At 42.9% G+C, this 69,898-nt stretch overlaps 6 protein-coding genes and 2 pseudogenes across 8 annotated transcripts in view; 2 read left to right on the top strand and 6 right to left on the bottom strand.

Moving 5' to 3' along the window:
• Positions 1–3,102, bottom strand: part of LOC146389543 (uncharacterized) — a 7,232-nt gene extending 4,130 nt beyond the window's left edge. Inside the window, exons 1-6 of one of the 2 annotated variants that reach the window (XM_084911450.1) lie at positions 3,056–3,102; positions 1,616–1,657; positions 1,270–1,536; positions 947–1,186; positions 686–868; positions 1–560 (exon numbers count right to left, since the gene is read on the bottom strand). The exon at positions 1–560 is cut by the window's left edge and continues 4,130 nt beyond it. In XM_084911450.1, the coding sequence (XP_084767576.1) occupies positions 373–560; positions 686–868; positions 947–1,186; positions 1,270–1,536; positions 1,616–1,657; positions 3,056–3,086 (951 nt within the window). In that variant the 5' untranslated portion in view covers positions 3,087–3,102 and the 3' untranslated portion in view covers positions 1–372. The remainder of the gene's footprint in view (positions 561–685; positions 869–946; positions 1,187–1,269; positions 1,537–1,615; positions 1,658–3,055) is intronic. The other variant, XM_084911461.1, reaches the window with a different exon arrangement.
• Positions 3,103–13,864: 10,762 nt separating this feature from the next.
• On the top strand, positions 13,865–16,438 carry LOC146389542 (CST complex subunit CTC1-like). Its single transcript, XM_084919185.1, has 7 exons — positions 13,865–13,879; positions 14,175–14,243; positions 14,317–14,479; positions 14,685–14,740; positions 14,847–15,003; positions 15,692–15,855; positions 16,324–16,438. Exons 3-7 carry the CDS (start codon positions 14,348–14,350, stop codon positions 16,436–16,438), a joined length of 624 nt encoding a protein of 207 aa, XP_084775311.1. The 5' UTR covers positions 13,865–13,879; positions 14,175–14,243; positions 14,317–14,347.
• A 1,845-nt stretch (positions 16,439–18,283) lies between these two features.
• On the bottom strand, positions 18,284–23,172 carry LOC146389541 (E3 ubiquitin-protein ligase TRIM21-like). The gene is made up of 2 exons (XM_084910913.1): positions 22,775–23,172; positions 18,284–20,225 (listed from the first exon to the last, which is right to left on the bottom strand). The coding sequence occupies exon 2, from the start codon at positions 20,214–20,216 to the stop codon at positions 18,519–18,521; it is 1,698 nt and encodes a 565-aa protein (XP_084767039.1). The 5' UTR covers positions 20,217–20,225; positions 22,775–23,172; the 3' UTR covers positions 18,284–18,518.
• Positions 23,173–30,274: 7,102 nt separating this feature from the next.
• Positions 30,275–38,709, top strand: LOC146389540 (butyrophilin-like protein 2; annotated as a pseudogene). The gene is made up of 7 exons (XR_014797470.1): positions 30,275–30,419; positions 32,074–32,447; positions 32,546–32,638; positions 36,212–36,544; positions 36,998–37,326; positions 37,496–37,831; positions 37,897–38,709. The product of XR_014797470.1 is annotated as a butyrophilin-like protein 2 (transcript).
• A 738-nt stretch (positions 38,710–39,447) lies between these two features.
• On the bottom strand, positions 39,448–42,068 carry LOC146389539 (uncharacterized; annotated as a pseudogene).
• Positions 42,069–48,585: 6,517 nt separating this feature from the next.
• Positions 48,586–52,128, bottom strand: LOC146389538 (uncharacterized). Its single transcript, XM_084911496.1, has 7 exons — positions 52,043–52,128; positions 51,003–51,044; positions 50,657–50,923; positions 50,334–50,573; positions 50,053–50,244; positions 49,360–49,485; positions 48,586–48,647 (listed from the first exon to the last, which is right to left on the bottom strand). Exons 1-7 carry the CDS (start codon positions 52,071–52,073, stop codon positions 48,625–48,627), a joined length of 921 nt encoding a protein of 306 aa, XP_084767622.1. The 5' UTR covers positions 52,074–52,128; the 3' UTR covers positions 48,586–48,624.
• Positions 52,129–55,834: 3,706 nt separating this feature from the next.
• LOC146389537 (uncharacterized) lies at positions 55,835–58,568 on the bottom strand. Its single transcript, XM_084911437.1, has 6 exons — positions 58,522–58,568; positions 57,082–57,123; positions 56,736–57,002; positions 56,413–56,652; positions 56,149–56,334; positions 55,835–56,023 (listed from the first exon to the last, which is right to left on the bottom strand). The coding sequence occupies exons 1-6, from the start codon at positions 58,550–58,552 to the stop codon at positions 55,836–55,838; spliced, it is 954 nt and encodes a 317-aa protein (XP_084767563.1). The 5' UTR covers positions 58,553–58,568; the 3' UTR covers position 55,835.
• Positions 58,569–63,738: 5,170 nt separating this feature from the next.
• On the bottom strand, positions 63,739–68,764 carry LOC146389536 (uncharacterized). The gene is made up of 7 exons (XM_084919163.1): positions 68,722–68,764; positions 67,395–67,436; positions 67,049–67,315; positions 66,718–66,968; positions 66,469–66,664; positions 65,721–65,846; positions 63,739–63,989 (listed from the first exon to the last, which is right to left on the bottom strand). Exons 1-7 carry the CDS (start codon positions 68,750–68,752, stop codon positions 63,739–63,741), a joined length of 1,164 nt encoding a protein of 387 aa, XP_084775289.1. The 5' UTR covers positions 68,753–68,764.
• Positions 68,765–69,898: the final 1,134 nt, after the last annotated feature.

Raw genomic sequence — 69,898 nt, 5'->3', positions numbered from 1 at the left:
TTGCCCCAATTCTAAAAACCACAGGGACCCTGTGCAAACACAGACTAAATGATTTGCAAATCTCACAAACCCATATTTTATCATGAGATAAGAAATAAGCTGAGATAAGAAAAGCACAAAGAAGAGGCTGATTCTGGAGCATGCTCACATGTGGTTCTTCTTTGCATTATAGAGCTTCAACCTGCATTTGTGGAAGGCAGGTGAACAATGCTCACAGACACAATTTCAGGAAGTGTTCCTCCACCTGTTTGTCTTTGGGACCACCTGCTTTTTCTCCATTTGTGCATTCAATCCCTTTACTGTGTTCTATTTATTAAAATATGGTTTTATAAGATACACAAATCATTGCATTCTGGCTTTATTTATACAACATCACAAAAGATGTATTAACCTAAGTGTATCTCTAGTTTTCCTGCTTTTATCCCTCATTTCCGTACCTGTAGTGTTTGTCCTCAGGGTGGAGTAAACCATTTCTGGTTGCCTGACTGGCATCTTATTGGATGACTCTCTACTGGTGACCTCAGAGTAGATGACATCATTTGAAGGAGCCTCATTGTGGACTAGGCAGAGCCATGAAGGCAGCATGAGAGTGATAAGACCAAGAATCACTGATCCCATACAACACATACATACATGTATACTGCTTCACTTACAAGTGCTCAGTTGGGTCAGTCAGACTCTATACCTGTGTGTTTCTTCCAAAGGAGCCGAACCAGAACCAGGACCAGAACCACAAGAACCAGAGAAACCACAGCAGCTACGACTGGGATGACGAAGGGCTGGAGAGGAGGAGGGTGAAGAGAAGGAGGATGGGAGACATCAGTGTCTGTTGTTGTTATTGTTGTTGTTGTTGTGGGAGGAAGAGGACCTGCAGGACAGATGAGGAAGTGGATTCAGTAAATTTATCATTAGCTGAGCAGACAGGAAGTGATGTCAGTGATCTGACCTCTGACCCTCAGATAGCTCTGAGGAGATGATCCAAACTCATCAGTAGAACACCAGTAGAGACCTTCATCAGAGTGCTGGACGTTAATGGTGATGATTTTCTCTGTTTTAGGTCTAACAGGACGTCCATTAAAGTAGAAATAGGCTGTGACTGTGCCACCAGTTTTCTTCTTACAGCGTAGTGTGACATCACTTCCTGTCCTCACAGGAAGTGCAGGGATCTCCAGGATCACTTCTTTATCTGAAGAAAAGACCCACAGAGTGATGTAGAGGTGGTATAACAGTGTGCTGTTAGTCTGATGATGAAATGAACGACTTCATTACCTGATACAGTGATGTTGACTTCTTCACTCTTCTCTCCAGCTTCACCTTCACACCAGTAAACTCCACTGACTGGCTTGGTTTCATCAAAGAAACAGGATGAACCATTGAACCTCCCGAAGCCCCGCCCACCTGCTCCACATGACTCAGTCCCACTTCCTGTGTCCATCTTCACCGTCCATCCATCAGAGCCCAGCTGACCGTCACATGTCAGAGACACTGAGGCTGCTGTGAAGAACTGCTGAAGGTTTGGACTGACGGTCAGAGAGACTGGAGGACAGACGGACAGTTTCTATCAGTGTTTACACTCAGTGTTTGTCCTGGACCATGGTGCACTTCATCTACTCACCTGCACAAACAGTCAGTGCAGACAGCAGCAGCACACACACACCTGCAACAGGAGGTCAGAGGTCAATAAAGCTCAGAGGGCAGGAACCTGTTTCAATCTGTTCTTGTGTGGTTCTGGAAACATCATTCAAACCTGACCAAGCAGATTTGGTGTAAAATGCTCGAGCTGAATTCAAATGAACTATTTTTCCTTTTAATTTCTTTTTAGGTAGAAATTCTGAAATTACACCCACCTGCTCTCAACTCAGGCATTTTACACTAAACCAACTTCAGAATTCTCAAAAGAACCTCAAACCTGTTTTCAGCTCTGGAGACCAGAGTCACTGAATTAGAGACTTGGATTTGCACCCTTTAAAAACGTGTAGCTAGTGTTAGTGCGTTTATTTAGGAATCACAAGCCAAAACACTTTATTTATGACTATTGTTTTTTAATGCATTGGATGATTAAAAAATCGGCATGTACATGGATCTCTTCCATTCAGAAATCCGCATGGCTGCAGCCAACTTCCCAGGAGAGAGTAACCTGTCCTAGCAGTTCACAGAGTTTTATATCAGGACCAGTTAAAACTGGTGGGGAGAACCTGCTTGTTTTGCAGGCCCTAATTCTTTTGTATTGATACGTCTGCAGGTTTCTAAGTAATTGTTCAGTAAGTAAAAACTACAGATTCTAATCAGAGTTAATGAACCATCAAACCACCGAGGTCACTGGATTAAAGTTAGGCGACTTTGGCAATATCAGCTGCTGAGTGAGCAACCTGAAAAATCTGTTTAGTAAACATTACAGTCGTTTGAGTCCCGCTCGTCTAAATCGCCATCAGAAAATGAACAAAGCATACAGAAAATTAGGAAAATCCGACGTTAATTCTGAAAAACCAACTATCTTCAGTCATTTAGTTAGACTCAGTCAATCTGGTCTGAACAGAGGAAGTGATGATTACAACAGGCAGATAAGGAGAACGTGGTACATGCAGCTAGGAGCCGTGGTTTCCTGAGTAAAGGTTAATGTTTGATGAAAACAGGTCACTTTCCTCTGTTACAGACACGACATGAAGCTTCAGCTCTGTGAGTCAGTCCAGATTACAGAGAAACGCAGAGTTAAACTTTTAAAGAGTTTATGCAGTTGAAACAGTTTTCTGTCATTTGCTGTATCTTCATACACTCGAGTTAAATATGAGGTGTTTACAGGAAATTAGCATCACCACTTAATTTCTGTCCAAACACACAAACAAATATCAGACACAACCAGCCTTAGATAAACAAAAGAAGTAGAGTGATCCCTTCTTCTCACTAAGGAAAACAAAACCAACAGATCTGAACAGATTTCATGTGAGAGAAACTATCAGTGAGAGCTTCCAGCTGCTGAAAATATGCTCTTTACCTTTGACCTTTAGTGTGTGTTGGAGCTGTGATAAAGAATTGAAGAAGGGAGGGTTTGACTCACCGAGGAGCAGAGCGACAGATGAAGTCCGCATGTTGTCATGTTGGAGACTGACAGCAGAGTGATACCTTCAGCTTCACCACTTCCCTGTTAACATCATCAGCTCGTCACGCTGCTGCTTCTCCACAAGGACGAGCTGTTTCTAATACACTCGTCTTCATCAGAATCAGAGAAACTTTATTGATCTCAGAGGGAAACTGAGTTATCATAGCAGCAAATATACAAGAAACAACATATAAAATGAGTGTAGAAACAGAGATATGATAACAGAACTATTAAGATAAACAGATGAATATAGAGACATGGGACTAAATATAATATACATATGAACGTGAAAAGACAAGCATACAGTCCTGAGTGGACAGTTTTGTAAATTGTAAATTATATGTGCAGTTTGCTAATACTGCAGTTTATGGAGTCTATGAACAGCTCAATGCTCCTTTTGAGAACAGGAAATAACAAAGAGAATACAATACAACTTTATTTATATAGCCAGCAGTTCCCCAAAGTGTTTTACAGTAATACGATCATTTATAGGAGGGAAACATTAAAAGTGAATAACCAACAGGTGGAGAGCACTAATTAGCCGCAGTGCAGTGAAAATACATAAAAGAAGATACAAACACAACTCGACTAGGAGATTATTCAACAATAAAATAAAATAATTAAAACTACATAAAAGAACATTTACAGGATACAGACAATAACTAGAGAAGGCTAGATTGAGTAAATCTTTTTATTAAATTATGACCCCTGTGACTTTACCTGTAAGCTTCTCACTGAGAAGCTGCAGTTTCAGATCGCTATGAAAGTCCCGTGACCGACTGTCGCTGCAAGGCTGTGCTGAGCTTGAACAACTGCCTTCACAAACCCAGTTACACAAGATCTGGGGGCCTTCGTAAAATGTAAATAACAACAGAAAGAACTGTTTCACAAATCTCAGATTTCATTTTTTATTCACAATAGTATGCAGAGGTCATTCAAACACTGAGGTTGTGATCAGGAAGATTTTTCATTTCATGAAGTTTCTGCATCTATAACCAGAAATGGTGGAATTCTGTAAAAACATACAGAAAAGTGTGTCAGTGCTTCTTTAATTACCTTATTAAGCAGAGAAGACATCAGATCATCTTTTTTTAATGGAGTGTTCGCCCAGGGCGCCAAACAGGCTAGGACCGCCTCTGCCTATTACTGAAAACATAAATAAAAACATTTAAGTTTGTGGTTTTAAGGTGAAAAAATGTGTAAAATTTCAAAGGGTATGAAGACTTTTTCAAGGCGTCCTCAATCCCACAGATGGTCTTCTGTAAGGGAAGTGAGTCTGGAATCAATGAGGCAATTAAACACCTTGTTGGTGGCAGAGCCTGTAGTGTGGATGGGATTCACTCCGAGTTCCTGAAGGCTCTCGATGTTGTAGGGCTCACTTGGTTGACAGGCCTTTGCAACGTTGCATATCTGGGGCCCTTGACTCTCAGACTCGGGTAGTGGTTCCCATATTTAAATATTGGGGAGTGAAGGGTGATCACACAACCTCAAAGTACAAATTTTGACCGAATTTTTCTTCCTTTCAGCTGATTGGTTAATGTCATGTCAATCACAAATGTAACAATCCAATGAGAGAACAGATAGGTTTGGCTGTTGGAGGGGTGCTTTGCTGAGCTTCAGGTCCTGGAGGTAGTTCATTCTTATGGTTCTTATGGGCTAAATTTGTTGGTTCTTCAGCCTAATTATTATTAGGCTGAACAATAATAATTATTGTTATTATTCTTTTTCTTTTCTTTCTTTTAAAAAAAACACAAAAAAACCAAATCTTTTTTGCACACACACCAATTCTCATCTATAGATGCACAAACATAAATGTTTTAGATATTTTGGTTTACAAGGTTACAAAACTCAGTTCACAACTAGTCGGTCAGATTTACAAATACAAAATATTTATGACCACAATTTGAGCCCATAGATGTGTGTGTGGAGAATCAGTTTGTGTTGAACATGTTTCACCTTCACGAATCCTCACAGACAAGGCAGGAGGAGACAGGGAGGCAGGAACCAATGAGAGACAAGGAGGAAACTGAAAAGAAGAAAATAAAGAAGAGTGAAATAAATGAGACAAGGAGAGAGTAGGCAACGAAGGAGGAGTGAAGGGTGAAGGAAACTTTGAGACAAGAAGATAGAGGCAACATAGGAGGAGGCAGGAGATAAAGTGAAAGAAGAGAAGGGTAAAAAGAGTAAAGAAGCGATGAAGGAGACATACATAGAGGAGGAAGGAACAATGAGACTGGAGAAGTAAGAATGTGAGAGTGGGGAAGACATGGTGGAAGGAGGGAGGAGACAAGGAGGCAAGATGAAAGGAGACACATAAAGGGAACAGAAATAAAGAAAGTTAATTTTGGACAATTTATGCCTTTATTTTCAATCATGTGACTCCGACGCCCTCTGCTGGTCAGTGCTAACGTCACACAGCTCACAGAAGAAACATTTCCCTTTGTTTGCACTCAGGTTTATTTCTGCTGCTGATGTCATCACTCATCTCTGTGTCCGATAGAAGAGACAAGTTACTGTTAATGTTTGTCTGACTGACACAATAAAGCCTAAACATTTATTCTTTACTGACTTTAGTCACTTTGAATCAATAACCAGGATCCATTTAGCTGACTTTACCTGTTTAAACTCATTTGTGCCTTTAATGCTACATGGAATATACAAAGGAGCACGAGGAAGATGAGGAGAGGACTGAACAGCACTTGCCTTGCCTGAAGATCATTACCTCTCCTCACCAGCAAGTCTGCAGCTCTGACCTCAGTTTCCATCATTCATTTTCCATTTGATCTTCTTCTTTTGTGGTGTCTGTAGGGCCCAAAGACCTGGGCCTTCGCATGATGTGCCCAGTCACGCCATCCAGGTCTCACTGTCATTGTCCACATGAGCTCTAAAGTCTCCAAAGATTCACTGGATGAAGAACCCTTGAGTACCCCACCCAGTGACCCCCAACAGACTGGCTGCTCTCAACTGTTGTTTGGTGAATAACTGCAGACCACAGTCAGGATCTGTTCGCTTTCTAAAGATGAATTTGTTTGTTCCTGATTCTCTGGACGTCTGTGGTTAGTCCACATACAGGTACACCCAGCCTACCTTCGTTCTACCTGTGTGGCGACGTCAGTGTTGTTGTGTATGAGTGAGTGAAGGACTGAGTTTGATTTTCACTTCAGAGTTTCTGTTTGTTGAACTGATTATTTGCATTTTTTTACTGAGAATGTTTAGAGACAGTCTGAATGTCTGAGAACAAAATGCTTTTGTTCATTGGTCCATTTTTGAAATTGAGGTGCTTTGATGGTCCAAAGCCGAGACCCTAACATTGAATGAAATGTGTTGGTGGGATTTCAGAGAGCTGCGCACAACGTACATAAACGTCAGTGAGCTGAAGCCGCACTGTGAAGAAGATCACCTTTTTCAGTAGTCTTGAGATCAATGTCTCATGGAGGCTTCACCTGTGGTGATGGTAATGACCTACGCCTGTATTCACACCTCTGCTCGTGTGATGACTCATATGATCAATATTCGGTCAATGACCTTCAGGACAGAGGTTAGTGTCACAGTTTCAATGTAGAAACAGACACAGTTACTCTTAATGACCTCTTTGCAGATATAAATATTTAGCTCTCTTCCTCTGGTTCTGTTTTTATCTCACATTTACATCACCTGTCAGAAAACAGGTAAACGTGTACTTGTTAAACAACTTCTAGTTGGCCGACTTAGATTGTCTCAGGTGTAATCAGCTAAATCAGCTGCTTCACCCAGAAGAACTGATGTAGTGTCTGATAGACTTCATACTTCTGTGTTTCTTTCATAGAAGTTGAACCAGAACCTGAACCAGAACCAGAACGACCAGAAAATCCACAGCAGCAATGACTGTGATGATGAAGGAGGAGGAAGAAGAAAGAGCTGGAGGAGGAGAATAGGTGGTGTGAGTGTTTGTTGTTGTAACGGAGGCTGTGGTTGGAGGACCTGCAGGAGACATGATAAGGCTGGTTCAGTCAGTTTATGATCAGCTCAGCAGATTGTCTTTATACAGGAAGGGATGTCAATGTTCTGACCTCTGACCCTCAGAAAACTCTGAGGAGATGATCCAAATTCATCAGTAGAGACCTTCATCAGACTGCTGCACATTAATCATGATGCTCTGTTTTGGTTAGTTGTCCATTAAAGGAGAAATAAGCAGTGGCTGTGCCACCAGTTTTGTCTTTGCAGCGTAGAGTGACATCACTTCCTGTCTTTTCAAGAAGTGTCAGGATGTCAGGATAAAAAAAAGAAAAAGAAGACAGATCGATGTGGAGGTGGTGTAACAGTGTGCTGTTATTCTGATGGTTAAATGAACGTGTCATGAGGGCCAGAACTGAGCAGAACCCTGGAGGAGAAGCAGAGTTTAACAACATTTATTGGTCTAGCACAGGTTAACACTTGGCAGTAGCAGAAAACAGCGAGACACAGAATGTAACAGTGACTTGGCGTGAGAAACCTGGTTATGTGATCGTGGACCAAAAGGGGAAATTGGGCTGGAAGGGTAACTGGAGCGTGACAGCTTAGGTCTAGCTGTCGCACAGAGGAGAGAGGAGAACGGAGTTAGAAGAAGGGGAAACACTGGAGAGGTGAGTTTAGCTGTATTTATAGCTCACTGGCAGTTGGAGTGAAAAACGCTTTGAGGGAGGGGCAGTGTGAGTCCAGGTGAGTTGGATGGTGTGAGCTGGCTGATCTACGTTCCACAGGTTTGGATGGAGCGGGATGGCAGGCCGGTGAGGCACGGAGAGATTTCCAGAGTGAAGGTAAGTTGTTCGAGATCCAAGAGATGAGCTTAAGGTAGAGTAAGAGACGTGGAAAACTAAGGCACACGAGAACAAGGGACATAAAAGCCAGCTCCAACATGGAGTAGCTGACTAACTGGTGGAGAAGGAACGTCAGTGTGAGGCTTAAATATCTCCAGCCTGATTGCCTAAAATCAAAAAGCCACTCACCTCGACTGTAACAGAATGACACACCAGTAAACTCCACTGATTTGTTGTTTGTTTGAGTTGTTGCTCCCCACTCAGGCTCTCAGCAGCTTTGGGTGAGTGGACAGTAAAGGTACTGCAGGCAGGTCTTGCAAAATAAAAAAAGCACATTCTTGAGGGTTAGATGTTTATTCCACCTCAGCTGTGGGAGGAACAGTGTGAAAAAGCTGTTTCGTGGATTTTATTTGCAGGTTTACGTCCTGTTTGAGTCTCACTTTGCTCATATTTGAAGCTCATCATCAGAAAGTAACAAAGCATACAAACTCTGAGAGAAATCAAGTTAGACTCAGTTGACATGATGGAAAATTTGTATACAGAAGAGGAAGTGAAGACTATACAACAAAGGCCGGTCAGACAAACATTTAGTACATGCAGCTAGCAGCTGTGGTTTCCTGAGTGAAAGCTGATATCTGATGATTGTTGTCTGATATCTATACAAACCATCATGTTACAGAAACTGAAAACATTTCTACTTGATTTCCTCTTCACAACATGACAAACAAATATCAAATAAAACCAAAACACAAAAGAAGATGAGTGAACTCTTCCTCTCGCCTGAACAACACATGAAACTGTGGACAGACCTGAACAGATTTGATTTTACAGTCAGTCAGTGAGAAATCTCTACCTTATCATCCCCACCGGGATTCAGCATTCTGAACAAGCTGAAGATGAGAGAGCAGCGCCTGGCTGATACCAAAATAAAGACTATCACAGTAATCAAGCCTGGATGAAATAAATGCATGAATAACTTTCTAAAGTCAGCAGATTACAGAATGTTCTTATTTTTTGCCCTGAGCTGGAAGAAGTTGGCTTTTACAACGGAATTGATTTTTTTCACAAATGAAAAACTGCCATGAAAGAAATCACTTGCAAATTTTTTAAACAAGAAGTTCTGGAGTTTTCCAAAGGGCTAAGGTCACCCTAAAGATAATGACGGGGCTCAAATCGTAAAATCTACGTTCTTTGATCATTTACATTCAAAATATTTAATGTCAACCATGATTTTAAATCATTGGGTTAATCTAGCAAAACTGCATCAGCTGTTTATGGTCAAATAGCCGCTAAAAAGAGCTTAGTAATAGTAATAACAAGATAATAATAATAGTAATAACATCTTGGAGAAGCTCGCCAACAGGAGAGACCAGTGACGGACATTTAGAGCAACTGTAAAATTGGCATGCAGTTTTTGCACTAAAGGAAAATCACTATCATCTCATGCGCCTACCACACTGGCGCCAGCTGTGGCCTCAAGGCTGGAGCTGGACAACAAGACCTTTCTCCATGATAACAGACTGGGTTTAGAATCTTCGTTCCCATCCTTTGCACCCCAAACCCCTCTGCATGCTTATCTCCAAGGCCGAGGTCAGGGGGCAGATCTGGGCCCAGCGCATGCTACAGGACCAGATGTGCTGTCTACACCGGCTTACCCCCACCCCTGTTGCTTGTGCTTCTATGGTGTATTAAGATTCGTTGAGCGCTTAGAACAGGTACTGGTGAAGGGATTGGCTTAACAGCTGTCCCAATCCAAGGAATGGGTACGAGTGCAAGGATAGGTTGTGTCTTGGCCACTGTCACCCTAGGAGTAGGGACAGGCATGGGAAGTAGTTGGACACCAGCCAGGGTGCAAAGGTGGACTGGGCCTTGGATGTCCTCACACTGGGAGCAGGCATGGGAGCAGGTGACAGCTGGACACTAGCTGTTGCTACCTGAGGAACTGATATGGTTGCAGGGACAAGCGGAGCCCTAGCTGCTCTAGGCAACTGGGACTGACTGGACCACAGCGACCACCATTCAGGGAACTGGGAAGGGTGCAGGGGAAGGCAGGGTACAAGCCTGTCTGTGAGCAGGAATAGGCAGAGAGACAGGCTCTAGGATGGTCACATAACTGATATGGGAAAATTTGACTGAACCACACGGCGTTGTTGAGGTGGAACTGCTGAGTGAAGCAAAGCTGACCTTGAGGAGACGGGCATTTGAGGAGGGAGTTTGTGGGTCGTCTTCTTCCTTCTACTCATCATCATCATTCTTAGTTCACTGTAGTTCATGAGGTCATGGTATTTCATTCTCAGTACTAATTTGATCCAGTTCAGCATACTCTCATGTTCTGACATGCACACTCTGGACTCTGCAGTCAGACACTGTTTATCTTTTCTTTCTTAATGGCGGGAAACAGTCCACAACATTCGAATAGCAGTTAAACTGAACTTAAACACATAAAACACTTCATGGTTTATCACACCGGTTGTTTTACCTTTGATCATTTCCCACTGGTGTCAACAAGGAAGCCCTGTCACACAGAGACTTCAGCTTGTCTCATCAGTTAACCACACGAGCAGCACCTGTTTTGATGTGGGTGAATGAACGCTCGACTCTGGGGAAAAACAGCTACTGACTCAGGTGACTTCACCATTTATCTGCTTTTACATGTGACTGCTGCGTCTCACACAGGAGAACTTTCTCCCTTCACTTTGGTGACTCTGCATCTTCATCAGCTCCTCGTGTGTCGTGTGGAATCCAAAAGGTGGCCTAACCTTGTCTTTGATCTCTCTCTGAGCGACTTGTCAACTTTATTTTCACCAAACACACCTGGATAAAGAACAAAGCAAATTTCCCAAATTTATTTTGGAAAAGGGCAGACATTCATACTAACCTGAACTGACTCACACTATGTACCAATCACATTCTTCCAATGCAGTGATCTGTTGAAGCTGCAGGATCAGTGCCACGGCTGTCTGAGAACGTCACTGTCCCATTTTTCAAACAGTGAATCGACCACAGAGACCACAGTAAAGGTTTAGTGGAAACCAGTGACAACGTTAACTGTAAAACAGGAAACTAGCGACAGAGCTGCAGACCTGCTGTGGATCCTGCGTTCCTGTCCCACTTTCAAAACTTTTGATATATTTGAGGTAAAAATATTTTTTCCATGACCACATGTTACGACCTCAAAGTAGTGATGCTGTTTAAAACAAATAAAAACAGAATCCAATGATTTGTGAATCTCATAAACCCATATTCTCTCAAAGACAGAAAACCAAACACACATCAGAAGTGTAATTTTGTAATGCTCCTGTACAGCCTCGCCTTTTAACATCATTCTGTAAATGTCCGTGAACTGAGGACAGCAGCTTTTGGACTTTTTGGGAGTGGGATGTTGCTCCATCCGTGTCTGATGGAGGGTTTTAGCCGCCCAGCAGTCCTGGCTCTTCTTTGTCCTGCGTCTGGTTTCATGATGCTCCAGATGTTTTCATTGATGAAAGATCAGGACTGCAGGCAGGCCAGTTCAGCACCTGACTCTCCTACTATGAAGCTGCGCTCCTGGAATAGATGGTGTGATGAACTGTGTTCATTGACAGTCATTTCTGGAAGTGTTCCTCCTCCAGCTGTTGGTCTTTGGTACCACTTGGTTTTCTCTCCTTTTAACCTGTTTTTGGTATTGTATTGTTAATAAAATAAGATTTACAAATCTTTGTAATCTTTGTTTATTTACACATTTTTTAAATTTAAATTTTTTAGAAAATGGGTTTACATTTAAATTGGTCCAGAACAAGAAACTTTCAGATTAATTTAGAGACAGAGGTCAAATACACATGGCAGCATGAAGGGGGAAAAAGTCTCATCTTCTTCAACTCTCAATTTCTCTTGCATTTATCACTCATTTATGTCACCTGCTAGAATGTGTACCTGTAGTGTTTATGCTCAGGCTGGAGTAAATCCCTTCTGGTTGGATGACTGACATCTTATTGGCTGACTCTCTAATGGTGACCTCGGCATATGTGACATCATTTGTAGAGGCTGGCTGGTGTCTCCCTGCAGAAATGATGTGATGTGAATGAACGTTGGTGATCACTTCACTGCTGTAGGATGTTTAGAAGACCTTCAAAGACAGTCTGATGTTACAGGTACAGGATTCAGAAGCAAAGACTCGCTGATTATGGATTAAGCAGAGCCATGATGGCAGCATCAGAGTGATGAGACCACAGAACACTGTTCCCGTATCACCACCTTAACAAGTGATAGCCAATCAGGGAAAACAACCCAAACTGGTGTTTGTGTCTGTGGGGTTTTAGTCTGAATCTAATTTCTAGGGAGTGATCCTAAAATTGAAACCCTGATGGAAGCTGTCTGGACGTGACTTTGAATGAGAGATAAGCCCAGTTTATATCAGTAATACTTTTCATTTTTATGGACCCACTTCCAGAACTTTTAAAACTTTTCAATTGGGCCACGGGAACGCATCACTCTAAAGATGTTGGGACCCAGTGCTCTGCAAAATTAATGCAGACAGGAAAGTCACTCAGATTTTCTCAAGTGAAATTTCAAAATATTTTAATTTGCTGCTTCAACCAAAAGAGCCCAGGTGGGTCAGACAGATATCATACCTGCCTGCGTGCGCTAGTACCACTTTCCACTCATACCTACAATCCTTTGCGGTTTTACCCCAGAATGACGTCACATTTCCCATCTCTATTCTCTGTGTTTTCAGGCCGTCCCACCCACAGTCTTGTCCGTCTCAGAGGTCTTAGACTGCAGGTAAACTGCTCGTCCCTCACTGAGTCGCCCCCTTTGGCCATCTGAGGAACTGCAGCTGCAGCCTGCTTTAAACTCTTACTGGTGTGTGTGTGTGTGTGTGTGTGTGTGTGTGTGTGTGTGTTTCAGCTCAGAGCTGGTGTGTTTTCAGGGTGTGGTGTCTGAAAGGATCAGTGTGAACAACAGGACTGCCCACTCTGGACACACACACTCAGGTACAAACACACAGGTGGTTTGTGTATCAGGCTTTTTCTGCTGTGAAGTTTTAACATGGGGGTCTATGGGGGCGACTCACTGCTGCCTCTGCTGGACACTAGAGGACCTGCAGGCATCAGTGCTTCAGGTATGAGTCTCAGGTCTGACTGTTAGCTGAATGTGTGTGTGCAGGTGTGCGTCTCACTCTTTGTGACTAAGCTGGGAGGAGTCTGCAGGTGTACCTGGACTTAAGCCACACCCCCTACCCACCTGGCCTGTTGCCGGGTAACACTCTGCTGTTGTCTGGTTTCCAATTCAATTCAATTCAATTCAATTTTATTTATATAGCGCCAAATCACAACAAAAGTCGCCTCAAGGCGCTTCATAGATACAGAGAAAAACCCAACAATCATATGACCCCCTATGAGCAAGCACTTTTGCGACAGTGGGAAGGAAAAACTCCCTTTTAACAGGAAGAAACCTCCGGCAGAACCAGGCTCAGGGAGGGGCGGGGCCATCTGCTGCGACCGGTTGGGGTGAGAGAAGGAAGACAGGATAAAAGACGTGCTGTGGAAGAGAGACAGAGGTTAATAACAGATATGATTCAATGCAGAGAGGTCTATTAATACATAGTGAGTGAGAAAGGTGACTGGAAAGGAAAAACTCAATGCATCATGGGAATCCCCCGGCAGCCTACGTCTATTGCAGCATAACTAAGGGAGGATTCAGGGTCACCTGGTCCAGCCCTAACTATATGCTTTAGCAAAAAGGAAAGTTTTAAGCCTAATCTTAAAAGTAGAGATAGTTTCTGTCTCCTGAATCCAAACTGGAAGCTGGTTCCACAGAAGAGGGGCCTGAAAACTGAAGGCTCTGCCTCCCATTCTACTTTTAAATACTCTAGGAACAACAAGTAGGCCTGCAGAGCGAGAGCGAAGTGCTCTAATAGGGTGATATGGTACTACAAGGTCATTAAGATAAGATGGGGCCTGATTATTTAAGACCTTGTATGTGAGGAGCAGGATTTTGAATTCAATTTCCAGAGGAGGCTGTCCAGGTGAGACACACATAGACAGGCTTATAAATGTTTGGACTCTTTGTTTGGACTCATGTCCAACAATGTCACCCCCAATAAAGTTATGAATTATCTTGCATTAATAGGCTGCTGATTTTCTTTACTCGTTTCAGGTGTTACCAGCAAAATAGTTGCTTAATCATCTGGGATGTACCCAGATTTATTTATTTAGACAGAGATCTTGACCCCCCCAATGTTCAATACAAAGTTACGCCGATGGTTACGTACCTGTGCGGTTTACCTGTGTGTGTGTTTCAGGACAGGAAGTGTGTACCAGGACAGGAAGTGTGTACTGCACGTACTTACCTGTCAGCTCCATAACTGTGGTCTCCCTGGGAGACACCAGGTAAGTTTACAGGTAAAGTCTGGTTCCCGTGTTTGTCGTGCTGTTGTTTATTTGTTTGTTTGGTTTCTATCAGCTCGGCCCAGCCTCCTCCTCCTGCTCCCATCATGCACCTGGGTGAGTGGGCTCTGAGCAGCAAGCAGAGGTGCACTGTGGGACAGGTCAAAGGTCATGTGGTGTGTTTCCTGTTCCTGCAACTGCAGTGGAGCTGCTCGCTGTGTGGCAGCGTGTACACACAGGTACTGCATAAAATACACACAGTGTGTACAGGATGTGTTTAGTTGTAGTTTCTCGGGTGCAGTGAAAGTACTCAGAGTGCTTCATGTGTTGTTAGCGTGTTGGTGGTGTGTTAGTGTTGGTGCACGTAAGTAAAGTGTCGTTTTGGAGGAAACTGCTCACGATTTCAGGTGTGTGTGTGTTTACCTGTTGCTCTCTCTCTCTCAGGGCTGCAGCAGCTCTCAGTGTCACTCGACCTCGTCAGTGTTTCAGTCCAAAGCAAAGTAAGAGCAGCTTCCTGTTGAGCTCACCTGCTGATACATGTTAATCACCTGGATCAGTCAGGTGACAGTCACATGATCAAACCATGTCGCTCTGCTCTTCGATCAGGCTGGTGATCGATGACGGGACAGGTGAGGCTCACGTCTGGTTCTCAGCTGCTCTGGTTCGTGCTCTGCTGGGATTGGCTGATGCTCAGTGGGAGGGGCTTCAGAGAGCTCTCAGGGTCAGAGGTCACATCAGAGTCTTCCCTCGTGGGCAGAGCCAGGTCAGTAGCACCTGTCAGGTGTATATGTTTACCTGTCACAGGTGAGTCACGTGCTCATCGTCGTCTTTAAACTTTAAGATCGGGTCATGTTTTTATTCCTGAGGCTTTACTGTGAAAGGGCACATCCTGTTTACATCCTGGTAACAGCTCCGTCTGCTCACACTTTACTGCTGAACTGGTTTGGGGGCGTGGCGTCAAACTGAGGGTTTTCTTCATATTTACAGTCGGTGTGAAAACGTCAGAAGGTTTGAGTGAAAAGAGAGAAACAGATGTTTGTGAGGATTCACGTTGTGGATATCTGAGGTTATCAGAGTGTCAGGAAGGGAAACCTGAAGAAAGTCAAAGAGCCGCCCAGCACAGAACAAGCCTGTCAGAGCAAAGACTTCAAAGACTCTACAGGCTGCACAGGGACGCGCTGTGAGCTCACAGAGCTCCACGTCTGCAGACACCTTCAGCCACACTGCTGAGGACGACCGGGACAAAGACCTGCAGACTGAAACGTCCTGTGGTCAGAGGAGCTGAAACGAGAAGAAGATGCAGCTACAACCCAAAGAACAGCGTCCACACAGTGAAGCACGGTGGGGACGCTGTGGGGGGGCCACCACAGAGAGAAACAGGCGTCCTGCAGGACGTTTCCACAGGGCCGAGCCGTGAGTCTGCAGAGACATAACCTCTGTGTCTGTCTCAGGTGTGTGACGGGGACGCTGACGACTTCCTCCTCCACTTCCTGTTGTGTCTGTGCAGCAGCGATGTCATGATTCGGCCGCTCAGCCTCACCTGCAGGAAACACACCAACCAGAGACCAGAAGGTAACCCCACCCTCACCACCCTGACTGCAACCTTCAGAGTCGTGTGTGTGTGTGTGTGTGTGTGTGTTTCAGAGGTGAGGAGGTTCACTCGAGGAGATAGAGTTCCTGACCAGACTGGCTCCTCCCCTTCAGCTCACCTGTCTGCACCTCCACCCTGGCTGAGCTCCACCTGCTTCGTTCTGACTTCATCTGTTCTACGTGTTTGTACAAATAAAACTTTATTGTTCCTCCTGTCACACGGTATCTCACCTTCACTGACCCTAACGCTGGTGATCAGGGTCAGAGGTCACACGAAGCTCTCTGGGTTTAACCTCACATGAAAGGGGCGTTGCTGTCATCATCATAAAGGGGCCTATAACAGGTCATGTGACCCTTCTACAGGAAGTGATCCCTGTGAGTGGCGCCCACATCAGAGACGTTCTCAGATGGTGATTCATGAAACCTGCACCAGTAAAATCTGACAGTTGAAGGATGATGAGTGAAACTGGTTAATCTGGTGTTTGTGGCACAGAAGAACTCCACCTGGTCCTGCCGCTCTCAGCCTCACTCTGAGGAAGCCCACAGTCTGCCACAGTGGAAACTACACCGGGGGACCCGATCCTTGGGTGGACCGATTTTTGTTTTAGCGTGTTTTGGGGTTTAAAAGCCACAGAGACGCGGTGCTTAGGAAAAATGCATTTCAGCTGTGCTGATGCTCCTGACACGTATAAGACTGGGGAAACCTGCATTCAGCTGGAACTGAAAAACACTATGTCCAGATAAACAGAATCAACTTTTGGAGAAAAGTAAAAGATTCTTCATCAGACTCTAACAACTAAAAACATGACACTGACCTTAATTGTATGGGCTACATCAAATATATTCAAGACCGACAGTAACACTTCTCACTGCTGCTAATTTTAACAAAACCAAACAAAAAGTAGAAAAAGGCAATTCACCAAGTCTTGAAAAGTCAAACTGAAAAATAGAAACACAGAATAAAATAAAACATCCATCCAGATCTTTACAACCAACAACATAAAATCTATCTTAATTAAATGGCCTAATTCTCCAATAAATTAGCAATAACAAAGTAAGAAAAAATAAGACCTTCAATTTATGGACGCTCAAATTAACAGAGCGACATTAAACGCACCTCATTGCCTGCCGTAGCGTTCTTCACAGCTGCACTTCACCTCAAAGGTCGGTTAATACATCGGATTGAACTTAACCAAAGTCCCGCAATTAAAGGAAAATAAATGTTTGTAACAAACACAATGAAGAACATTAAAATAATTCACTGTCAGTTACTGTCGCTGTGAGTTTGACGAGGTTAGCTGCTTCATTTGGTTCTGCCTAAAGTTACAGTTCTCTCAGTGATCGAGTGTTTATATGATAAGATACATGTTTAATGCAGAAAGTTGGAATTACAAGTTGGTAAGAAGGTTTTTAACAAAGGTTTGATTTAAGCTTTAAGTTCAAAGGTGAAAGAAATTTCACGTTAGATGAAGGAAGATCAAGGCTAACAAGGACATAGGTCAAAGGTCAAAATAAGGTAAGGTGAGAAAATATAACAGATATATATAATCAATAAATAAGGTGAAAATATCAGATAAAAGGGTTTTTTGGTTATAAGGAATAAAGAGGTCAAAGGTCAAAACAAGAGTACTGTTAAGTTAAAATTAAAAGGTCAAAGGTCAGATTAAACAGGTTACACAGAAAGGATCGGCAAAACTTAAGGATAAAGAAATAATACATTAAACAAGGAAATAAATGAAAAGTCTGAGTTAATGAGAAATTAAACGTTTAAATCAGGTTAAGAGTTAAATTTTAAGCTTTTGTTAGTTAAACTAAATAAAATAATCAGAATAAACGATTGGAGGAAAAAAGCAAAGATGTTGTGATCAAAGCTCTTTTAAAATAGTTTGTACGGCACAAAGAAAAACATGTTTCAGTATGTTGAGCTAAAACCACAGTAGACACTGGTAGAGACCTCAGATCATTGTTACTGAGGAAGTCTGCCTTAAACAGTAAAGTGTTCTTTAACAGAGAGAGAGAGAGTGTGTGTGTGTGTGTGTTGAACATGCAGACTAACAGAGACTGCAGCTGTCAGCAGCCACACACACTTTCTATTCTTCAAATCAAATCACAGTGAAACATGTTCACTGACAGCTCAGCTTCAGCATCGTCTTCATGCTGTGACTGCAGCCGTTCAACTCTGTTTGTCTTTAACCCAAATCATCACAACATGGAAATATAATCATCAAAATGATGTGACTGGAAGGATGCAGCAGTCTGTGCTCCACCTTTCTCCTCCACACCTGCAGGTGGAGAACATGGATGCATGAATCTCTACAGAGTTCTTTGAATATTATCCGTCTCATCAGTTTTCAGTGAACAAAACTCCTCACAGAGCCAAAATAAGCAGTTTGTATCCAACATAACTCAGCTGGACTCTGATGCTCCGTATAACAGCCACACATGAGTCTGGATTCACTCAAAGCATTGAACAAACTTTATTGTAAATGAAGCTTTTGGACATTTATTCTCTGATATTTGCTCTTCAGCTCGAGTCTCCATCAGTGGGAACATTTCCTGATTCAACTTTTCTTCTGTTCAAATCAAACTCCATGAGAATCAAAGTGTGAATCAGAGTCCTGATGATCAGATTCTATAGAAACATGGAGACTGTAGAGGATTTACACTCAATATGTTCATTTGTTCCCTTCAATCAGAATCAGAATAGGAATCAAGCGATTCTTCCAATGAAATCAGGGATAGATTAATGTTATTGACAGGACAGATGATCAGAGGTGCAGAGTTTTTACCTCCATCATTGTTACAGGGACTGAAGAGTGGGTGGAGTTTGTGAGTGAAGGAGCAGCCAGTAAAGGAGTAGATCAGAGCTGCAGCACCTACATCATAAAAGGAGACCAGACCCTCCTCATAATCCACAAACACCCCCACCTTCTCAGGACCAGGATGGAGACAGAGACGGACTGAAGGACGAGCAGCAGCTTCGTACTCATTTCCATTTCTCAGCACTACAGTCCAGAAACCATTTCGAGGACTCACTGTGATTTGTCCCTTCCTGTTGATCGACTCTGTGGCCACTCCTAAAGTCCACTCAGTCTTTCCTTTAACCTGAACCTCAAAGTAAAATCTGCCTGAAGAGAAACTCTGCTCTCCTAAAACACAAACACACTGAGAAAATCTCTCTGGGTTGTCTGGAAGTTTCTTCCTCACATCACCACAGTACACTTGTTTTCCATCATCAGACAGGATGAGTTTAGGATGAGCTGTATCAGGATCCAGAGTCACATCCACCTCATGCTGCTGGACCCTCTGCAGCTCAGCCTCAAACAGCTTCTTCTTCATGGGTTTCCAGACTGTCTCCTCCAGCTGAGCCACAGCTCTCCCCACAGTCCCCTCATATGATGGTGGATGAACTCTGACCTCTGTCCAGTCCTTGCTGGGTGGAGCAGCTTTCAGGGAGGAGAAGCTTTGGAGGAGGTGGAGGTGGTCTTCAGAGCGTGAGAGCTGCTCCACCTCAGAGCTTCTCTCCATCAGCTCAGAGATTTCCTGTTCCAGATCTTTGATGAGACCTTCAGCCTGTTTCTCTGTAGCTTCCTGTTTGTCTTCGATCTCCTTCATGAGCTCCTTCAGGCGTCTCTCAACAGACTCCATCAGAGCCGTGAAGACCTGAACACCTTCTGCTTTCTGTCTGTCTGCAGCATCTTTACTCATCTTCACCGACTCTGTGATCTCCTGAATCTTCAGTCGTCTCTTCTGGATCATCTGCTGAATCTCAGCCTCTGTCTTCTCCAGCTCTGCCTTCTTTCCTTCATATTCTTCTCTCAGAGGAACAAACTCGTGGTTCTTGTGGTCTAAAACAGAGCAGAGCATGCAGACACATGTCTGGTCGGTCTTACAGAACAGCTGCAGAAGGTTATCGTGCTTCGTGCACATCCTGCCTTCCAGGTTCTCCACAGCATCAACCAGCTGATGTCTTTTCAGAGCTTCCTTTGTCAGATGAGGCTCCAGGTGAGTCTGACAGTAGGAGGTCTGACACACCAGGCAGGACTTCAGGGCCTTCAGTCTGGTTCCAGTGCAGACGTCACAGGGAACTTCTCCTGGTTTGGCAGCTTGTTGCTCTGAGCTGCTGCTGCTGGCTTTCTGCTGAGCTTCACGTCTGAACTGAGCAACCATCTCAGAGATGAAGGTGTTGACCCTCAGCTGAGGTCGAGTGTAGAAAGTCTCTTTACACATGGGACACTGACAGCTCTGATTCATGTCCCAGTGCTGACTGATGCAGGTTTTGCAGAAGTTGTGTCCACATGGTGTAGAGACTGGATCAGTGAACACATCCAGACAGATGGAGCACAGAAACTGATCTTCAGATGGCAGATTGCTGGCAGCAGACATGTCTGCACTCTGAGGGAGAAAGAAAAGAAACATTTGATTCAAAATTCACTTTAAATTTCATTTTTAAAAAGAGAGAAACAAGCGTCAGTAGTCTGAGGAGCTTGGAGAGAAAAGCGTCTGGACTTCTTTGAGTTTCTTTTCATCACAGAAGCTTCTTCACCTCATCCTCAACACGGACCAAGGAATGAATACTGCACTTTTGGAAGAACTCCCTCCCCTGCAGCCTCTTATCGTCAAAGGGACGGAGGTGGAGAGGGCAAACAGCCACAGATTCCTGGGACTGCAGGTTACATCAGACCTGAGCTGGACTCTCAACACTACAGCAACTGTGAAAAAAGCCCAGCAAAGGCTTTATTTCATTCGGCTGCTCAGGAAAGCTGGCATGAACCACCACCCTCTCACCCAGGCCTGCAGAGGACTGATAGAGAGCATCCTCACCGCAGGCATCACTGTCTGGTATGGAAACACTACACAGACAGAGAGGAAGGCTCTGCAAAGAGTCAGAAAGTCTGCAGAGAGGATTATAGGAACAACACTTGCATCCATGGACCTGCACATACAAAGCTGCACATACAATCTCAGACACAACAGAGCGGACAGCAGCATCACACACAGAACACGATTCTTCAACAGCTTCTTCCCCACAACTGTCAGACTGATGGCAAACACAAAACACTGAACACTTAAAATAACACAGCACTACTTAACCTCATTTTGAATGTATCATCGGTTCACTGACCATCGGGCAATACACTCACAACAGACTTGTGAAACAGATCTGTGGAACAAATGTGCAATACTGTGAGTGCGATAAGAGGTAGACAACTACAAACTCTCTGTAAATGTTCTTCTTTTTCTTTGTATATAGAAAATAGTACGACTACCCTACTCCGGACTTTATTTCTATCCTCCTGCTTTTTCTGTCTTTATATTGTTAAAGTGTGATTTGACTTGGAAAGCTCTGCACAAGTATCCCACTGTGCATGGACTGTTGGTCCTGTGTGCAAATGTCAAAATAAAAATCTTGAATCTTCAGTTGTCAGAGTAACTGGTGGAGACCCAGCAACACACTCAGACACAAACTGGTTCATCTCAAACACAAACTGAACAACGTCGTGTCTGCTGTACAGTGCAGCGTCCAGACGAACAGGATCAACAGGATGAACATCTTTTTAACAGTCGTTACAAAGATGTGAAGTTGTTTGGCTGACACAGACAAACAGTATCCCACATTCTTGATTTTTAGCTCACAAACACGTCTTATAAGGACTTATTGATCCTGAAATGTTGGAGGTTTTAGCTCTTTAAACAGTAAAGTTACAGGAGGATACAGATAATTATCAGGAAAATGTCCTCGGTTTATTAAAATGATCCCGTCCGATAACACACGAGAACAATAAATGTATAATTTTCTGTTGTAACCCACAAACTGAACGGTCACTCATCTTTCATGTTGTCACTAAAACATCACTCCTTCCACGTCTAGTTGGTCGTGATGGAGGCGGAGTGCGTTGGGTCCGCTTTCCCTGCCCAGCCGATGTTCCTGACGCAGGGAAACAGATCCTGTTGGGGATCCCTACCTTGGCACAACACCTGCCATGGTCTTTGCACACTCACCACAGGAAATGCATCATGTTGTCAGCTTTACAGTATCACAGTCAGAGAAACTGGTCAGGCCGCTCTCTTCCAAATGTCTACACTTCACCCTTTTACTGTCAGTGGGCTCAGAGTCCATCTAATGCGGCTCATTATCTGATGCCGTCTGCAGACCAGTGTTAGACACTGAGAGGTTGATGGCTCCGTGTCAGAGCACCGGCCTTAACGAAAAAGTTATCAATGGTTCTTTTCATCTTTTCTCATTACCCACAGCTACGTCCACTCCTATCAGGCTGCTCACCTCTGCTGCGACGATTCAAACAGCCGGAAAGTAAATAATTTGGAGACGGTGCGTTTGTGTCACAGTGTGAACAGTGAAAACAGAGACTTTCTAAAACGATGATGCATGTTAGTCATGTGATGCAGTCATGTGACCAATTAAACAAAGATAGTGGAGAGCATTATACAGCTGCAGTTTTGAGCCCTATTAAAGATTAATATCAGTCTGTACCTGCTCCACAGAGCTTTTCTTCAAATTCTTTAATTCTTTCTCGGTTTTGCAACTTTGTACTTTTGTGTTACTCGCAGCAACAACTCCACCTCACTGTTAGTCCATTTCAAAACTCGGTGCTTTTCCTCCACCTTTTGCCGCGACGTTTCAAACAGCCGGAAAGTGAATAAGCAGCAGACAGAAATGAGACCGGTCGAATCGTCTTGCGTTTCACGCATGCGCAGGACTGGAACGTCAGCGTTTTCAGCCGTCTTAATGTGGACGCACAACTCTGTGAAAACGACTGAAAACACTAGTGTGGACGCGGAGCGCTGTTTTCAAATCTATCCGGGAGAGTGTGGACGTAGCCTAAGTGGCACCATGGAGAAATGAGGTGGCGCTCTAGAGCCCTGATGGAGTGAACAGAGTGAAGATTTGTGTAGAAGCAGGAAGTGTGATCAGCTGCACTCACCACTGTTGCTGAGAGGAACCTGATGGACTCCAGTGAATCTTCTTTCAGAGACAAACAGGACTCGACTGCAGCTCTGCTGCTGCTCTCTCACACTTTCACTTCTGCAAAATGACGTTGAACTTCTCGTCTTTGCTCCGCCTCTTCCTGCCTCTCCCTTTACAGGAATCAGCCGGTCTGTACTCAGTGACTGTGGCTGTGTCCCAATTCAGGGTCTGCAGCTTGAAGTACGCATTTTAAGTGCGGTTACGTCACCGCCACGCGACGACGGCTGTCCCAATTCGAAGTGTACTTCAAATGCATACTCCAGATGCGCCGTCGATTTCCCCAAATATCAAGCGTGGTCCGGTGCACGCTTCTTGGTCCCATATATCCCACAATTCATAGCGCGGCGGTGGGTGTGGATAATTTTGCCGCAAAATACGGCAGAAGGGAGCGGCCAAAGAGGGTTTTTTTGGGTTTTTTTTCCAAACTTTATTGAAATCATAAAGCGAACAGTCAGTCATTCCAGTTCAGTTTGTACAGTAGACATACAAGGCAAATAAGAGTAACAATATACAGTACAATGAAATAAGAAGGATGAATAAATAAAGGATAAAAAAAGAAATAAAGGAAAAAAAGGGGGGAATGTGACAGACTTCATAACAACTTTGTACTTGAAAGTTGTGACAGCTCATTCGTTAAACTGAATATGACGTAACTTATTTATGTGCGAATGTTTAATAATTAAAGTCAGTCATATATCCACAAACACAACAAGCTGAAAGTCAGTGATTATATATATATATATATATATATATATATATATATATATATATATATATATATATATATATATGTAGCCTGGCTAAATTAACCAGCCCAGAACACAGATTATCTTTGGGGTTCTTTTAATCTGAATGATAAAGTAAGCGCTCAGAAGAAAATAAAAAAGGTTGTAAAGATAAAGAAATAAAATTGTTACAGACAGTTCTTATCCAGTAACAGCTTTGTGCACTGGTAACCCACTGCTACTGCAGGTTATTTCCCCAACTTTATCAGCATCTGGAACTCAAGGACGTCTAGCATCATTTTGTGTCTGATATAAACCCATACATAAATAAAACAAACTTAGCAGTGCAAAAATAACTGTAGTGGCTTCTCCTGCTAAGATACAGAGCCAAGAGTAAACAGTTAACAAGGTACATTTCCCTCTTACCCACAAAGATAGTATAATACAAGTGTGAACTCAAATACATACAGTGCATTAATTCAGCAGAAAACGGAATATAGATCCCTCTGAGATGAACGGCGAAGTTGGTTGCAGCAACTCCTGGTGCCTTAACTGTTGCACACTTTGCATTTAAAACATATCAGGCAGCGAAAAAAGGCATTGCACACCCACATAACACCAATGCAAGCTAGCACTCCCGTGAATGTCTCTGTAGAACCCCATGATCCCTTGCACTCTCAGGGGTACCCCAAAAGAAACAGCGCCATCCAATGGCATGTCCCATAATATCGAACTTCCACCTAGCTACATTCTCCCCTGCTTAAGAGTCAACGTCCCCGGTGACTCAATTGGTATATCTCAACTCATGCACTGCTTCTTTAAAGAGGGCAGTACCCATATTAGTCAACAACTGAGACAGTACCTCAGGGCTCAAGGTGATGGCATGACATGCTGATACAGGGACATGGTAAGGGTTGGAATGCACTCCAGCATTAGCTCTTTTACTCCGACGGGGCACTGGTGTTGGTGTAATGACCCCAATATCCCTGTTGGTTTCAGTAGCAACTGTCTCTGGTGTGGACACCTGCTCAGAGGCAGACGGTGCAGTAACACGAGCATCATCAGTGTTTACAGACTCTGAAACGCCACTGCTTTGAACTGCTTCCCTGTCTTCATCAGACCCCTGCTCTGCAATTGGGTATGAGGTTTCTCCGAACAACACATACTCAGGATCTGAATCTGAACAGCCTGTTTTCTCTTCTGTCATAGGACCCACTACCACAGGGGATTCATTATTTTTCTTTTTCCTGGGTGCAGGAATTGGGCCAATACAAGGTCTAAGGTTAGCTCTGTGAACCCGTTTTACTGGCCCACCCTCCACAGGCTCCACCGCATGTGTGCTGCCCTGGACTTCGACAACCCTATAAACCACAGGGCTCCAGGCGTCTTGAATTTTGTTCCTGCCTTGGGGCCAGTGTCTCAGATAAACTAACTGACCTACTTCAACAGGGGGGCAATAGACCCGGGTTTTGTCCAGCTCAAGCCTTTCTGCTGCTTTCTGCTCCGTGTACTGCCTTGCTCTGTTATGTGCTTCATTTAAGCGCTGCTGATGCACAACCAGCCAGTCATGTCTCTTATCAAGCACCTGCTCCTGCCCTAGTAAAGCATCTACAGGAAGGTGGGGGTGCACTCCAAACATGAGGTAATACGGCGAGTGACCTGTGGTGGCATGGGGAGTCACATTGTATGCATAGACTAACTCTGGCAAATACTCAGGCCAACGGCGTTTCTTGTCCGGTGGGAGGGTACGCAATAGGTCATGAAATGTCCTATTGAAACGTTCACATTGTGCATTACCTTGGGGATGATGTGGTGTAGTACGGCTTTTTTTTAACCCCATATAACTTGCACAGTTCCTGAATCACATCACTTTCAAAATTTCTGCCCTGATCAGAATGTAACCTCTCTGGTACACCATACCTCATGAACCACTCTCTGAGCAAAATCTTAGCAGTTGTATCAGCTTTCTGGTCGCGTGTGGGGAAAGCTTGTGTGAACTTGGTGAAAACATCTGTAACCACCAACACATTTTCCCGTCCATCTGAGGCTGGCTCCAACACGCTAAAATCTACTGCAACCACTTCAAGAGGTCTAGTGGCCAGAAAGGGCTTGACAGGGGCATGAATCTTGGGCTGTGGCAACTTAGTAAGCACACATCTGTAGCATTTCTTAATCCACTGGTCCACTTCTTCATACATACCAACCCAAAAACATCTCTGTCTTAACAGATTCTGGGTCCGCTCCACCCCCTGATGCCCCATCTGATCATGCGCACTCCCCAGTACAGCTTCCTTTAAACAAGCTGGCAAAAGGAGCTGCTGACACCTCCCCAAATGTCCATCCTCAATGACCCGATACAACAATCCCTCAAACTCTATGATACGTGACCACTGCCGGAGCAGAGAAATCACAGACTTAGCCAAACCTTTCCTCTGCTGGTGTGTGGGTTTCTTCTTTTTGTCCCAAAACTGCCTAAAGGACTTGATAGTAGGGTCAGAGCTCTGAAACTGTCGCAACTCTTCCTTAGAATACCCTGGCAGAGTGGGTGTATTCCCTTGGGAATCAGTAAAATGGGTGTCTTGCTCAACTGCTGTGACCCGGGCCTGCCTCACCTGACAACATTTTACACCTGCACTTACTTTTTTTTTTTTTTTTGTGTCCCGTTTGAATCTTTAGCCATCAGAATTGTTGTCTTAAGGCCAAGAAAGATGCCAAGCGGATTTATTTTACCAAGTGGATCATCATGGCCTTGCCATATTGGTCCATTTGATTGACCTTTATTATAATTATGTATTTATTTTATTTTCGGTTGCTACAAACGGGACAGACGTGACTGGGGGATAGGACAGGGAGAAAGAATGAAAGAAAGAGAGGGAGAGAAAGAAAACCAAAGGGGAGAAGAGACGGTGAGAAGGGGGGGAAGAAAGGAAAAAACAAACAAACAAACAAACAAAACACCTGGATCACCTGTATGGAGAAAAAAACAGAAGAGAAAGCAAACAACAAAGAGCAACATAATAAAAACAGCACCATCACAATAAACTAGCTAGCAGTAGATAACAGTAGATACTAAATAATAAACGATATTGTGCAGCACGCAAGATAGACAGCGCACAATGTGCTTTGAGGCAGCAGCCAAGAAAGGTGTACTCCGCGTCTGTGAACACCCGTGTGTACACCTGTGTGCATACCTGTGTGGATCAGCATGCTTGTATTCCAAAGGTTTCTCCATGTAACGATCTGCTAGGGAGTGTGGGGAGCCATAGCCCCGTCCACCAGGGTATGAAGCAGGTATGGAGGAGATCCAGGCCCCAGATATCCAGAGGCCCCAGAGTACAAGGACCCGAGGAGGACCACCAAAGGGGGGGGGAACCGTGCCACCTGCACTTACTAAGTCCAGGCCTAGCGTTGTCCCTCTGCTGACTAGGTTACAGATGGATATGCATCCATCAAACTCCTCCTCATCTCCTGCAGGCTGGGGCTCCCCTGCTAATGGCTGTCTAGAGAGGGTATCGGCTGCTGTGTTACACCGACCAGGACGATACTGCACCTCAAAGTCAAATGGCGCTAACTGGGCAACCCAGCGCTGTTCGATGGCTCCCAGCTTTGCTGAGTTCAGGTGGCAGAGGGGGTTGTTATCTGTCACAACTGTGAATTTGGAGCCTAAGAGATACCCCCTAAACTTCTCAGACACCGCCCATTTAAGGGTGAGGAGCTCTAATTTCATGCTGCTATAATTTCTGTCATTTCTCTCTGCATTTCTCAACCTTCGGCTGGCGTATGCTATAACACGTTTCCTGCCACCCTGCACCTGATAAAGAACTGCTCCCAGTCCTAAACTGCTGGCATCTGTCTCAACAACAAATGGCAGTGAGAAATCAGCATAAGCAAGTAGGGGGGCACTTGTGAGCTTCTCTTTCAGCTGTTCAAATGACTCTTGACAAGATGGCGTCCACACACTTTCAAGCAAGTTTTTATATTTAGCTGGACTGTCCTCCTTGCCCCATGCATTAATCAGATCATGCAAAGGACCTGCCAGCTGCGAAAATCCATGGAGAAATCTCCTGTAATAACTGCAAAAACCCAGGAAGGATCTCAGCTCTTTAACTGTGGTGGGTACTGGCCACTGCCTCACTGCAGCTATCTTGTCTGGGTCCGTACCTATACCTTCAGCTGAGATCTGGTGACCCAAAAAGCGTACACTAGATTGGAGAAAATGACATTTCTCCACCTTAACCTTCAGCCCAGTTTCCCTGAGTCTCTGCAACACTGTCTGAAGACGTGCCAAATGGTCTTCAAAAGTTGATGAGTAGACTAATATGTCATCTAGGTACACGAGCATAATCTGAAGGATTAAGTCACTCATAGTGGCCTGCATGAGTCTTTGGAAAGTGGCTGGACCATTACACACACCAAAGGGCAATCTGGTATATTCAAACAACCCAAATGGGGTTGTAAAAGCAGTCTTGTGCCTGTCCCTTTCGTGAACTGCCACTTGATGATAGCCACTTGCCAGGTCGATAGTCGAGAAAAACCTTGCACCATGTAATGCATCAAATTCAAATTCAAATTCAAATTCAAATTTTATTTGTCACACACACACAACCATACACAGTATGACATGGGGGTGAAATGCTTGTAGCTGTACAATGCCCGACCATTAAATGACAGAAAAAAAGTTTTACAATATTTACAATTTACAGGTCACTACAAAATTTACAAATTAACTTAGGAATTTACAGTAAAGAATGTGCAAATAGCAGAAGAGATTATAAAGATTATAAAGATTATAAATTATAGGAATTATAGGATTATAGGAAATGTGTGGTGGTGCGTGTGGTGATGTGATGTGTGTGAGAGTCCCGTCTTATAGTGACGTGTGTGGGAGAGTCCAGTCCTACACCTGGTTCAGGGCCCGAATAGCCTGGGGGAAGAAGCTCCTCCTCATTCTCTCTGTTTTGGCCTTAAGGGAGCGGAAGCGCTTCCCAGACCTCAACAGTGAGAAGAGTCCATTGTTGGGATGGGAGAGGTCCATCATAATCTTCCTAGCTTTGGACTTGCACCGCTTGGTGTAGATGGACAGCAGGTCAGGGAGCTCTGATTGAATGATGCGTTCGGCTGAGCGCACCACTCTTTGCAGATCTCGTCTGTCCTGCTTGGTGCTGTTCCCAAACCAGGTGCAGATGTTTGCCGTCAGGACGCTCTCGATGGTGCAGGAGTAGAAGTTCTTGAGCACCTTCAGTGGCAGATGGAAGTCTCTAAGTCTTCTGAGGAAGAAGAGACGCTGACGGGCTTTCTTAACCAGGGTGTTGATGTGACAGGACCATGACAGGTCCTGAGTGATGTGGACACCCAGGTATCGGAAACTGTCCACTCTCTCCACTGGCGTGCCACTGATGATGAGGGGTTTGTAATTCCTCGCCTGCTTTGTAGTGAAGTCCACGATCAGCTCCTTAGTCTTGCTGACGTTTAGGAGGAGGTTATTCTCCTGGCACCAGGTCTCCAGGTTCCTAATCTCCTCCAGGTAGGTCGTCTCGATGTTGTCGGAGATCAGGCCCACAACAGCGGTGTCGTCAGCAAACTTGACAATGGAGGTGGTGTCTGATGTGGCTACACAGTCATAAGTGTACAGTGAGTACAGCAGGGGGCTTAAAACACAGCCCTGAGGCGCTCCAGTGCTGAGTGAGATGGAGGGGGAGACTTGTTTTCCCACCCTCACTGATTGGGGTCTGTCTGTGAGGAAGTTGAGGATCCACTGACACAGTGATGAGCTGAGTCCTAGATCCAATCTGGTTCTAAAGCTTTGCATAGTACAGAATCTGCCCTTTTAAGAGTTTTTAATAATTTCTTTTAGGAACTGAATCACATGACTGTGTTATTATCGTGCTTTTAGATTTAACAGCTGCCTTTGATACAGTAGATCATAAGATTTTAATTTCCAGTTTAGAGCAGGTGGTGGGTGTTAGGAGTACTGCACTGCAGTGGTTCAGATCCTAATTGGCAGACCAAACTTTCTCTGTGAAACTCCAAAAGTTGATTCTGTTCATCTGGACGCTACGTCCAGATGAACAGAATCAACTTTTGGAGATTTACTTTCCTGGATGATTGAGAATGCATCAAGACCTTTCTCTGTGAAACTTGGTGAGTTTGTATCCTCTGCTGCTTCTTTTCAATGTGGGGTTCCACAGGCTTCAGTTTTAGGCCCGCTTCTTTTCTCCTTATATCTGATACCACCTGAGTATATTTTTAGGAAACATGGGATTTCTTTCCACTGTTTTGCCGATGACTCCCAGATTTGTTCCCCTCTTAAAAAGATAAATGGTTTCTCAGTAAACCCTCTGCTCATGTCTTGATGAAATAAGGGCCTGGATGGCTTTGAACTTTTTACATTTTAATGAGCAGAAAACAGAAGTGATGGTTTTTGGTGGCACTTCTGAGACCACTACTATGGATCTTGGTTTGCTGGCACAGTATGTTAAACCAATTATCACTAATCTGCACAGCAAAATCTACAGTGTTATAACATAACAGATTAAAATATCAGATTTAAAGTGGGAAGTCTTAAATGTGCAAATAGGTTATATAGGTTTTTACTCTAATGAATGCTTCTTTCATTCAAACAGTTTCTTCTTTACTGGCGGAAGCTTTTGTGAACACTCCTCCTCCTCCTGCTTTTAAAAAAATCGTTTCCTCTTCCTGAATGAAAGAAATCCAGAGGTGTGATGTGTAACATGGAGAGCAGCCAGATAACACCTTTGGCTTCTTGGCAGGATTATTTAATCTCTTAGTTGGTTCGGCTGAAGATGAACTTTGTAGATGTCTACTCTATGTATAGCAACATGAAGATTTTGGATTTGTTTGTGATCCTCCTGTACGGTAAGAAAAGCTTCCTTTAGACTTATGAGACACACACACACACACACACACACACACACACACACACACACACACACACACACACACACTGGTTTTGCTTACAGAAACAATCAGACAGGTTTGTGCATGTTGATCAGGAAGGTTCTCAAATGCCACAGGCTATTCTTGCATAGTTAAAGCCAAAAGAGAGAATTGTTATTTGTTTTAGGACCAAGTGTATGTTTGCACCAGACTTTTACCATAAGAAGTATGTAAATGAGACAAAACGGAATTCTAGTCCTCTTATTTTTTCTTGGGGGGAAGGGTGGGACTCAAACACAGGCAAGAGGGGGAGAGATGACAGACAAAATATAAAAACGGGCAAGAGGTACAAACACACACAAATGGCGTTACTACAGACAGAAACCTCAGCTTCATAGCTTGTAACCTCACTTGTAAACTTGAACACTTGTGAGCCGTCCAACATTTTAAACTCCACATAAAAAAAAACCACCTCAGACTTTCATTACCATGGAAACATTTCATTACATCACCCACACAGAAGACACAAACGGTTTCACTGTTTAGCTGTTCAGGCAGCTGTTATATATTTGAATACAGATGTTATACATGGTTCATCAGGGTTCTAGACATAAATTCATTGTAAAAGGACTGGTAGAGAGAACGTGTAGAAGCAGCATTGTTGCGATGCAGACTTTCATCCATTAAAATGTTCTCATTCCCCAAACATCTTGGAAATAGTCTTTGAGCATGAAGAATCCACGTCTGATATTGGTCACCTCAAAGAGTAAGAGGTGGGCAGATGAACTGAATCTGTTTTTAGACAGATATGATTTATGCCCCACGTCCTTTGCCACCCACCTCAGCCAGTCTGCCCCTCAAGCTGCTCTACATGCGCTTCACATTTGATAAACATCGTCATGAATTCCTTCTTACTTTTGTTTTGCTTCCAGCACGATAAAATCACACTTCATGCACAGCTCTCTCTCTCTCTGTGTTTCCTGTCTAAAAATCTGTTTTCTTCATTATTCGCTTGCACACAAGTCTACCGTTGTGTACAGCGCTGTCGGCCGCTGTTTTTTTAATTCCTTTTACTTACTTCTGAAAAGAAGGTCCAATTTCCGCCGTTCAATAGGCTACTGAACAAATTTAAACTTTTTAAAAATTTAAATAAATTCCCAGGCCAGGAAAATCGCCTCCATGTTTTTGCTGTGTTTTATCCTCAGTTACAAACGCATCTGCTGTGATGCTTACACCTTTGATAAAGTCTCGCAAGTGTCAGCTTTCTATTTATAGATATAAAAATATGAAAATGTACTGATGCATGATCTGAATTATAATATATCTGACTGTCTGAGGAAAAATTTCCCCGATTCAAATTGAATCCACTTGATTCTAGAAATCAGCAACGATACCCAGGCGTAATCACTATTACTGTCACTGCACTTTATCAAAATATAAAACATCTTGGTGTATTTTTCTACATATAGTAACCATTTGCACAGAATTTTGTCTTTTTTTTAAAACCATTTTTTATATTGATTTTTTCGATAGTTTTCAAATACATTTTGAATTCACCTTTTCTTCCTGTCGCTTATGCTGAGTTTCCCCTGTGTGGGATTAATAAGGTCTTTGTCTTGGTCTGTGTCCTCAGTTTCCCAGTGTGCCTCAGGTGTGGAGGTACTAGAGGGGGCGGAGTTTGTTCTCCTGCCCTGTGAGTTTCCCACTTTTGAAGAAAAAGAATCCACAGCTGTGTGGAGTCGCTATGACCTCATCCCTCCACAGTGCACCTGCGTCGATGAGAAGGCGATGACCTTCAGAACCAAAATGAGCAGTTCAGCGGCCGAACGTACATGAATCCTGACGCTCTGGAAACTGGAGACCTCACTCTCACTCTGAAAAAGCTTCAGCTGTCTGACAGCAGCAGCTACAACTGCACCGTCCACGAGTTTGGAGTTGAAGTTAGTCAGTCAAGAGTGGAACTGCAGGTTCAGCGGGTCAAAGTGGAACTGCAGGTTAAAGGTGGAGGTCAGTGCAAAGAGATTCAAAATTGCATGGAGTGTCACAGAGTGTTAATCATTTTATGTTAACATCATGTAATTTTCATGTTTTCATTGTGTTATAAGTTCCCATCAGTGTCCCAGTGGCTCTGGGTGTCCTGGTTGTAGTTGCAGTCATCGTGAGTGTTGGAGTTTACTTCAGAAGCTATTTTAAGAAAGGTATGTTGTGTGTGTGTGTGTGATGTGCATTGTGAATAAATATTGATTGCATACAATTATTGAGCTCATTTTAAAAAAAAAAAGGTTTTTGTTCCATCTGCGAATTTAGCAGTTGATTCAGTATTAGTTAGATTAAATCTCCACCTGAGTTACAGACATGATGAATCCAAAGCTTTAGTTAAAGATTACATAAATTCACCTCGTGTATCTTTTTCTTTACTTTTTATTGACCTCAAAAGAAAATTGAATGATGTAAAGATTTTTAACTCAGAAATAAAAAGTCCAGTGGTCAGAGAATTAAACTTCACACTAGAATCATTAACAGACACTAGATGCTGTTGAATAGATAACTTGGTGAAATGAAACGTTTGTCACATGGAAATTAGTTTGTCAACTCATACCGCTTGTCTTTAGTGTTTTTGTGGGTGTTCGAGTTTACTTCAGACAATATTATATATATATATTAGGGGTGCAACGATACTCGTATCGATATTGAACCGTTCGATACAGTGCTTTTGGTTCGGTATGCATATGTATGAACAATACAAAATTTTTAATTTATTTTATCAGCTTTCCTTCTGACGATGCTGTCTGTGTTGAGCGCTCAGTGGATCTGCGCTCGACAGTGCAGCCTAGGCGGAGTAGTCGAACGCAGATTCACTGAGCGCAGGGCAAGCTAGCAAGACAGAAACTAAGCTCTCCTTGCAACATGGCAAATTGAACCTCCCCCACCCTCATTCAGATCTGGCATTTGGAACTATTTTGGTTTTCATGTGACGTATGACCCTGAAGGTAAGCGCATCATGGACAAAAGTAAAACAGTATGTCGGATGTGCCACACAATGCTCAATTACATGGGTGGGAGCTAGTGTGTTAGCGCAGTTAGCTCGTTAACGTGTTGGCCGTCCAGCCCCACGCACGGGGCGATCCGCGGTAGCTCGTTAACGGAGATTTGCCGTGTTGTGGCGTTAACATCATTTCAGATTAACGCTGACAGCACTAGTGGGAACACAACGAATATGACTGCACATTTACGCCGACATCATCCTAGTGCAAAGACAAGTGGAAGCAGACAAAAACAACAAGCACGCATGCTACAAACTTTACCTGAGTCATTTAGACAGCCGTTAGCACAGGATTCTCCTTATGGGGACCTGATATGTTTAATATGCTGCTGAGAATATAGCCCAGAAGAAGCGTATAGTATAGCTTTTATTTTGGAAAGAGCCATTTCTCGACGTCCCGGGGCTAGGGATTTTTCCAGTCGGGCTACCAAAATCTATCTCTGCCCGTCGGGCTATCGTAGGAAGGAAAAATATATGTCAATGCTTTTGCATTCTTTCGGAAATGTAGCTGGGTAATTATGTCATTGGTATCGGTGAGCCACTGTCAATATGTGACATATTGAAATCGTTTGAATTTGCGCTTGTTTTTTGCTTTCACTTTGCAATCGCGCGAACTGTGTATAGAGAGCGACAGTACTGATTGGTGAGTGACGATAATTTGCGCACCAATTCCTCTGACATTGTCTTATCAATCGTTAGCTTACTATGCAAACATGACAAGTGAAATCTCCCGCAGCTTAAACATGTGAGAGGTTGATCGCGCAGAGAATCGCTGAGCGTTATGTGAGTGCCTGTGTAAAAGCAGCAGGATATATATTTTAGTTCTGCTGAGCCAAATAAGACAGGTCAGGGTGAAGAAGTGACAGCCAAAGAAAAGCTTACCACAAAACGGAAAAGTTATGACAAATCAGACTATAAGGCAAAAAGAAAGTGCAGCTTTATGGTTTCATGGACAAAAGAATTTCTGTGGCTGCAATATGACGAGCTAAATAACCAGGGCTGCACATAAGTGGTCCGCAGGTGCGCATTCGCTGTCAAAATAAAAAACGCGCACAAGATAAGAAGTTGCAACGCGTGTTTGCGTACATAGGATTTTCAGGAGGAGGACAGACATTTGTTTAGAACTCTTAAAGATGTCAAAGAAGCTCCTTTAAACAATTACTGTGATGTTCCTCCACCTCCAAAGAAATGTCAGAAGGAGTCCGAACCACAAAAGAAGCACGTATTCTCGGAAAAGTAGTTGCAGGAGGTGAGCTGGCTTCAAACAAATGATGAACGCACAGAGATGTGGTGCAGAATGTGCCGTGAAAATTTAATAAATGACAAATTAAAAAGGCATGAACATTTTTTTTTGTATCAAAAAAATATCGAACCGTGACACCAAAGTATCGAACCGAACCGTGAATTTTGTGTATCGTTGCACCCCTAATATATATATATATATATATATATATATATATATATATATCCCATGGCAAATTGGTCCTGGGTGAGGGACCAGACAAAGAGCGATTCAGAAGACCCTTATGAAAAGAACATCGAGGGAACAGTTTACCCTGCCCGGGATAGGGTTACCGGGGCCCCGCCCTGGAGCCAGGCCCGGGGAGGGTGCCCGAGGGCGAGCGTCTGGTGGCCGGGCCTTAGTCCATGGGCCCATCCTTCCGCAGGCCCACCACCCGCAGGAGGCGCCATAGGGGTCGGGTGCATTGTGTGCCGGGTGGCGGCCAGGAGCGGAGGCCCTGGCGAACTGACCCCCGGCTGCCAAGACTGGCAATAGGGACATGGAATGTCACCTCTCTGGTGGGGAAGGAGCCTAACTTAGTGCGTGAGGTTGAGAGGTACCGGCTAGATATAGTCGGGCTCACCTCTACGCATGGCTTGGGCTCTGGAACCAGTCTCCTGGAGAGGGGCTGGACTCTGTCTCAGTCTGGAGTTGCCCCTGGTGAGAGGCGGCGGGCGGGGGGTGGGTATTCTAATATCCCCTCGGCTTGCTCCCGGTACGTTGGGGTTTTTCCCGGTGGATGAGAGGGTTTGTTCCCTGCGCCTTAGGGTCGGGGAACGGGTCCTGACTGTCATCTGCGCTTATGCACCGAGTGGCAGTTCGGAGTACCCAGCCTTCTCCTCTCGGCTGGCCTGGGAACGCCTTGGTGTTCCCCCGGATAAGCTGGAGGAGGTGGCTGGGGAGAGGGAGGTCTGGGCCTCTTTGCTTAGGCTGCTGCCCCCGCGACCCGGCCTCGGATAAGCGGATGAAGATGGATAGATGGATGGATGTCAGCCTGAAATCTAGATCTAGAATTTTGAGGATCCAATTTTTTGAAGGAAACTCACATGAGCTTCTTCTATTTCCCCCTTGTTAAAATGCTGCATGTTTTTACGAGTCTGGACCTGCAGAGATGAGAACAACAGTTCATTTAACAAAAGTTGATACTAATCTACATGTAATTAAATATTAAGTAGGCAAGCTCCCATGACGGTCTATTAACGTTTCCAGTTTAGGGTGTAGTAAGTGAAGATGAAGACAGATGGCACCGATGATAAATTTCTTCCCATAATTGATTTAGGACATCAAATATAACACAGTCTCTGCTCAGTGGAGCAACGGGACAAATGTCAGACTGGAGCCAGTCAAACATGTTTTCAGTGCAGATGTTTCACTTCATCCAAACAAAATGTGCTGAGTGCTGATGATGCTGTGTTCAGCTCATTGTGGTATTTTTTCTCCTTTCAGTCCCCCTGGTGGAGGTGGAGCAGGGGGTCGAGTCTGTACAGCTGCCCTGCAAAACCAAACTTCACCTGCCTAAAGACAGTAAAGTGGAGTGGACCTGCATTTACATCCGGACCACAAAGGTCCACGTGAATGAGAACGGCTCTGACCAGCCTGAAGAGCAAGACCAGTTTTACAGAGACCGAACGAAGATGAATGAAGACCTGCTGAAAACTGGAGACCTCAGTCTGACCCTGAAACACCCCACAGATGGAGACACCTACACCTACACCTGCACCGTCTACAGCAGGGAGGGAAACATCCTGCTGAAGAGAGAAGTGAGGCTTCGAGTCAAAGGTCAGAATTAAAAGTTATTTTTATAGCAACAAATAACAACAACAACAATTGCATCAAGGCATTTTACAAAGATTTTAACACTGAAATATTACAGCATTTTTAAGCATTTTTAATTATTTTCCAGTGATAGAAAATCAGCACTGCTCAGTGTTAGTCATTGATATTTCATCAATGATATTTGATATACAGATTAATCAACTAATTAATTAATCAACTTTTGTATACTGTTTGTTTTCTGGATTTTATCTTGATAATTTGTCTCACTTTGTTAAAATGAAGCTACCATTAAAAATTCTTTAATTCTTTCTTTGTGTGCAAACCTACTCAAACTAAATGAGACTAAATGACTAAACTAAAAATCATAGTTTGAGCCTAAAATTGAATATTAAGGTTCTCTTTGGAATCATTGAATAAAACTGCTGCTGTGTCATGTTGTGTTTGTTGTCCTCTCAGTCTGTCAGGTGGAGGTGGAGGAGGGGGCGGAGTCTGTCCAGCTGCCCTTCAAAACCACAGAAAACCTGCCTGGAGATGCTGAAGTGGAGTGGTGGCGCTATGAACCTGAACCACCGATGACTGTTCACAAATATCTTATCGGCTCTGACCAGCCTGATGCACGAGACCAGCTTTACAGAGACCGAAGCGAAATGAGAGACGACTCACTGAAAACTGGAGACCTCAGTCTGACCCTGAAACACCCCACAGACAGAGACACTGGAAAGTACATCTGCAGAGTTGAGGGGAAAGGATCAAGAGAAAGAAAACAGTTCTGCTGAGAGTGATGAGTCAGTGCAAATACCTATGAAATATTTGTTACAGTGTATTTGTTTAAAAAAATAACAATAACAATAACTAAATGTAAATATCAGACTGCAGCATCTATAAAGAAGCTTAATAAGGTGTTTTCTAGATTCACTGCTGTCTGTACAGCTCATGTTGTGTTTGTTGTCTCAGACTGTGTGGTGGAGGTGGAGGAGGGGGCGGAGTCTATCCAGCTGCCCTTCAAAACCACACAAAACCTTCCTGAGGATGCTAAAGTTGTATGGAGATGCATTGACCCTGTACCATCAGTGTTGGTTCACATGTATGAGAACGGCTCTGACCAGCCTGAAGAACAGCACCAGGTTTACAGAGACCGAACAAAGATGAATGAAGACCTGCTGAAAACTGGAGACCTCAGTCTGACCCTGAAACACCCCACAGAGAGAGACGGTGGAGAATACATCTGTAATGTCAGCAGCAAAGAAAGAAGCATTTCAAGAGAGACCACAGTGCTACTAAAGGTCAAAGGTCAGTATAAAAATACAAGTTTGTCCCTTGTTGTCTGTCCCTGTCTGACTGTCTTGTGTCTGCAGGGAGAGTTCAGGTCCAGGATCAAACAGGGGACATCAGGAACAGAAGCAGCTCCATTGATCAGACTCCTCTGATGGCTGATCAATCAGTTTGACATCTGTGCTTAGTTTAGGATCAGCTTTTAGTTCAAACTGAGATAGAATAAAATAAGGGTTTGTCAAATAAATCATTTTTATTTAATTATGCAAAACATTGAGAACAAATATTTGTTATAATGGGTAAAGCTGGTTAAAGAAGTTCTAAAGATGTTTTGATGTTTTCAAAATGTCCTGCGGTTAAAATTAAAGTCCCTTTTTCATGACTACACTTTAAAAAAGGTACTGGGGAAAGGTACCAGCCTGCATGGCAGAGTTCCAAGATGAAATCCAAGACGAGGGAGCAGACGAGAGCAACTGGGGGTCAAGCGAAAGAACGGCGCTTGTCATAGTTCTCTCCCTCATGCACGACATCAAAGCGTTCTGGTTTGTGTCCAATGCTTTTTGCTGTTGTAGAGTCATTCCACGAGAATAGCTAAAATTGGACTTGGATATTTTCACATTTTTTACCAAAATGTATTATTTATATGTATATCCCACATCATTAAGGATATATTTAACTATCAGAAAAATGCATTTTCCCATCTCAGGCATTAGTTTTCTTTTATTATTGATCATATTTTTAAGATGTAGTGACTGTAATTCTTCAACCCTGTTATGGACATTTTGGAGGCTCTCTGAATATTATCATAAAATGTATTTCTAAAGAAATCAATATGTTTACATTAGTTAGATGTCCCCCATACTAATTCAATAATTTTACATAGAAAAATGACATAAAATCACACATTTTTACTCTTTTAAATCCTGAAATGTAACTAATGAGTGAAAGCAATCTTTTCATTTTTCATCAAAAATTTAGATTAACTAAGAATTGTAATTTAAATCAATGATCATATGATAGCGCTCAATATTTTAGACAGAAATCAGCAAACATTAAATTATTTTTTCAACATTTTAAGAAAATTATATATGAAAATGTAGGTGTGACGGGGTTGAGACTAGCATAACAGGGTTGAAGATGGTAAAAGGGTTGAAGAGACAAATACAGCTTTACATACAGTTTTTCCCCTAAATTCAATGTACAGGGCTTTCCATTAGCATTATATCTCACTTTGTAACCATAGGAAGGACACCAGATACAAATTGCCGTAGAATCAAGTTTTATTAATCTCAAGTAAAAACAACCACAACAGCACATTAACAACTAACAAATATTGTAAAGTGAATTGCTCAAATGTAACATAATGTGTGTGTTTGTGTGTGTGTGTGTGTGTGTCTAGGCATAAGAGAGCCTCATGAGGTGCTAAAAGTCACCTCATCCTTGCTCCGATAACATACAATTAAACTTGATGAACTGGTTGAACTAATAACAATAATAATCAGTTAACGATTTCAATGTGTCTGTCTGTATCGGTGCCTGTGTCTGTGTCCATGTCAGAGTGCTTTTGCATGTGTGTGCCTGCATCAGTGTGTGTGTCTGTATATATGCATGAATGTGCCGGTTGTTTCATGAATTCATCTTGTGAGTCGGTTCCACACCTCTTTCAAGACTTCCACATGGCGCCTTGTCACAGCCTGTGGGGGTGGAATGAGTTCAAGGACATCATCAAACAGGTACCAGAGGATATCATCCTTATGCGGCCAGAAGAATCGGTTTAACCCAACACGATGCATTTGACCTGGACTTGTGTTGTTTGTATGTTTAGAATGATGCCTGGATATAAATCATCGTCATATCTGAGAATACACCATTTACCAATCAGCTCTGGACTTTCCCACTGGATTTCTTTTCCTGGATCCCCCCACTGCCTGTCTGTGATACAGCCGTTTCTATCTTCTGGCCAAAAGTGAAACACTGGGTGTTGAAGCACTTGCAGTTAAACTGCTTCCGTGTTGTGCACATGCAGCTTACATCACGAACCATCAGTTCTCCTGGAGCTACAGTAACGACCTGGTGAATTCTCACGGTTCCAGGAACAGCTGGTATCTGCTTCGGCATTTTCTCCATAGCTTCCTCAACATCTTCACTTTTCACAAAGAACAGTTTCACACTTGTGTTTGTTTCAGACAAGGCCTTGAATAACTCTTCTGCATCTGGGATGTCATGCCCCTTTGCTACCATCATGTCAGCTGCTCTTTTTAAGGCTCCCCCGACACCATCTGGTGCTCCTTTTCCATGACTAGCCTCGAAAAAATTCCAAGAACCAGCCTTGAATCCTCTTCTGTCCAGTTCTGTAGTGAAAAGGTAGAAGTTTCCTCGTTGTTTGTATTGCGTACAGGGTCCGTCGCTTAAAAAGTGCAGCACAGACACTTGTGGATGTTGGCCATGAAGGTAATCTAGCACAGGATTTAGGTGCTGCCATATTGCTGGAGGGCCTTTATGTCTACTGGGGGAGATGGTGCTAAAGCACACAGGCTCTGAGAGTCCACCAACATACAACACACCAGTATGAGGGGTGGCCTGCTGATGTGAAGCCCCAAAGTGCACCGCCTGAACTTGAGAACTATATTTACAGCTGTAATTTTCTGAGAAGTCAACATGTATCAAAGCCTCCTCCCCTGACATGTTGTTCTTCAGCTCATGGCAGAAGGCATACTGCTGCTTGATATTAAAGTGATGCATTTTAAATTTCTTTACAAAGCTCTGGAAGAGCTCAATGAGGTCCTCTTGTGTGCCCTCCACAGATTTCTTGACTGTCACCTTGACAGTTGCCTTTTCTCCCTTTTTGTCTATCTCCTTTTCCTCTATCACCCACTGGGTAAATGATGTGGTTGCGGTGCTGTTGTATGCACTTGTGATGTGGACAGTTTTGTCCTTGCAATGGACACACTCTCCATACATACAACTCTTGCTGGATGAGTTGCAGCAAACCTTCTCTATCAACTCTTCAGTGTTGGCAGTCTCAATGAGTTTCAACTGACGGAGCTTCACTGCCAGAAAGCTGAGATTTTCATGCAACTTACACATGCATGTGTCACGTTCAGAGAGTGTTGGATTCACAACCCAAAAGGGGCGAAGATGACAGAAAAGGGAATAGGATATCATCTGGTCTGGGTTTTCTGCCAAAAACCTTCTGTGGATATTTTCTATCGTGTCCATCAGGAACCTCTTCTGCATTTTTAATTTGTCCTTTGTGAGTGTTTGTTTGGTTCCTGTGGTCATTCTACTCACGTCATCCCTGAGATAGAACGCCTTGATTCTTTTTTTGAAGTCTTCAGTGAACCTGCTGGTCCTGTTTCTTTCAAAATGAAGACTGTCATGATGTCTAAAATTCTTGTTTGAAAATCCGAGGGAGTCACTTGCAAACTTTTCAAACCTGTATTTTTTTTATAATTCTCCCTGTCGCCACTTTGGCAATCAGTTGCCTTTCTCTGTCCTTGGTGGCTTTTTTGTATTTATTCCTAATATCTTCAATAAGTGATTCATGGAAAAGTAAGGTTTTTTTTATTTGGGGGTTAACGGGGCAATTTGAAGTGAGTCGTGTTATTTTCGACTGTGGGGAATCCGAAAATTTCTTTGAACGTTGGCACCTTTTTTTGTATTTTTCTTTGCTTTTTCTTTCTTTTTCAAGTTTTTCCTGGAGTTCCGCTATTTGCCTCTTGAGTTTATTTTTTTCTGTTCTGTACTTTTTCCGAGCCACCAGACGTTGCCTATAAAATAAAGCAATAAAAGTTGATTTGGGTGTGGAAAATTATGCCTTTTTCCTCCTGCCCTCCCTGTTTCTAAAATGACATTGTGAAAGTGACATAAAATGACATTTTCACTATAACACTGTTAACTACCCATTGCCCTAACCTTGAAGATCTTGGCTGTGAAGGCTGCTCTGGGTGATCTCCCTGATCAGGACTCTGTGGAGGAGTGCTCAAGTTCTTGAGCACTTCTTCCCTCTCCTTGCTCCTATGGTAAGCTGCTCTCCACATTTTTCTTTTCTTACGCTGTTCTCTTTTACTCAGTTCATTAATTGCTTTCTTCTTCCCTGCCTCTACATTCTTTCTCCATCTCTCACGCTCACTCTGCAGGTTTCTCTCCCTTCTTTCAGGATCAGCTTTAAGGCGTTCCCGATACTTCCTTTGCCTTTCTGCTGCTGTTGTTGGTGCCATCTTACTTGCATCCTTAACATGGAACATAAATCACATTCAGCATGCAGTATAAGAATGGTGATTGAATATAATAATAATTCATTTAAATAATTGGATAACTTAACAACCAAAGTATTAAACTCTCAACCCCATCACAATCTCACAACCCCGTTACAATCTAAAACATAACAGGGTTGAGTGTGACGGGGTTGAGATTTTTGCACAAACTGGCCGCTGCTTAATGTAGTGAATACCAGACAGAGAGCACATGGCATGCATGAAATTCAAAATCACCATATATTCATGAACTAACAAAAACCGTTTTCATAAGTAAGAGTTTTCTATCTTTTTTTCATGTTACGGTGTTGAGTCATTGAGGTTGACGACCACAATATCGCAAGATAAATGACTAAAATAAAGGAAAAGATGGGAGCAACTTGCCTGTCTCTGTGGTCCTGTTGTCCAAAAGACTTCAGTGATGTCACTTCCTGATGTATATGGAATTCTGGATGACACCATTGTATTTATGGGGGTGGGATCATTTGTGTAACGGGGTTGAGGGGTTACTCAGGTACAGAAATAATTGTGATTTTAATGAATAATTAACAATTAAATTTGAAAAAAACAAACATTAACAACAAAAGAGCACAAATAGATGTTTAGGTTGATATCAAAATTTATTGACTTTTTAAAAAGTTTTATTTGGTATTTTCAAAGTAAACTTTCATCAAGGCCATGAGGGACATGACAAAATAGGTGGTGTCAAATGAAAAAACTGTATTATTTCCCATAAAAAGATAAAAAATTAGTTCATTTTTTTACACTGTATTAAAGGGTACATTTTAATATATATGTAAAGCTGTTTAAATTGAAAGTTTGGCGACCAAATAGATGAAATACACCATAAGAGGTGAGAGGGACTCAAATTGTGCCATTTTCATGGAATGACTCTGTAGTAGAATTGTCTCGTTCCACCAGTGGGTTTGTGCTAGACAGACCCATCACTGAACAGACTTAATTTTAAAAGAAGTATCAGCTCAGTCAATGAAAACTTCCAACTGATAACTCAACACGTTCTCACTCCCAACTCCTCAAATGTGTGACGCATGGTCAGGCTCCCTCTGCTTCACTTATCGACGTGCAGGGTCCTCTCATTGAATACTATAGAGCTCCCTAAACGTTGCTTATTGACGACAAGAGATTGCCGCGGAAGAGCCTGTTGTCCGTATATTTATATATTTCCAAAATCACATTGTAGTGACGTATACAGAACACAATAAATTATATAATTAAACAACTACCTGAGAAACAGCAGATACAGCAGATAAATTAATTATAGGCTATTACCTTTGTATCGTTTATTGCATTTATGGAGGGAGTGGTGTATGCTGGGTAATGGCACAGCTAGCGACTGGGTGACTTTATTCACCCGCTTCGGCTGTTATCAGTCCATACAATGGGCGTTATTAGCACAAATCAGTCCCATAGATATGGACCATCTCCTGCTAGATTGTTCAGAAATCTTAGCCAGGAGACAAGTGAATATATTGTGAATATATTGTGTCTTTTTCAGTCCTGGGATTATAACACTACAACATCCTCAGTCTGTAATCAGAGAGTGTCTATTTGACAATGACCAAAATGTCTTTGGATAGTCTTTGTGAATGCAAAAAAAAACAAAACAAGGGTGTTTTTTTTTGCAGCACAGCACAGTAAGGCAGCACAGCAGCGAGGCAGCACAGCAGCGAGGCGTCTGGCAGGAGAACGAACAATAGTCTTTTTTAAGGCTACTGCAGAAGGAGATATTCCCCGCTAGCTCACCCAAGCTTGCTCTCTGGCACAGCTACAAGCTACGTGAGCTCATGGCTAAGAGCTCGTAGCCCCTCCCGCTAAGATGTACTACCACAGTCGACTGTCGCAAAGCAGCCGCAAACCAATAGCAACAAAAAAAACCCTCAAAATCATTGAAGAACATTTTATAACTGAACACCCAATATAGATATATACATATATACTGAATATCACACAATATCAGATAACCAAATTAACACTGGGTTTTAAACACAGTAACAGTGGGTGTAGGTGTAGGGTGGGTACTCTGCAGTGCAAACTCAACAGCTGTTACCTTTCAAATGATCCAAGGTGTGAAATCAGTTTACATGGAGAGGCCGTTGAGGATTACTGAACACTTACAAAGGAACAGTGTGGAATTTCCCTTCAGGAAGATTTTTCTCAAACAGCCAACAACAACAAGGGAAACATTTAGCAGAGGAAATGCACTAAATGGACTGTCCAGGACCAACCAGTGTTTAAGTTAGCGGTTTCACCTTTGTTAACAGCATAACTGTTAACATAGAACAGAATAGAATGCCTTTATTGTCACTATACAGTTGTACAATGAGATTCAGAGCAATAAATAGTGTTATGTGTATACAATTGGGTTATTGCACATAGAATTTAGTATTGAATTGTATTCTTGATGTCAGCTGACATGAGGACACGAAGGAACTCTGAGTTCCAACTCTGCTCATGGTTTATAGCTGTTCATTCCACCTCAGTTGTGGGATGAACTGCCTGCAGAGGCTGTTTTTATTGCTGTTATTTGCAGGTTTACGTCCTGTGTGAGTCTCTGTCTGCTCATGTTTGAATCATCAAAATAACAAATCATACGAACTCTGAGAGAAATTAAATTAGATTAAGTGCAGATAATGGAAAATTTGTTTACAACAGAGGAAGTGAAGACTGCGTAACAAAGGCTGGTCAGACAAACATTTAGTACATGCAGCTAGCAGCTGTGGTTTCCTGAGTGAAAGCTGACATCTGTGATAGATGAGTGAAGGACTTCAGTGTTTGACTCACCGAGGAGTAGGGATGGGTATCGTTTAGGTTTTATCCGATACCGGTGCCAAACCGGTACTTTTGAAACGGTGCCGGTGCTTAAACGGTGCTTTTTCTTTGGTCATTTTAGCCTTTTTGGCCAGGGTGAAGGGAGTATCTGCCATCAAACAAGAAGACAGCTGCATGTAACTACGAAGGTGTTTGCTAGTTCACCTTACTGCATTAATGTAATAACGTGGTTAGCCTACTCAACCTAAATTACATATGAACAACATTAAGCTACTCACGCAGAGAAGAACGGCTGCTGCTGCATCATCATCCGTCATCATTTCTGCTACACTGGCAGGGCTAGGGGCCAGGACTCTCCTCTTCGGGTTTTTGGGGGATGTTGCTCCGGGTCCGATAAAAGGCACCACACCCGCAGTAGATGTGCTCGGTGTGAGGTCTCGCAGCAAGCTATCAAATACGGCGCATTTCTCGGCTTTTAAAAAAATGCTTTGCATCACCAGGTGTTTCATCGGGTTTGAGGTGTTACCTCCTTTGACAGTATCACAGTATCACCTTAAAGCACTTGTTGCAGGCTGCTGAGTTTGCATATTTTGCTGTGAAGTACAGCCAGAATTTTGACCGCTTCGTCTTGGGCATTTTTAATCTGTAGCTCTGCTCTAAAAGAACGTACATACCTGGGCCCGCCTACTATCCTCGGAAACGTAAAATGATTGGCTAGAATCTAAAGTGTATCACAGCTCAGGAAAAAAAAGCACCGAAATGTGCGCTGCTTTTCGGTCTGGTTACTGCCGTTTATGGATACCGGTACCCATCCCTACCGAGGAGCAGAGACACAGATGTAATCTTCATGTTGCCAGGACAACGACTGACAGAAAACTGATATCCTCAGCTTCACCACTTCCCTGTTAACATCATCAGCTCGTCACGCTGCTGCTTCTGGACAGTGAGGACAGTAAATAAACTGCATGAGATGTATTCACAGCAACTCTAGGGAAACAGTTCAGTTCTTAAGTGTAAAGTTTCAGAGTTTGTGAATGATGTGCTGAAAGCTCATTTTGATTTTTGCTCTTTTCCTTAAAATGATTAAATCAAGTTTGTAGAGAACAGGAAATAAGACAAACTCACAAACTACACAAGAAACACTGAAACATCATCACTTTAAATATTTAATTTCAAAAACACCATCGGTGGTTACCTTAGATGATACTCCATCCATCCATCCATCCATCCATCCTCTTCTGCTTCTCTGGGGCCGGGTTGCCAGGGCAGCAGTCTAAGCAAACAAGCCCAGGCCTGCCTCTCCCCAGCTTGTCCAGTGACACAACAAAGTCTTCCCAGACCACTCGAGAGATATAATTTCTCCAGCATGTCCTGGGTCTGCTCTGGGGACTCCTCCCAGTGGGACGTGCCCGTACCATCTCAACTGGCTCCTTTTTATGGAGGAGCAGCGGCTCTACTCTGAGCACCTCCCAGATGGCTGAACTTCTCCCCCTACCTCCGAGGGGGAAGCCAGCCACCCTTTGGAGGAAGCTCATTTCCGCTCCAGTGTGGTCTTCTGCTGCTGTAGCCCATCTGCTTCAAGGTTCATCGGGCTGTGAATTAACACATGCTCTTCTGCAGACCTTGGTTATAATGAGAGCTATTGAAGCAGTTTGTCCATTCTCCTCTGAGCTCTGACATCAACAAAGTATTTTTTCTCAGAGAGCTGCTGTTCACTGGATATTTTCTCTTTTTTAGACCGTCCTCTGTGAACACCACAGATGGTTGTTGGGAGCATCCCAGCAGATCAGCAGTTTCTGAAATACGCAGACCAGACTGTCACATTCAAAGTCTCTTATGTCACCTTTTGTCATCATCCTGATGCTCAGTTTGAACTGGAGTCGGCTGGCTTGATTCTGTCTACGTGCCTTAATGAGCTGGTTTGCTGCCATGTGATTGACTGATTAGATATTTGCAGTTAGGGCCACTAATAAAGTGGCTGGTGGTAGAACAGTAACAGTGTTGATCAGAGTGGGTCTGAGTGAGCGACTGAAAGATTTTCAGATAAGAAATCAGATGTTCTTCAGTTTCAGGATGACTGAGCTGTGTAACTTGTGTCAGTGTGATTGTTTTTATTGAGCTCTTTAATGTTTCAAAGTAAACACACAGATTTACCTGCTTTAATAAAAGTGTTGTTGATATGTTAAACATAAACTGGGCTATGATCACTGTTGTGTTTGTAACGTCTTTTTTCTTCTGATTTGTCTCATGCAAAAGTTTCACTTAAGATGTTCTCCTTTCTTTTTCTTCACCTCTAATTAGGATTTATTTTTGTTATTAACCTCATTACTTGGGGAATTATTTAGATCACTTTGTTTTTTTGTTTTGTTTAAATCTTTTCAAACAGTGCGGTGGTCATCATTTGTTTTTACTCACAGTCTGAGTGAGTTCTACGTTTGTTTAAAGACAAGAGACAGGTTCTTCTCCATCCTGTGCAGAGATGGGGGAAGTTTTAGGGATGGGATTGGGGGTTGGCATGTTAGCCAAGAAGTCAAAACCCAGAGTAACAGTAAGTTTAGTGTATTTAAAACAAGAACAGCGTATTAATAAATAAAAAATAAAATCCCCAAATAAACCAACAGCTTTTAATTATGTGCACGGGTACGTGGGTATGTTCTAGAAACATTTAACAATCAGTCTTTCACCAGTTGTGTCTTACTGAAAACCACCAGTTACTGTTTCAACTCCTGCACCAGCTCCACAAACCTGGTCCTCAGGTTTCTCTGGCATCCATTTCTAATGTCCATTTTGCTGCTTCCCATCTGTTCTGCTGAGTTTCATCACAGACTCAGGTCTGAAGATCTTGATAAATCAGAGATTTGTGTTTATTTACTGTTTAGTACATTTTCATGTATCTGTATTTTACTTGAGTAGTTTTTTTCTGACTGCTTTTCAGTTTTACTGCCCACATTTTTAAACAAATAGAGATGCTGCATGCTAAAGGGGTTAAAGTGGAACATATTTTTTATTTATTTATGTTTCTTTGTCCCAAACTGGAACCACTGCAGGTGCCCATAAGTTGCAGTTGCGGTACTTTAGCATCTAGCTAGCCCTGCTGAAGAGGAGCGAGCATAAAGGGACGTTTTGAAGTGTTTTTTTCAACTTTTATTTCAGCACAGATGTTGACTCAGTACTTCAGTTTACAGCAGTTGTATTTATTCATCTTTTAAGCACATCTTGAAAACATCCTCCTCACTTCTCAGCCAAAAGCGCATCTCTGCCTCCAGCTCGTTCAAAAAACTGTCAGACTTTCAGAGGTTCAAATAGAGAACATTTGACTGGCTGCCTCTTGGATATAGAAGTGATTAAAGTTTTGTTTGTTTGTTTAAATAAAGGTTATTATTATTATCAAAATATTATATATGTTGTTGTGAATCTGCAAGGCTTTCATTTGGAAACTTTAGCTTTATGCTAGACTGGTGCTTTGAAATTCTAATGACCTCCTATCAAGTTTATGCTGAAGTTTAAAAACTTCTTTCAGTTTGTGCTACAACCAAATGCAAGACCTGAAAAATCATAAATCAGTTCTTTAGAAAGTCACATGCTTGGTATTAAACCTGCTGATATAAGGCCAATGAGAAAAACAACAGAAGAGTCGCTAACAAGAGTTTTATTTAAACAAATTTTAATTAAACAAAGAAATTAACTGAAAGTTCATCTGTCAGTTTCTACACTCATTTTAAATGAGTGCTTGTTGTTTCCTTTAAAAAGAGGTTGGACAGCCCATCAGTTACTTTCTTCTGACACACCTGAAAATGAGAGAGAGGAGATGAGAGGAGAGAAAAGAGGGAAAGAAAGGAGAGCGGCAGGAAACACTGCAGAGTATGTACCTGCACCCCCACCCCGCTGTGAGTTAGGGATTTTTATTGTTAAGACAGGATCTGTCACATTATGTGTGTCACCAATATGTTGCACAACACTGAAGGCTTGAATAAGAACTATATGTGGGATGTGATTGGTGCAGAACATCAGGTGTCCCAGGCTATCAATGACCTCTTTTTAAACCAGGAGAACATGTGTGAAGGTTGATTCTGTTCATCGTCAGCCGCAACTTTGAGACTGAAGAAGTCACTTGGACGTTTCTCCCACTGAAATCGCCACGTCCAGGTGAACAGAATCAAACATTTGGAATTTACTTACCTGGATGGTTGAGCACGCATCGACATGTGTGAAGAACGTTTGACATGAAAGGAAGGTTAGAGTTTGGCCTATAACTAGCTAAAGCTGCTGGGGTTAGAGATGGTTTTTTAAGTAACAGTTTAACTACTTCAGACTTGAAGGCTTGTGGTCCATAAATGATTATGAGAGATAGGTTGATCATATTTAAGACTGAAGCATTAATTAATTGCAGGAATTTGAGGAACGGAGATCACAGTGAAAATAAATAATGTGTAAACATTAACTTTTATTTTCACTGATTTTATCTTTTACCAGCTTGTTAGATAAAAACTGAGTGTTTACCTGCAGCGTTTGTCCTCAGACTGGAAAAAACAACATGTGACTGGATGATTGAAATCTTATTGGCTGTTTTTTTTAAGGTGAGACCCTCGTAGACGACTTTCCTCTGAAGTGATGGCAGAGTTCTTCCTGCAGCAATGAAAAGAATATAAGACTGATTCAAAAGACTCAGGATCCATGATTTTGATTAATTAAGTGAAACTACGCTCACTTTAACCTCGTACACGTCATTTTAAACACCCGGGACAACCAGCAGATTCAAACCCACATGTGTCTTATTGTGATATCAGACGGCTCACCGCTGTTCTCCTGCACACGGTATGTGAGTAAAATACATGAGATATAACTGAGAAATATCATTTACCTAACATACATTTATAATACAAACATTTCTTAAACATTTTAACAAATTTACATGTGAAGGAAATTTGTGGCTAAATGCCCTGAAAACATGAACAATAGAATGATTTCATTTGTGCAATGATGTGATAGGTTGAAGTTTGGGCCAATCAGTGACTCCTACATATATCTAAGGTGAATATTTTGTATGTTTCATGTAAATAATGTTTCCTTGAATCACACAATGAGACACAAATATGTAAGCAAACATTTCATATCATATGTTACAGGATGAGATAAAAAGGTATTTCACCAATGTTTCATCACAAGCTCTGAAGACGTTGACACACTTCATACCTGTTTGTCTCCACCCTTTCATCAGAACTACAACCAGAACCAGATCCAGAAGACCCAGAAAAACCACAGCAGCTATGACTGGAACAGAGGAGGAGGAGGAGGAGGAAGGAGGATGGGAGATATGAGTGATGATGGTGGTTGTTGTTGTTTTTGCTCTTTTTGTTGTTGCAACAGAGATTGGTGTCACAGAACCTGCAGGAGAGATGAGGAAGCTGGTTCAGTCAGTTTATTATCAGCTCAGCAGTTTAGCTTGAAACAGGAAGTAATGTCAGTGATCTGACCTCTGACCCTCAGAAAGCTCTGAGGAGATGATCCAAACTGATCAGTAGAACACCAATACAGACCTTCATCAGACTGCTGCACGTTAATGGTGATTATGTGCTCTGATTTAGGTCTAACAGGACGCCCATTAAAGTAGAAATAAGCTGCGGCTGTGCCACCAGTTTTCTTTTTACAGCGTAGTGTGACATCACTTCCTGTCCTCACAGGAAGTGCAGGGATCTCCAGGATCACATGTTTATCTGAAGAAAAGCCCCACAGAGTGATGTAGAGGTGGTATAACAGTGTGCTGTTAGTCTGATGATTAAATGAACGACTTCATTACCTGATACAGTGATGTTGACTTCTTCACTCTTCTCTCCAGCTTCACCTTCACACCAGTAAACTCCACTGATTGGCTCGAACTCATCAAACAAACAGGATGAACCATTTGTCCTCCCGAAGCCCCGCCCACCCGCTCCACATGACTCAGTCCCACTTCCTGTGTCCCTCTTCACCGTCCATCCATCAGAGCCCAGCTGACCGTCACATGTCAGAGACACTGAGGCTGCTGTGAAGAACTGCTGAAGGTTTGGACTGACGGTCAGAGAGACTGGAGGACAGACGGACAGTTTCTATCAGTGTTTACACTCAGTGTTTGTCCTGGACCATGGTGCACTTCATCTACTCACCTGCACAAACAGTCAGTGCAGACAGCAGCAGCACACACACACCTGCAACAGGAGGTCAGAGGTCACTGAAGGTCAGAGGTCATTTAGAGACACTCTGACGTTATAGTCACATCGTTTTTTTCTCTGCATCATCGAGCTTTTCAAGTTGAGGATGAAAGGAGCTTCATCGTTTCTTTTATTTTAACACACACTGGACCATCTGTATCAGAGGATGATACCATCACAGGTCATCAAGCACCGCTCATGAGAACAAACCATCAGCATGGCTGACATGTGTCACCTCATGTAAATGATGGTTTGATGTTTATGCATTATTAATGCAGGCTTACATTTTACGTGCTTATTTAGAGTTTGGTGCCTAAACTGACCCAAACAGTGACTGATGGAAACATTTAGATCTGAAAACAGATCAGTGAAGCTCCAGAGTCCTGAGAGACACAGGACGATTATTGACTGTCCACACATTGGAAAATTTGTTCGTAATAAAGGAAATATCGTCTACACAACAGAGCCAATCAGAAGAAGCTTAACGCAGCAGCTGTGGTTTCCTGTTTCATGAAAAAGGTCGTCTGCCTTCATGTTCAGTCGTCATGTTACACACACTAACTGAAGCTTCACTGACTCAGTCGACATGCTCGACTTTCATTAGATTCAGTTCTGAGCATTCAGCAGGTTTCGGATGTTAATGAGACAAATTTGAATCATAGTAAAAACAAACTTTCATTACTACAAACCAGCAAGTTTGAAACTGTTTTCTGTTATTCACTGACTCTTTGTGTGTTCGAGTTAAAGCCTGATGCTCTTACATAAATATCATCTTGTTTTGTTTCCTGTCCAGCTGACCTGCTGTAAGGTGGAACCAAATAAACAAAGAAGCAGAGCGAACTCTTCCTAAACGAAGCAAACCAGCAGATCTACACAGGTTTGATTTCAGTGGAACTTCCAGCTCAGTCAGTGAGAGCTGACGATGTGTTCTCCTTTACAGAGTGTGGAAGCTGCTGTGCAGTAAATGAATGGATGAATATGAGTGTTTGACTCACCGAGGAGCAGAGACACACATGAAGTCTTCATGTTGTGGAGACGACGACCGACAGCAGAGTGACACCTTCAGCTTCACCACTTCCCTGTTAGCACCAGCAGCGTCGTCACAGTGAGGCCGAGCCGCTGCTCCAATGAACTCAAAGAGAAACTCAAAGCAAATATTTTTATCTATCGGGGCCTTTTTTATTCATAATTTACATGCTTCAAATCTGCCACATATATTGGAAATATAGTATTAACTTTCACCTTTATGGAGACGACACTCAGCTGTGTATTTCTTACAAACACAATTCCACCCATCTCCTGCTGTGACTGCCTCGTGGAAGTTAAATCATTGTTGTTCGAACGTTCTCAAACTAAACAGTAATAAAACTGAAGCTCTTGGTTACGAGTGTCATCTGTCATATGTGTCATCCTCGACAGCAATGTTCCCTCTAATTTTTCATGTGTCTGAGCGAACACGCAAACTCCCTGAGCTGCTGTGCAGCCATTTGTTTCTCCTTTTTAATTGGATCATAATTATTACATTTTTACAGTCATTACCGAATTTCACTTTTCAAGTACGTTTCATGACAAACACAAACACAGACACTCACATTTCTCTTACTCTGTCTCTCAGAAACACACACGGTAAAAATGTATGTTTGTTTGCATACCTCCCTCTGTTTTGTCCTTCAGGCGTTGTGTATGATTTAAGTGTGCTTTGTTTTGTTTGAGTGGGCCTTTTTTTCAGCAATCCTTTACCCCTGTCCACTCCAGCACAATATCCACACAGATAACAACATGAATATTAAATAAATAAAACAAAAACACTAACAAGAGGAGCCTACAGGGTCTGTGGCGCTCCTCCTGGGAAGCACCGCAGACCCTGTAGACTCAAACATAACAAAGCATTCAGATTCTGCTGTCTCCAAAAAGAAAACCTCCAATCTCAGAGTAAAATGCTGAAAAACTAGTTGATGCATTTATTACTGCTGGGCCCCTCCTGAAAATCACTGGCTGTACCCCAAGAGGTCATTAAGTCTGCCCCCTCTCTTCCTGATATAAACAGGAAAGTTCCTGATTGATGATCTGCAGATCTGTCTGTTCATTAAATCTGTGTTAAATTAAATGTATAAAACTGCTGAAATTACAGCAGGAGTTCAAAGTATTGATCAGATTGAAATGAAGGAAGCAGCTCCATCGTAGACGACCTTTGTCAGAGTTCAAGATAAGATAACCTTTATTAGTCCCACACGTGTGAACTAAGCTGCAGAGACTCAAACCAGCAGCAGTTTGATTTCTTCAGTTCCTCCTCCTGGTTTCTCTGGAGGAACTGGAAACAGGACGCCTTCCTCACTTGCTGCCATCATGACTCCATTGATTGGATTAAATGGAAGTGAATGAAGAAAGGAGGAAGCTGATGACTGTCTGTAAATGTTCCCACGGTGAGACTGACACAGTGAAACGTGTCCACAGGAGCTCTGCAGGTCTGTCCTCAGCTTCCTGTTTACACAGAGAAACTCGTCATTTCTTTCACTTTTTAATTTCTTCTGTGGCGTCTGTGGTTCCTTCACCTTCTGTAAAAATGGGACGGTCATGCACGTTGGTCACTGCGCTGAAGGAAGCAAAGACAGAAACAAGCCACTGTGTGACCGAACATCTGTGATTCATTTTCATCTCACTGTGAACTTGGAGTTCCCATCAAACCTTGTCTGCTGAACTCAAGTCAAACTGTTATTTTTTTTTATTGATAACACTGAAGAACAATGTGAAACAATATGATTCAGCAAAGCTTCAGGTTCAGTATCTGCTGACATGCACTCTCTGGACTCCACATCATTCAAACAGCTGTTAAACTAACGTAAACAGATAAAACACTTCATGGTCCCAACAAGGAAGCTGTCATGGTCCTGAGTCTGAGGACTCAGTGTTTTGTGTTTCCTTATGCTTTTGTTCATTCCGAGTATGTATTCTGTTGTGATTTTGCCATTTGTTAGGTTTCTGTTCTTTGCCTGCCTGCTCCCACTTCCCTGTGTTCCCTCTGTCTGTCCATGGTGTTATTGTGTCTACTTATGAGTCCGCCTGTCAAGTTCAGTGTCCTGTCTGGTTCTCTGTCTGTTAGTTTCCTGTTTTATTCTGAAAGTTCATGTCTCATGTCAGTGTGTTCAGTTTTACCACTCCCCCGTCTCGTTGGCCTAATTTCTCCCAGCTGTGTCTCCCTCCTGTGGCCCATTCCCTGATTACTCCCCGTGTATTTAAGCCCTGTGTTTTCCTGTGCTCTCTGTCGCATCGTCTGTTTTAGTCCATGTCAGTCTGCATTATTCTATGTTACCCGGTACTCACTCTGCGGCTCTCTGCCATCTCTCTTTGTGCATTTTGCTCCTCCTCCCGTGAGTGTCTGGTTTAAGTTTTGTTCGTTAGTTTTCCCAGTTTAGGTTTGTTTACTCCCCGCTCTGCTCTTCCTGTTTTGTCGCCTTCTCACCGCTGTAAATAAACACTCACTCGCACCCCAGCCAGTACCTGCATTTGGATCCTTTTTTTCAATACACCACACGACTGCCCCCAGCCGTGACAGAAGCTCTGTCACACAAAGATTTCAGCTTCTCTCATCAGCTAACCACACGAGCAGCACCTGTTCTGATGTGGGTGAAAATAAACACTCGACTCTGGGAACTACGGACTCAGGTGACTTCACCATGTACGTGCTTTTACATCTGACTGCTGCCCCAACACAGTGAACTGAAACATCCTCATCAATCAAAGTGAGTCTTCCTCAGCTCCTTTCTCCTACGAGGTGTAATTCTTGAACAAATTCTTCTCTCTCTTCATCGTCTCTTTCACAGAGTCTTCATGGCCTAACCTTGTTTTTATGTGTATAACCCCAAACTTACATGCCAGTGAAACATCAGTGGCTTGTGCTTTCATGTTCCACCCTTAGTTTACTGTTTAGCTTCACCTCTGCCTTTTATTTCCGGATGTTTTTATCAGCCTTGTTAGACGGCTCCCTTTTGTTTATCTTCTATGTTCATTCGTGTCAGGATTTTGGGTCCACTCCTCACTCCTGGTGCTGCTGCATGCTGTGACAAAATCTCCCCAAATCCTTTTCACACTGGAGTTCAATCAGACAGTTCGTGCTGCATCGTGTCATACACACTAATCTTCCACATCATGCACCAATCACATCCTTCCATTACAGCGTTCTGATTGAGCTGCAGGATTGCTGCCATGGTTTTCTCTGACACTGACCCATTTTTACAAACTGCGACTCGACCAGTGAGACCACAGTAAGGTTCAGACGTGAAACCAGTAACATGTTTTACTGTCAGACAGGAAATTAAAGAAAGTTTGTTTCATAAAGCTTGAAGCTGTTGAGTCACAGTTCCTCTTTGTTTTGATGCATTTGAGGAAAATATAAGTCAATGTTTCCACGACCACAGTTTGCCCCAATTCTAAAAACCACAGGGACCCTGTGCAAACACAGACTAAATGATTTGCAAATCTCACAAACCCATATTTTATCACAAGATAAGAAATAAGCTGAGATAAGAAAAGCACAAAGAAGAGGCTGATTCTGGAGCATGCTCACATGTGGTTCTTCTTTGCATTATAGAGCTTCAACCTGCATTTGTGGAAGGCAGGTGAACAATGCTCACAGACACAATTTCAGGAAGTGTTCCTCCACCTGTTTGTCTTTGGGACCACCTGCTTTTTCTCCATTTGTGCATTCAATCCCTTTACTGTGTTCTATTTATTAAAATATGGTTTTATAAGATACACAAATCATTGCATTCTGGCTTTATTTATACAACATCACAAAAGATGTATTAACCTAAGTGTATCTCTAGTTTTCCTGCTTTTATCCCTCATTTCCGTACCTGTAGTGTTTGTCCTCAGGGTGGAGTAAACCATTTCTGGTTGGATGACTGTCATCTTATTGGATGACTCTCTACTGGTGACCTCAGAGTAGATGACATCATTTGAAGGAGCCTCATTGTGGACTAGGCAGAGCCATGAAGGCAGCATGAGAGTGATAAGACCAAGAATCACTGATCCCATACAACACATACATACATGTATACTGCTTCACTTACAAGTGCTCAGTTGGGTCAGTCAGACTCTATACCTGTGTGTTTCTTCCAAAGGAGCCGAACCAGAACCAGGACCAGAACCACAAGAACCAGAGAAACCACAGCAGCTACGACTGGGATGACGAAGGGCTGGAGAGGAGGAGGGTGAAGGGAAGGAGAAGGTGGATGGGAGACATAAGTGTCTGTTGTTGTTATTGTTGTTGTTGTGGGAGGAAGAGGACCTGCAGGACAGATGAGGAAGTGGATTCAGTAAATTTATCATTAGCTGAGCAGACAGGAAGTGATGTCAGTGATCTGACCTCTGACCCTCAGATAGCTCTGAGGAGATGATCCAAACTCATCAGTAGAACACCAGTAGAGACCTTCATCAGAGTGCTGGACGTTAATGGTGATGATTTTCTCTGTTTTAGGTCTAACAGGACGTCCATTAAAGTAGAAATAGGCTGTGACTGTGCCACCAGTTTTCTTCTTACAGCGTAGTGTGACATCACTTCCTGTCCTCACAGGAAGTGCAGGGATCTCCAGGATCACTTCTTTATCTGAAGAAAAGACCCACAGAGTGATGTAGAGGTGGTATAACAGTGTGCTGTTAGTCTGATGATGAAATGAACGACTTCATTACCTGATACAGTGATGTTGACTTCTTCACTCTTCTCTCCAGCTTCACCTTCACACCAGTAAACTCCACTGATTGGCTTGGTTTCATCAAAGAAACAGGATGAACCATTGAACCTCCCGAAGCCCCGCCCACCTGCTCCACATGACTCAGTCCCACTTCCTGTGTCCATCTTCACCGTCCATCCATCAGAGCCCAGCTGACCGTCACATGTCAGAGACACTGAGGCTGCTGTGAAGAACTGCTGAAGGTTTGGACTGACGGTCAGAGAGACTGGAGGACAGACGGACAGTTTCTATCAGTGTTTACACTCAGTGTTTGTCCTGGACCATGGTGCACTTCATCTACTCACCTGCACAAACAGTCAGTGCAGACAGCAGCAGCACACACACACCTGCAACAGGAGGTCAGAGGTCAATAAAGCTCAGAGGGCAGGAACCTGTTTCAATCTGTTCTTGTGTGGTTCTGGAAACATCATTCAAACCTGACCAAGCAGATTTGGTGTAAAATGCTCGAGCTGAATTCAAATGAACTATTTTTCCTTTTAATTTCTTTTTAGGTAGAAATTCTGAAATTACACCCACCTGCTCTCAACTCAGGCATTTTACACTAAACCAACTTCAGAATTCTCAAAAGAACCTCAAACCTGTTTTCAGCTCTGGAGACCAGAGTCACTGAATTAGAGACTTGGATTTGCACCCTTTAAAAACGTGTAGCTAGTGTTAGTGCGTTTATTTAGGAATCACAAGCCAAAACACTTTATTTATGACTATTGTTTTTTAATGCATTGGATGATTAAAAAATCGGCATGTACATGGATCTCTTCCATTCAGAAATCCGCATGGCTGCAGCCAACTTCCCAGGAGAGAGTAACCTGTGCTAGCAGTTCACAGAGTTTTATATCAGGACCAGTTAAAACTGGTGGGGAGAACCTGCTTGTTTTGCAGGCCCTAATTCTTTTGTATTGATACGTCTGCAGGTTTCTAAGTAATTGTTCAGTAAGTAAAAACTACAGATTCTAATCAGAGTTAATGAACCATCAAACCACCGAGGTCACTGGATTAAAGTTAGGCGACTTTGGCAATATCAGCTGCTGAGTGAGCAACCTGAAAAATCTGTTTAGTAAACATTACAGTCGTTTGAGTCCCGCTCGTCTAAATCACCATCAGAAAATGAACAAAGCATACAGAAAATTAGGAAAATCCGACGTTAATTCTGAAAAACCAACTATCTTCAGTCATTTAGTTAGACTCAGTCAATCTGGTCTGAACAGAGGAAGTGATGATTACAACAGGCAGATAAGGAGAACGTGGTACATGCAGCTAGGAGCCGTGGTTTCCTGAGTAAAGGTTAATGTTTGATGAAAACAGGTCACTTTCCTCTGTTACAGACACGACATGAAGCTTCAGCTCTGTGAGTCAGTCCAGATTACAGAGAAACGCAGAGTTAAACTTTTAAAGAGTTTATGCAGTTGAAACAGTTTTCTGTCATTTGCTGTATCTTCATACACTCGAGTTAAATATGAGGTGTTTACAGGAAATTAGCATCACCACTTAATTTCTGTCCAACCACACAAACAAATATCAGACACAACCAGCCTTAGATAAACAAAAGAAGTAGAGTGATCCCTTCTTCTCACTAAGGAAAACAAAACCAACAGATCTGAACAGATTTCATGTGAGAGAAACTATCAGTGAGAGCTTCCAGCTGCTGAAAATATGCTCTTTACCTTTGACCTTTAGTGTGTGTTGGAGCTGTGATAAAGAATTGAAGAAGGGAGGGTTTGACTCACCGAGGAGCAGAGCGACAGATGAAGTCCGCATGTTGTCATGTTGGAGACTGACAGCAGAGTGATACCTTCAGCTTCACCACTTCCCTGTTAACATCATCAGCTCGTCACGCTGCTGCTTCTCCACAAGGACGAGCTGTTTCTAATACACTCGTCTTCATCAGAATCAGAGAAACTTTATTGATCTCAGAGGGAAACTGAGTTATCATAGCAGCAAATATACAAGAAACAACATATAAAATGAGTGTAGAAACAGAGATATGATAACAGAACTATTAAGATAAACAGATGAATATAGAGACATGGGACTAAATATAATATACATATGAACGTGAAAAGACAAGCATACAGTCCTGAGTGGACAGTTTTGTAAATTGTAAATTATATGTGCAGTTTGCTAATACTGCAGTTTATGGAGTCTATGAACAGCTCAATGCTCCTTTTGAGAACAGGAAATAACAAAGAGAATACAATACAACTTTATTTATATAGCCAGCAGTACCCCAAAGTGTTTTACAGTAATACGATCATTTACAGGAGGGAAACATTAAAAGCAAATAAATACACCAACGGGTGGAGAGCACTAATTAGATGCAGTGCGGTGAAAATATGTACAAGAAAATACAAACACAACTCGACTAGGAGATTATTCAACAATAAAATAAAATAATTAAAACTACATAAAAGAACATTTACAGGATACAGACAATAACTAGAGAAGGCTAGATTGAGTAAATCTTTTTATTAAATTATGACCCCTGTGACTTTACCTGTAAGCTTCTCACTGAGAAGCTGCAGTCAACATAGGAGGAGGCAGGAGATAAAGTGAAAGAAGAGAAGGGTAAAAAGAGTAAAGAAGCGATGAAGGAGACATACATAGAGGAGGAAGGAACAATGAGACTGGAGAAGTAAGAATGTGAGAGTGGGGAAGACATGGTGGAAGGAGGGAGGAGACAAGGAGGCAAGATGAAAGGAGACACATAAAGGGAACAGAAATAAAGAAAGTTAATTTTGGACAGTTTATGCCTTTATTTTCAATCATGTGACTCCGACGCCCTCTGCTGGTCAGTGCTAACGTCACACAGCTCACAGAAGAAACATTTCCCTTTGTTTGCACTCAGGTTTACTTCTGCTGCTGATGTCATCACTCATCTCTGTGTCCGATAGAAGAGACAGGTTACTGTTAATGTTTGTCTGACTGACACAATAAAGCCTAAACATTTATTCTTTACTGACTTTAGTCACTTTGAATCAATAACCAGGATCCATTTACCTGACTTTACCTGTTTAAACTCATTTGTGCCTTTAATGCTACATGGAATATACAAAGGAGCACGAGGAAGATGAGGAGAGGACTGAACAGCACTTGCCTTGCCTGAAGATCATTACCTCTCCTCACCAGCAAGTCTGCAGCTCTGACCTCAGTTTCCATCATTCGTTTTCCATTTGATCTTCTTCTTTTGTGGTGTCTGTAGGCCCCAAAGACCTGGGCCTTCGCATGATGTGCCCAGTCACGCCATCCAGGTCTCACTGTCATTGTCCACATGAGAATTAAAGTCTCCAAAGATTCACTGGATGAAGAACCCTTGAGTACCCCACCCAGTGACCCCCAACAGACTGGCTGCTCTCAACTGTTGTTTGGTGAATAACTGCAGACCACAGTCAGGATCTGTTCGCTTTCTAAAGATGAATTCGTTTGTTCCTGATTCTCCGGACGTCTGTGGTTAGTCCACATACAGGTACACCCAGCCTACCTTCGTTCTACCTGTGTGGCGACGTCAGTGTTGTTGTGTATGAGTGAGTGAAGGACTGAGTTTGATTTTCACTTCAGAGTTTCTGTTTGTTGAACTGATTATTTGCATTTTTTTACTGAGAATGTTTAGAGACAGTCTGAATGTCTGAGAACAAAATGCTTTTGTTCATTGGTCCATTTTTGAAATTGAGGTGCTTTGATGGTCCAAAGCCGAGACCCTAACATTGAATGAAATGTGTTGGTGGGATTTCAGAGAGCTGCGCACAACGTACATAAACGTCAGTGAGCTGAAGCCGCACTGTGAAGAAGATCACGTTTTTCAGTAGTCTTGAGATCAATGTCTCATGGAGGCTTCACCTGTGGTGATGGTAATGACCTACGCCTGTATTCACACCTCTGCTCGTGTGATGACTCATATGATCAATATTCGGTCAATGACCTTCAGGACAGAGGTTAGTGTCACAGTTTCAATGTAGAAACAGACACAGTTACTCTTAATGACCTCTTTGCAGATATAAATATTTAGCTCTCTTCCTCTGGTTCTGTTTTTATCTCACATTTACATCACCTGTCAGAAAACAGGTAAACGTGTACTTGTTAAACAACTTCTAGTTGGCCGACTTAAATTGTCTCAGGTGTAATCAGCTAAATCAGCTGCTTCACCCAGAAGAACTGATGTAGTGTCTGATAGACTTCATACTTCTGTGTTTCTTTCATAGAAGTTGAACCAGAACGACCAGAAAATCCACAGCAGCAATGACTGTGATGATGAAGGAGGAGGAAGAAGAAAGAGCTGGAGGAGGAGAATAGGTGGTGTGAGTGTTTGTTGTTGTAACGGAGGCTGTGGTTGGAGGACCTGCAGGAGACATGATAAAGCTGGTTCAGTCAGTTTATGATCAGCTCAGCAGATTGTCTTTATACAGGAAGTGATGTCAGTGTTATGACCTCTGACCCTCAGAAAACTCTGAGGAGATGATCCAAATTCATCAGTAGAGACCTTCATCAGACTGCTGCACATTAATCATGATGCTCTGTTTTGGTTAGTTGTCCATTAAAGTAGAAATAAGCAGTGGCTGTGCCACCAGTTTTGTCTTTGCAGCGTAGAGTGACATCACTTCCTGTCTTTTCAAGAAGTGTCAGGATGTCAGGATAAAAAAAAGAAAAAAAAAGACAGATCGATGTGGAGGTGGTGTAACAGTGTGCTGTTATTCTGATGGTTAAATGAACGTGTCATGAGGGCCAGAACTGAGCAGAACCCTGGAGGAGAAGCAGGGTTTAACAACATTTATTGGTCTAGCACAGGTTAACACTTGGCAGTAGCAGAAAACAGCGAGACACAGAATGTAACAGTGACTTGGCGTGAGAAACCTGGTTATGTGATCGTGGACCAAAAGGGGAAATTGGGCTGGAAGGGTAACTGGAGCGTGACAGCTTAGGTCTAGCTGTCGCACAGAGGAGAGAGGAGAACGGAGTTAGAAGAAGGGGAAACACTGGAGAGGTGAGTTTAGCTGTATTTATAGCTCACTGGCAGTTGGAGTGAAAAACGCTTTGAGGGAGGGGCAGTGTGAGTCCAGGTGAGTTGGATGGTGTGAGCTGGCTGATCTACGTTCCACAGGTTTGGATGGAGCGGGATGGCAGGCCGGTGAGGCACGGAGAGATTTCCAGAGTGAAGGTTGTTCGAGGTCCAAGAGATGAGCTTAAGGTAGAGTAAGAGACGTGGAAAACTAAGGCACACGAGAACAAGGGACATAAAAGCCAGCTCCAACATGGAGTAGCTGACTAACTGGTGGAGAAGGAACGTCAGTGTGAGGCTTAAATATCTCCAGCCTGATTGCCTAAAATCAAAAAGCCACTCACCTCGACTGTAACAGAATGACACACCAGTAAACTCCACTGATTTGTTGTTTGTTTGAGTTGTTGCTCCCCACTCAGGCTCTCAGCAGCTTTGGGTGAGTGGACAGTAAAGGTACTGCAGGCAGGTCTTGCAAAATAAAAAAAGCACATTCTTGAAGGTTAGATGTTTATTCCACCTCAGCTGTGGGAGGAACAGTGTGAAAAAGCTGTTTCGTGGATTTTATTTGCAGGTTTACGTCCTGTTTGAGTCTCACTTTGCTCATATTTGAAGCTCATCATCAGAAAGTAACAAAGCATACAAACTCTGAGAGAAATCAAGTTAGACTCAGTTGACATGATGGAAAATTTGTATACAGAAGAGGAAGTGAAGACTATACAACAAAGGCCGGTCAGACAAACATTTAGTACATGCAGCTAGCAGCTGTGGTTTCCTGAGTGAAAGCTGATATCTGATGATTGTTGTCTGATATCTATACAAACCATCATGTTACAGAAACTGAAAACATTTCTACTTGATTTCCTCTTCACAACATGACAAACAAATATCAAATAAAACCAAAACACAAAAGAAGATGAGTGAACTCTTCCTCTCGCCTGAACAACACATGAAACTGTGGACAGACCTGAACAGATTTGATTTTACAGTCAGTCAGTGAGAAATCTCTACCTTATCATCCCCACCGGGATTCAGCATTCTGAACAAGCTGAAGATGAGAGAGCAGCGCCTGGCTGATACCAAAATAAAGACTATCACAGTAATCAAGCCTGGATGAAATAAATGCATGAATAACTTTCTAAAGTCAGCAGATTACAAAATGTTCTTATTTTTTGCCCTGAGCTGGAAGAAGTTGGCTTTTACAACGGAATTGATTTTTTTCACAAATGAAAAACTGCCATGAAAGAAATCACTTGCAAATTTTTTAAACAAGAAGTTCTGGAGTTTTCCAAAGGGCTAAGGTCACCCTAAAGATAATGACGGGGCTCAAATCGTAAAATCTGCGTTCTTTGATCATTTACATTCAAAATATTTAATGTCAACCATGATTTTAAATCATTGGGTTAATCTAGCAAAACTGCATCAGCTGTTTATGGTCAAATAGCCGCTAAAAAGAGCTTAGTAATAGTAATAACAAGATAATAATAATAGTAATAACATCTTGGAGAAGCTCGCCAACAGGAGAGACCAGTGACGGACATTTAGAGCAACTGTAAAATTGGCATGCAGTTTTTGCACTAAAGGAAAATCACTATCATCTCATGCGCCTACCACACTGGCGCCAGCTGTGGCCTCAAGGCTGGAGCTGGACAACAAGACCTTTCTCCATGATAACAGACTGTGTTTAGAATCTTCATTCCCATCCTTTGCACCCCAAACCCCTCTGCATGCTTATCTCCAAGGCCGAGGTCAGGGGGCAGATCTGGGCCCAGCGCATGCTACAGGACCAGATGTGCTGTCTACACCGGCTTACCCCCACCCCTGTTGCTTGTGCTTCTATGGTGTATTAAGATTCGTTGAGCGCTTAGAACAGGTACTGGTGAAGGGATTGGCTTAACAGCTGTCCCAATCCAAGGAATGGGTACGAGTGCAAGGATAGGTTGTGTCTTGGCCACTGTCACCCTAGGAGTAGGGACAGGCATGGGAAGTAGTTGGACATCAGCCAGGGTGCAAAGGTGGACTGGGCCTTGGATGTCCTCACACTGGGAGCAGGCATGGGAGCAGGTGACAGCTGGACACTAGCTGTTGCTACCTGAGGAACTGATATGGTTGCAGGGACAAGCGGAGCCCTAGCTGCTCTAGGCAACTGGGACTGACTGAACCACACGGCGTTGTTGAGGTGGAACTGCTGAGTGAAGCAAAGCTGACCTTGAGGAGACGGGCATTTGAGGAGGGAGTTTGTGGGTCGTCTTCTTCCTTCTACTCATCATCATCATCATTCTTAGTTCACTGTAGTTCATGAGGTCATGGTATTTCATTCTCAGTACTAATTTGATCCAGTTCAGCATACTCTCATGTTCTGACATGCACACTCTGGACTCTGCAGTCAGACACTGTTTATCTTTTCTTTCTTAATGGCGGGAAACAGTCCACAACATTCGAATAGCAGTTAAACTGAACTTAAACACATAAAACACTTCATGGTTTATCACACCGGTTGTTTTACCTTTGATCATTTCCCACTGGTGTCAACAAGGAAGCCCTGTCACACAGAGACTTCAGCTTGTCTCATCAGTTAACCACACGAGCAGCACCTGTTTTGATGTGGGTGAATGAACGCTCGACTCTGGGGAAAAACAGCTACTGACTCAGGTGACTTCACCATTTATCTGCTTTTACATGTGACTGCTGCGTCTCACACAGGAGAACTTTCTCCCTTCACTTTGGTGACTCTGCATCTTCATCAGCTCCTCGTGTGTCGTGTGGAATCCAAAAGGTGGCCTAACCTTGTCTTTGATCTCTCTCTGAGCGACTTGTCAACTTTATTTTCACCAAACACACCTGGATAAAGAACAAAGCAAATTTCCCAAATTTATTTTGGAAAAGGGCAGACATTCATACTAACCTGAACTGACTCACACTATGTACCAATCACATTCTTCCAATGCAGTGATCTGTTGAAGCTGCAGGATCAGTGCCACGGCTGTCTGAGAACGTCACTGTCCCATTTTTCAAACAGTGAATCGACCACAGAGACCACAGTAAAGGTTTAGTGGAAACCAGTGACAACGTTAACTGTAAAACAGGAAACTAGCGACAGAGCTGCAGACCTGCTGTGGATCCTGCGTTCCTGTCCCACTTTCAAAACTTTTGATATATTTGAGGTAAAAATATTTTTTCCATGACCACATGTTACGACCTCAAAGTAGTGATGCTGTTTAAAACAAATAAAAACAGAATCCAATGATTTGTGAATCTCATAAACCCATATTCTCTCAAAGACAGAAAACCAAACACACATCAGAAGTGTAATTTTGTAATGCTCCTGTACAGCCTCGCCTTTTAACATCATTCTGTAAATGTCTGTGAACTGAGGACAGCAGCTTTTGGACTTTTTGGGAGTGGGATGTTGCTCCATCCGTGTCTGATGGAGGGTTTTAGCCGCCCAGCAGTCCTGGCTCTTCTTTGTCCTGCGTCTGGTTTCATGATGCTCCAGATGTTTTCATTGATGAAAGATCAGGACTGCAGGCAGGCCAGTTCAGCACCTGACTCTCCTACTATGAAGCTGCGCTCCTGGAATAGATGGTGTGATGAACTGTGTTCATTGACAGTCATTTCTGGAAGTGTTCCTCCTCCAGCTGTTGGTCTTTGGTACCACTTGGTTTTCTCTCCTTTTAACCTGTTTTTGGTATTGTATTGTTAATAAAATAAGATTTACAAATCTTTGTAATCTTTGTTTATTTACACATTTTTTAAATTTAAATTTTTTAGAAAATGGGTTTACATTTAAATTGGTCCAGAACAAGAAACTTTCAGATTAATTTAGAGACAGAGGTCAAATACACATGGCAGCATGAAGGGGGAAAAAGTCTCATCTTCTTCAACTCTCAATTTCTCTTGCATTTATCACTCATTTATGTCACCTGCTAGAATGTGTACCTGTAGTGTTTATGCTCAGGCTGGAGTAAATCCCTTCTGGTTGGATGACTGACATCTTATTGGCTGACTCTCTAATGGTGACCTCGGCATATGTGACATCATTTGTAGAGGCTGGCTGGTGTCTCCCTGCAGAAATGATGTGATATGAATGAACGTTGGTGATCACTTCACTGCTGTAGGATGTTTAGAAGACCTTCAAAGACAGTCTGATGTTACAGGTACAGGATTCAGAAGCAAAGACTCGCTGATTATGGATTAAGCAGAGCCATGATGGCAGCATCAGAGTGATGAGACCACAGAACACTGTTCCCGTATCACCACCTTAACAAGTGACAGCCAATCAGGAAAAACAACCCAAACTGGTGTTTGTGTCTGTGGGGTTTTAGTCTGAATCTAATTTCTAGGGAGTGATCCTAAAATTGAAACCCTGATGGAAGCTGTCTGGACGTGACTTTGAATGAGAGATAAGCCCAGTTTATATCAGTAATACTTTTCATTTTTATGGACCCACTTCCAGAACTTTTAAAACTTTTCAATTGGGCCACGGGAACGCATCACTCTAAAGATGTTGGGACCCAGTGCTCTGCAAAATAAATGCAGACAGGAAATTAAACAACAGAGAAGAGTCACTGAGATTTTCTCAAGTGAAATTTCAAAATATTTTATATGTATATATATATACAAATAAAATATATTTTATTTTTTGCTTCAACCAAAAGAGCCCAGGTGGGTCAGACAGATATCATACCTGTGTGTTTCTTCCAAAGAAGCTGAACTAGAACCAAAACCAGAACCACAAGGACCAGAGAACCTACAGTAACTATGACTGGGATGATGAAGGAGGGATTAGGAAGAGGAGGAGGAGAACAGGAGACATGGATGTTTGCTGATGTTTTTGTTGTTGGTGGTGTTGGTGTAGTAGGATCTGCAGGAACGATATGAAGCTGGGTCATTCAGTTTGTTATCAGCTCAACAGGTTTAAGCTTTAAGAGGAAACAGTTTTCTGACCTCTGACCCTCAGAAAGCTCTGAGGAGATGATCCAAACTCATCAGTAGAACACCAGTAGAGACCTTCATCAGACTGCTGCACGTTAATGGTGATGTTTTTCTCTGATTTAGGTCCAACAGGACGTCCATTAAAGTAGAAATAAGCTGCAGCTGTGCCACCAATTTTGTTTTTACAGCGTAGAGTGACATCACTTCCTGTCCTCACAGGAAGTGCAGGGATCTCAAGGATCACATGTTTATCTGAAGAAAAGACCCACAGAGTGATGTAGAGGTGGTATAACAGTGTGCTGTTAGTCTGATTAAATGAACGACTTCATTACCTGATACAGTGATGTTGACTTCTTCACTCTTCTCTCCAGCTTCACCTTCACACCAGTAAACTCCACTGACTGGCTTGAACTCATCAAACAAACAGGATGAACCATTTATCCTCCTGAAGCCCCGCCCACCTGCTCCACATGACTCAGTCCCACTTCCTGTGTCCCTCTTCACCGTCCATCCATCAGAGCCCAGCTGACCTTCACATGTCAGAGACACTGAGGCTGCTGTGAAGAACTGCTGAAGGTTTGGACTGACGGTCAGAGAGACTGGAGGACAGACGGACAGTTTCTATCAGTGTTTACACTCAGTGTTTGTCCTGGACCATGGTGCACTTCATCTACTCACCTGCACAAACAGTCAGTGCAGACAGCAGCAGCACACACACACCTGCAACAGGAGGTCAGAGGTCACTGAAGGTCAGAGGGCAGGAACCTGTTTCAATCTGGTCTTGTTCCAAAAACATCACATTAAAGGGGGGAGACCTTTAATTCACTTTGAAGGTTCTGTTTAGGTTTTAAAAGTATTTAGACTTATAAACATCACACAAAGCGCCAACTCAGTTTTAACACATGCTGACGAAACCATGTTGGTACACTTGGTCTGGATGAGGTGGGCGTCATATCTGTTTTGACAATCCAACACCCTGCACCTAAACATTTCCCAAACTAAGCAGATTTTGGGGAATTGTTGATTATTGGAAGCAGAAGAGAAACTGCTCCCCACTCAGGCTTCATGAAGACTCAGCAGTTTGGGGTGGATGGGCAATCGGGAGTAAAGGAGTAAAGGTACTGCAGGCAAGAAAAGCATTCTCAGGATTAAACAGTCAGAACTTATAAACCAAAGCCATGGGATAAGGGTTATGTGTTTATTCAGCATCAGTTCTTGAATAAAAACCTGGAGAAGCTGCTTCATTGATTTTTATTCACAGGTTTGAGTCCCAGTTTGCTTCTGTTTGAAGCTCATCATGAGAAAAATAACAAAATACACAAAAGTAAGGTAAATGACAAAAAAACAGTCTCCAGTCCTTTTATTAGAGTCCTCATAAAGGAAAGTTTGCTCTCTATAGTGGAAGTGAAGACTACATAACAGAGGCAGACCAGAGGAGCATGTGGTACCTGCAGCTAGCAGCTGTGGTTTCCTGAATGAAAGTTGATCTTTGATAAAAAAAAGAGGTTGCCTGACTTCTCTACAAGTCAACACGTTACAGACGACAAACTGGATATGAAGGTCCAAGTCTCTGAGTCCAGAACACACGATGGATCTGAACTTTGAGATGAAAATAGGTTCTGAGCAGCAAAACGTACAAACTGTTGATGAGACAACTTCAAGTCACATACAAACACACTTTCATTGTCCTTCTTTCACCTGTCAGGAACACATTTCTCTTCATTTGGTGCCTCTGAGTTAAAAGTGCGAGCTGCCGTAAAAAAACAAAACATTTTACTTGATTTCTGTCAAACTTGACAAACAAATATCAAATAAAACAACAAAAAACACTAAAGAAGAAGAGTGAACTCTTCTTCTCGCATAAACGTAACTTCAAACTTTGGACAGACCTGAAGAGATTTCATTTTAGAGTCAGTCAGTGAGAGCATCCAGCACACACTCTGTTACTGTGTTATAAGATAAATGAACGCTATGAGTGAGTGAAGGATTTCAGCGTTTGACTCACCGAGGAGCAGAGACACAGATGAAGTCTTCATGTTGTCGGGACGACGACTGGCAGCAGAGTGACACCTTCAGCTTCACTACTTCCCTGTTAAGATCATCAGGCTGCTGCTTCTGGACAGCGAGGACGAGGAAGAGCTGGTGATGCGCAGTTAGCTGATTTGGATCAAAGCTGGCTCCTTATTTGGTACAGAGGAGGGAAGTAGAGGGCGGAGGTGGCTGTGAGCTGGGGTTTAAGAAGCTGCTGTACATCTAATCATCCAATCAACACTTAGGAACTCTTTCAAACCAGCAATCACCAGCATCCACCTGCCTCAACAGTCAACACACACATATCCATACTCACATCTCAGAGAAAGTAGAGAAAGATGCACACCATCCCGTGGGAGGAGCCAAACATATAAAAATATATGACACGTGATCATGTATCATGAAATTTACCCCCACTCAAAAATCAAACATTTCTCCCCTAAAAGAAATGGACTTGGGGTTTAGAGTGTGTTTGGGGAGTGTGAGTGTTCATCTTTGCTTGTCTCCACACTGCGTGAGTGCTGAATATTTGTATATGTGTGTATGAGGGTGGTGTATGTTTGTGTCTGTGTGTGCCTGTTTGTCTATGTCTATGTGTCAAGTCAGGTCTCACATACTGGCTCACTCCCGGCGGCTGCTTGGCGGGGCCTGGCATCCGTGACTCTGTCAGGCCCTCAAACCTCGGGCCTCGGTCTGCTCTGGTGCAGCTGGCTGCCGGCCCTCTCTGACTTCTGCACTGTGGCTGCTCGGTGACATCCCATATAGGCATCTCCTCAGCTCTTTCAAGGAGGGTGGAGCATCTGCCCATCCGGTGGTCCCGGGGGGAGGGGGCTGAATCTTCTCCATGCCCGCTGTGACTCCCCACACCCACTGTCAGATCGTTACACGGAAAAACCTTTTGAATACAAGTGCACACAGGTGTGTGTCAAGATGAACCGAATCAACCTTTTGGGACTGCAGGGAAGCGCACTGGCTGCCTCGAGAGCGAAATGCCGTGACCTGTTAATGGAGATACCACATCAGGAAATCTTTATATGGTGTTAACCTGCTGTGCCCAGAAAATGGCACAGCTCATGGTGTGTTTGAAAAGCTGGGAACTCTAATATTGGATGCACTTAAGCTGCAACTGGGAACCAGCAAGGTAACACATT

Source organism: Perissodus microlepis, chromosome 3 (assembly GCF_051167445.1).
Source record: "Perissodus microlepis isolate ML-2025 ecotype Zambia chromosome 3, ASM5116744v1, whole genome shotgun sequence".
Taxonomy (NCBI): domain Eukaryota; kingdom Metazoa; phylum Chordata; class Actinopteri; order Cichliformes; family Cichlidae; genus Perissodus; species Perissodus microlepis.
This window is presented reverse-complemented; position numbering and strand designations above follow the sequence as displayed.

Excerpts from the sequence above, each read along its gene's own strand:
- LOC146389538 (XM_084911496.1), bottom strand. The coding sequence starts at position 52,073 with ATGAAGACTTCATGTGTGTCTCTGCTCCTCG. Across the intron at positions 50,924-51,002 it reads TGCACTGACTGTTTGTGCAG|TCTCTCTGACCGTCAGTCCA; the intron begins GTGAGTAGATGA and ends TCTGTCCTCCAG. Across the intron at positions 50,245-50,333 it reads GAGCTTTCTGAGGGTCAGAG|GTTCTGTGACACCAATCTCT; the intron begins GTCAGATCACTG and ends TCTCTCCTGCAG.
- LOC146389541 (XM_084910913.1), bottom strand. The coding sequence starts at position 20,216 with ATGTCTGCTGCCAGCAATCTGCCATCTGAAGATCAGTTTCTGTGCTCC.
- LOC146389536 (XM_084919163.1), bottom strand. The coding sequence starts at position 68,752 with ATGAAGACTTCATCTGTGTCTCTGCTCCTCG. Across the intron at positions 67,316-67,394 it reads TGCACTGACTGTTTGTGCAG|TCTCTCTGACCGTCAGTCCA; the intron begins GTGAGTAGATGA and ends TCTGTCCTCCAG. Across the intron at positions 66,969-67,048 it reads AGTCAACATCACTGTATCAG|ATAAACATGTGATCCTTGAG; the intron begins GTAATGAAGTCG and ends TCTTTTCTTCAG.
- LOC146389537 (XM_084911437.1), bottom strand. The coding sequence starts at position 58,552 with ATGCGGACTTCATCTGTCGCTCTGCTCCTCG. Across the intron at positions 56,653-56,735 it reads AGTCAACATCACTGTATCAG|ATAAAGAAGTGATCCTGGAG; the intron begins GTAATGAAGTCG and ends TCTTTTCTTCAG. Across the intron at positions 56,335-56,412 it reads GAGCTATCTGAGGGTCAGAG|GTCCTCTTCCTCCCACAACA; the intron begins GTCAGATCACTG and ends TCTGTCCTGCAG.
- LOC146389542 (XM_084919185.1), top strand. The coding sequence starts at position 14,348 with ATGCACCTGGGTGAGTGGGCTCTGAGCAGCAAGCAGAGGTGCACTGTG. Across the intron at positions 14,741-14,846 it reads GTGTTTCAGTCCAAAGCAAA|GCTGGTGATCGATGACGGGA; the intron begins GTAAGAGCAGCT and ends CTCTTCGATCAG. Across the intron at positions 15,856-16,323 it reads ACTGCAACCTTCAGAGTCGT|AAGAACTCCACCTGGTCCTG; the intron begins GTGTGTGTGTGT and ends TTTGTGGCACAG.